A 71,740-nucleotide genomic window follows, 5' to 3' on the forward strand; every position below is an offset into this window, starting at 1 on the left:
CTCGGCAAACCTCCACTCACGAGACCTCACGGCTGCCCGTGTGCTGGGGGTGTCACGCCCTTCTCACCCGTGAGCGATGGAGCCTCCGCATAAGCCCCCACCCAGTCCCTGTTCTCCAAGTGGACAAGTCGCAGAGCTCAGCTGGACTCAGCCTCTCCCTTCGTTGCTTGCCATGGGAAGAGAGTGAGATCGGGCCCCTCTGATGGCAGGCAGCTTGGGAGTGGCCAGCAGCCCCTTTTGATCAGAGGCTTCAGCATCCTCACTTGTCATCAGGGAGGGCTGAGACAGAAGGTCCTCGATCCTCAGCTCCCATGTCATCCTTCTCCAGAGCTCAGAGCCTGACCTAGGTGCAAGCCCTGTTTTGTGCAAACCCCCTGACCCCGGTGGCCCTGGCCTTAGTGCAACACGGGAACGGGTGAGGATGGGGCTAGAAATGGGCTAGGGGGCCTTTCTGAGAGACTCGGACCATCACTCTTTCAGGGAAAGGTATTCAACACCCAGAAAAGGCGGAAGGTGAGTAGCTGCGGCCCTCGCTCGAGGGAGCGTGGGGATGTGGAAGTCAGAGACGGCCCCTCTCACCCGGGCAGGACACTTCCTGCCTGCATCCCCTGCAACTCTGATGTATTAGGAAGATTTGAGAGACGGAGGGGGGCATCCCATCCCACTGGAGGGTGTGGGAAGGGGACAGGAATCAAGGACACATTTCTGGGGGACAGACTGTTGGAACCCGACTCTGAGATCAGGTTGGGGCATGGATGGGATGGAAGGAGAGGAGGGTATCACTTGAGAGACAAGTCTGCCAACCAGCTCCCTGCTCCATCCCTCCCCCACAAGGCCCCTTTAGCATCTCCCACCCAGGCCCTGTCAGCATCCTGTTTTTTTCTGTGGCCCCAGGAAGTTAAAGTCCTCAGAGAGATCCAGCTCCTCCAGGTGGCAGCCAACAATTACCACATCGAGAAGGAGGAAGAATTCAGACACTGGTTTACCTCCACTGAGTGGCTCAGTGACAACGAGAGGTGAGGGCCTTGCAGGAATTTGACGATAGTCAGGGCATAGGGGACTCTTTCTGGTGGCAGCTGCAGAGAGCCTGGGGCCATGGCTGTCTGGTCAGCCACAGACCCTGTTGCACGGTGACCCCTGGGGCACCAGGACTCCAGCTAGGGGGCACGCACTGGGAGGGAGAGCTGAGGTGTGGCTCCCGCTAGGTAGACTCGCAGCTGCCTCTCTGTCCTGCAGCTACAAGCTCTCCTGCCAGCTGGAGCCCCCATCCCACTAGGCCGGCGACACCCTCGAGGCAAAGAAGAGCAGGCCCAAGGAAGGCAGGCAGCCGCAACTGCCTTCCCAGCTCCACCTCCGACCGGCCCTGATTCTAATAAATTCAATCCCTTTTTCAGTTTTACCTATTGGAGTGGGTTGAATTATGTCCCCCCCCAAACTCACTTAAGCTTGAAATGTGTCCCCCAAGTTTTGTGGATTAGAAACTTAGTCCCCCGTGGGACTGTGAAGAGGGTGGGAAATCCGATTACGGTAATATGAAAGGTGGAGCCTTGAAGAGGTGAGAGGATTGTAGGACCCTGCAGTAGTGAAAGGATTGAAAATGGTGGTCGGGGGCGTGGTTCTGGGGGCATTAAGAAGAAGAGGAGAGTCTGCCTCTCTCTCTCTCTCTCTCTCTCTGCTCTCTCTGCTCCCACCATCATGCAAGGTGAGACCCCGAGTCACTGTCGCCACCACCAAATGGCATTTAGACTTCCCAGCCTCGGAAACTGAGAGAAATAAATGCCATTTCTCTTCAAACAACACCCAGTTTCAGGTATTCTCCTATAGCAACACTAAACGGACCAACACACCTATCTTTACCTGGAATCACAGGAGTATTGTCTTTCTTGGTGTTTTCATTAAAATCAATATAGTCACGTTGCACGTTGTGCGTCTTTCAATATTTAATTTGACGATATCTGATCTTTGGAGATGGTGCCCTATGAACACAGACAGAATAACTGCTTGCGTTTCAACGTGACAGCGAGCTCCAGCAGCGCGCACACGCCACCATCTGTCTATCCTGCTGAACCGACGGAAGAGCTCTTTCTCGCTGAAAGCTACTGCAAAGCTTTCTGCACCGATAGCAGTTGCGTGGAGCTGCATTTTCTCTTCTCTGTAGATTCTCAGGGTCTAATCTCCTCAGGGAGAAGTGGCAGATCATTTGGTGCTCGGTTTTAAAATATTGTCTCACTCCACATCTTCCCACGTTTTCTTGGAGGGGTTAGAAAGTTTAGATTTTTCAGCATTCTGTGGACACACACGTGTTTCCTTCTTTGAAGTGCGTCCATACGCATGGTTCTCTGTCACCACCATCTAGTTAAATACACCAGTCCCTCAACAACACTGTTCAAATGTCAGTACCACAGGCCAGGAACCGTGAGCGAACACCTCAAGTGCTACCGTGCAAACTCAGGGCTCTCCCGTCGGCCCACAGTCCCTACACAAACAACAGATGGGCGTCATCATCAGTGTCCAGTCATGTCCCTCCTTTCAAAGTCTGTTTGGCAAGGGGTGGCTGTGCATCTGTTCCCTACTACACGCACAGACAGCAGCTTGTGTAGCTGTGTCGCCTCCCGGACTCCCAGTGATAAGCCATGTGGCAGTTAACAGAGACCGACACTCACTCACTCAGGAAAGGGAATCTGCCGACAAGGATGAAAGTGCAACAAAGAAACAAGAAGTGATGAGGCTGGAAAGGAAACTGGAATCAAATGTAAATAGAGGCGGGGAAAGTGGGCAACTGTGAGAATCTTGACACTTCTGCCATTGCAAAGACTCCCACTACTCAGCCACAGTGAAGGTGACCTTACACACACAAATAAGAGAACTTGTCAAAGGAACAGATAGCCCAGAAATAGTGATGCCAGTAACACTGCACATTCAAGGAAATCCCAGACGTATTTCACAGCCCTGAAAGTTCAAACAGTAAAATACTGGAAGCTCGTATGGTCATTCTTAAGAGTTCTGCGCTACCACGCCAAGCAAAGACTGCCCGCCACGTGTGTATATTTGCAGATGGGGTGTAGCAGTGCTTCTCGGCTGGGGCAGTTTTGCCTCCCACAAGACACCTTGTAACACCTGTGGAGACATTTCTAGTTTTCACATGAAGGTTTCCACTGGCGTCTAGTAGGTAGCTACCATCATCTCCTACGTCGCACCGTCTCATGCCTGGCAAAGAATTACCCAGCCCAAAATATCAAGATTGCCAAGGCTGAGAAGTCCCGATCGAGGGAAATCTTCTTTTCTCCCACCTTTGGGGACCGTTATTTTTATGTCGGTTTTCTTTAATAGAACACCATTTCTCCAATAATGCGAGGGGAAGCTTTTTCTAAAATCACGAACCGGATTCCGTAGAAAGGTGGGCGTAGGAGGAAGAATCTTAAAATGGCCTCATGACGTCCGCAACCTTTGCTCTCTGTGTCACCCTCCTCTTTTAAGTGTGGGAAGAATCTGTGACTTTTCCAGTCTGGGTGAATAGAGGAAAGCTGACAGGCTGCTGCCACCATGAATCTGGTCTGTTGTACAAGAAACCACGGGGCAGCCTGGAGAGACACCCTCCAGCTGAACTGTGGAAAGTGTCACGAGGTGGGGAACTGCAGTGGCCCCTACGCTGAGGGCAGCCCACATTTGCCAGTCAGAAGCTGGGGCTCCCAGTCACACACCACCAGACACGAATGATGCCAACACCCTGAGTGAGGTCAGAAGCCCATTCTTTCCTGGGTGAGCCTTCAGATGACAACGCATTTCAGGTGACTACTTGACTGTGTCTGCTGTCATCACTTCTCATCCCTTCTATTCCAGGGAAGGTAGGTGCCCTTCCTTCTCTCCACGGCCTTCTCTTCCACCCCGGCACAGCACAGCTGCATCACTGCACCCATTTCCAGGGCTTCCTGTCCACAGAACCCCCAGTGCCTCTGCACAAACGCATCTCTATTCCTATCAATCTGGACAAGCCTGAGAGTTTTCACAGAAACATTCGGGGGGAAAGTTAAAATCACCACCAGGCAGGCGCCCCTTCCACTCTCGCCCTGTTGTTTCCCCCAAGTCACTCCCCTATCCCCTCCCCTCCTCTTTACTAGATGAGCACATTTCTACTCAGTGAGCTGTCTTTGGCACACAGCTTTTTGAAATTTCGGGAAGCTTCCCCCCCCCCCCCCACAGGAGAGGGCAAAGAGGAAAAAGTGTGAATAATGTGGAGTTGTGTGAGTTCAAATTCCTTTAGTTTGAAAATCCAAAGAATTCCCATTGTCTGGATGAGAATTTCCAGCTGGGCTTCTCTGAGTCCTAAGGGCTGCGAGGGACTGGGCAGAGGAGCTCTCACGCTGGCCACCTGCGCCCCATCCCCATTTCAACTGAGCGGCTCTGGTTTTACAGTTGAGATTTCAGTTGTGCAGAGAGTTCCTTTGCTGTTACTAAACACTTGATAGTGTCCAACTGGCTCCAGCCTGTGCCTGACAGTTGATAAACACTGAATCCTGGGGCAGAACTGCTGGCCTATGGTCCCAGAAAGATTGACAGTCCTCTTCAACCAGCTCATCGCAGCCTCCGGTGTCCCTGGCCCCAGCGACTTCCAGGCTCACCGAGGAAGCAATGTTTAGCACAACAGAGGTCCCCGGTCATCCCTGGTGCTCCTTCCCTGGTAGGGAGATGTCCTCCCCACCTCCCAATGTCTCTCCATGTCTTCTTCAGACAGTGAACAGACGTGCCAGGCAGGGTACAGACAATGGCAGAGAGTGAGAAAAACGTCCTAAATGGTGGCTCTCCTGAGAAGGAAACACAAAAATCTATGAAACGGAAAGCAGTTCCCGGGCCTTCCAGCTGTGGTCCCCGAGGCAGGTGCTGATGACACGGTCGGCCACACTGTTGAACGGGGTAAAGGTGGCATGGACAGTTGCTGCCAGGTGCTCCTTGACCTTCTTGTTCTCCTGGGACCAGCGGGGGTTCCGGTGGTCACAGGGCACCACCTTCTTGCACACCTACTAGAGAGGAGGAGAACTTTGCGGGGGCATGGCCCACCCCAGTTCAGAATCCACAGTATCCTGCAGTCCCCAGGCAGGTGACGGTGGTCTGAGCTGGAGCCCAGGAAGCTCAGCATGTGGCCGGAGGCTGGCAGGAGTCCCTGGGTTGGGTTCTCTACCCACTGAGGGTATTTAAGTACATGATGTCCCAGGCCTACCACTGCTGACGAAGGGTCTGTACCACTGCAGCCAGGTTATTCTCACCAGCCCCACCCCCAGAAGCTGTGCCGGGCATGCACATCTCAAGGTGGCATCTTAACCCATCCTAATGAGTCCTCAGGTCCATTTCCCCATTCAGATTCACACTCCCTTTGGAAGCTACAACTAGGGGCTCTACTTGGGCCTCTGCTACAGTGTCTAGTCCACATCAGGTGCTAAATAAGTGCTGAAGCTGGTGAAGCCTCCCGGGAGGGTGGGTGGAACGGACCCATGGACCTGCCTGCACCTCAGTGAGAGCATCCTCCATCCCCAAATGGCCCAGGGCCTGGCCTTGCTTCCCATACGTCCCAACTCATTTGATCTTCACAGTCACTCCGTGCACCTGGTGCTGTCGGTGCCCCATCTGTACTGTTGACGTGTGGAGAGGAACGTCACAGGCATTATAAAACTAGGTCAGTTCACGTGGTTAGTAAGATGCGTAACTGATACCAGACCCAGATCACTGCACTCTGGTCACGAATGGCTGGTCTGGGACATCAGGTGCAAGAAGGAAGCCTGTCTAGGCCCCACTCTGCAGAGCCGAGCCACTCACCGTGTCCATCAGCATCACCTGCTCTGCCAACAGCTTGGGAGAGAATGCCATGATGTCACGCATGTCCACACTGGGCTGGTTCATCGTATCACAGGACAGGCGTGGAAGGGCTCTGGAGATCGCTCAAGTGCCAGCTCCATCACTGGAGGTGACCACTTCCCTGCCCCTGCTGTGGGCTCAGAAGATGCTCATGGATCCAGTCCTACAGGTGACTCTGGGTGCAGAGCAGGCAAGGCTGGCTCTAGAGCCTGTGTGGGAAGTGCCCGTTCTTCTGGGCATGAAGCAGGTGCAGGAAAAAAAAAAAAAAAGAAAAGAAAAAGCTTCACCAGTATCACCATTTAATGAGGTCAATGGCTCATTTAACGTAACAGGCATTATGACCTTGGACAGTTCCTATTTAACAAGACTACTGAAAACGTTTCATCCAATATACACACAGCAAAAGACAATTAGCCCAATTTAAAAAATGGTCAGAGGAAGAGTCGGCCAGTTCGCTCTGTTGGTTAGAGTGTGGTGCTCTCATACCAAGATCAAGGCTTAGGATCCCCACACAGGCCAGCCGCCGTAACAAACCAACCACAAACCTGCTCAGATAATTCAAATAAGCATTTCTCTAAGTGAGATATAGGAAAGCCCAATAAGCACCGAAAGAGATATTCATCGTCACCCTTAAGGAAATGTCTATCAAATACCGCAGTGAGATAATGTGTCGTAGCCGTTAGAAGGGCTGTAAATCAAAAAGACAGTCAAGACAAAGTGTTCACAGGCTATGGAGATATCACAACCCTCATATATTGACGGAGAGACTGGAAAATGCTACAGACTGCCAGGAAACCAGGTCGGTAGTTTTTCAAAATGTGAAATGTAAACTTACTACGTGGCCCAGCAATCCTACCGCTGGGTCCATATGAACGAAAACTGAAAATCTGTCCACACAAAAGTTTGTATATGAAACCTCAGATCAGCCCCACTTACACTAGTCAAACAGTCAAAACCACACAGAACGCCAAGGAAGAATACCGAAAGCTGCATGAGAGGAAAACACACACACACACCCACCCACACACACACACACAGAATCTCTCATACAAACTGACACGCACACACACACACACACACACACACACACACACACACACTCTCTCTCTCTCTCTCTCTCTCTCTCTCTCACTCACTCACTCAGTCACTCACTCACAAGAAAGTCCTAATACAGATTTCAGTAAATTCTTCAACAGAAAACGCCCAGTCCAGGAGACAAAGAGATCTTCTAGTCAAATAAACAATTCAACAACAACAACAACAAGACAAGAGCACTGTACCGGACAAGAGCATCCTTCAAACAGGGAGAGAGACAATCCTCTCCCAGACAGACGAAGGCCGAGAGGATTCCCCACAGCAGACCGCTCTCCCAAAGCGCTGCACAGGGCTCTTCCAACTCAAAGATGACGCTGACGTGCCCCAGCACCACGTCCGCAGGGACGAAAGTCAGCAGTCATGGAAGTAGAAATACAAAGAACACACTCAACCTACAAGGAAGACGACAAAACCGCTCCCCGCCCTCCCCCAGTGGCCTCGTCCCCGCCGCCCTCGCACTCGCAGCGGCGGCGATGGCTCACCAGGCCCGGGACCCCAAGACACGGCCCGTGACCAGGAAGCCACAGCCCAGCTGCACCTGCTACTCCGGTCTGGCCCCCGCACTGCCCCCGACCGGCTGCTCCCGCAGCAGCCCTGGGACAAGGCGATCCTGCGTGCTGGGGACGGACGGACGGAAGGACGGACGGACGGCGGGGCAGCGCTGGGCTCCACCGGAGGGGAGGAGGGCGTCCCAGCCTCCTGTCTCTGCCAGCGCCGGGCACCCCGCCCGCCGTCTGCATCCCTCCCCGCTGGCCTCCGCCGCCCCTCCTGAACTCAGGACCCGGGGAACCCTCCTAATGCACCCCGTGCCGCCTCCGTCTCAGCCCGACCACCCTACTCCCCTGCCTCGCTCGGGAGCTACAGCCCCCTCACCCGGGTCCTACCGGCTACACCACGCCGCTCCCCTCGCAGGTCTCTCTCTGGTGTGGCAATTCCTCCAGGAGGGTGGAGGTTTGGCCGCTAAGTTTCTGTTCCCTGCCAAGTGCTGCGGGAAGGGCTTTCTTCCCTCGTGTCCCGCACCTTTCCCGCGTTCTGTCTCTGACCTTCTGTCCACCCGTTATTTCAGCTGTCGTCAACGGTCAGAGGTACCTTTGGAAAGCTGACTTGAGTGCTGTCTCTAAAGGATACAACCTGAGGTCGGCTGTCTTCAAACCAAAAGAGATTCCTCACCTGAACCCAACTCTGCTGGGACTTTGATCTCCACCTTCCATGCTCCAGATCTCTGAGGAATAAATTGATGTTGGATATAAGCTACCCACACTATGGTACTTTGTTACAGCAGCCTGAACTGACTCAGACAGAAGTGACATCCCATCACTTGTGCTGTGTTCTCCTGGTCAGAAGGAAGTGGCTAACCACTTAGTGCTGGGAGCCATTCATTGTGCAGGCTGCCACCACATAGGCCGAGGTAAAGCCCATGGGACTGATTCTAAATATCATAGGAAGGCAGTGAAAAGTTTACTATTAGGAGATGACAATACCTGAAATTAATTTCAGTGTGTTATCACTGCAGGGGGGAAAAAAAAAAAACCCAAAAAACCTGGTCACAACAAAGGACTTTCCCAAGATTATACTGCTGGAACTCAGGCCTCTTTGAATTGTATCTCCTGCTATTTCACTCTTTTTTGTAATTCAAATATCTCCACGTATGTGCAGTATGTACATTTGACACTCTATTCATTCCCTTTTGTGTTGCTCTAACAGAATACCTGGATCTGGGTAATTTATAAAGAAAATGAAATTTATTTGCTTACAGTTTCTGAGGCTGGGAAGTCCAAAATCCATCTGGAGGTGGTGACAGCAACCCAGGGGTCTCGCATTGCAAGATGGTGGAAGCAGAGAGAGGAGAGAGCAAGACAGATTTTTCTCTTCTTTTAAAGCTCTCAGAACCACACCCCTGACCACCATCTTTAATCCATTCAGCACAGTCCCACAATCCGATCCCCTCCAAGGCTCTGCCTTTCAATTACCATAACAGGATTTCCCACCCTCCTAACAATCAGAGTGGGGGCTAAGTTTCTAATACATAAAATGCGGGGGATTCAAGCTTCAATGACTTTTGGGGGGACATAATTCAAACCACTACAGACACCAACCCATGAGTTTCCATAAGATTTATCTCATAGACACCTCATGAATTTCGTAGGAAATAAAGGCTTGCACAATCCCCACTGGGCATGTTGGGAAACTGGGCAGGTCTTGAAAGACACGATATCCTGTCTTGGATCACAGAAATGGTGAGAAAAAGCAGATTCTGACCAACCCCTGCCTTGAAACCTGGGGCCCTTGCTGCACACCCAAGGGGCTGAGGGAGTGCTGTGTTTGCACACTTGTGTGCAGTTAAGGAGTTGACATGGGGGAAGAGGGTGTGCACTCGTCAGCCCAGAGAGACCACTGGGTAGATCATACTGAAGGAAGGACCCCATGTCATGGAATCTTATAAGAAGTGACCTCACTTCCTTAGTGATGGACCGCAAGAGAACTTAGAACTCTGGTAACCGTGCAGCTCACTTGGCAAGCAACTGCCAAGAGAGAAAGATGGATTCAGGTCGCATCCCGAGTTTTCGACGATCTCACTTCAGGAATTCCTGGAGAGAGAGCCTGTGGAGACGATGGAGACGTTGGTTCCGTCCTCTCCTCCGATGCCTGTGGCCGTTTGGCAGGGGGCACCCCCAGGTAACACAGGGCAGCCCAATCCAGGACAGTCCACACCTGTGATCCCAGCTGGGCAGTTTTCCACCAAATTCCAATCACCGTGTGTGTGTGTGTGTGTGTGTGTGTGTATGTGAGAGTGTGTGTGTGGGTGTGTGCCTGTGTGTGTGTGTGTGTGTGCAAGAGAGAGTGAGAGTGAGAGTGAGAGAGAGTGAGAGAGTGAGAGAGAGAGAGAGAGAGAGAGAGAGAGAGAGAGAGAATAAAGAGGAGGAGAAGGGCCCCTCCTGAACAGGAGATGGTCGCGTTAGGGGATGAAACCCTGGAAGGTCTGTCCACGTCTCACGTTGTGGCTGGAAGGATGGGAAAGTAACTGTTAGGGACCAAGTCTGTATCCTCAGAAGTAAATTCTTCACCTCCAGCTGTTATCTGGTTTCCTCCCTGGCTAGAGGTCTATGCAGATGCTTCTCTGTGCCCGATCAGGGGGGCAGAATTTCTAGTCGGGGTATCTCCCACGGACACAGGCAGGAGGCTGCTGACTCTTACTGGCCCAAATGCCGGCCACTCTCATTACAGAGCTCCACGCAGGAGATCACCGAGGAGGTGTCCGATGGGTCCGAATACCCCATCTCCCTGGACAAGGGGCAGGCGCACCATGTCACCCACCAAGGCCAGCGCTGGTCTAAGGTGAGAGCAGGCACAGAGAGGTCTCCACAGAAAGGAACGCAAAATGACCAGAGTGGGCCCAGGACCCCGACCCAAATATGGGGACTCCCCTGGAAACTATACTCAAGCGTTCCCACTGGAGTGACCCACAGTCCCACTCCCACAGGAATCTGGCCTCTAGTACTACCCACTGGCAACTCGCTTAAGGTGCAAAGTCCCTGTTCTCTCACTTGCAGGACTATAAGAGTAGGCACTTCTGTGTGGTTTCACTCTACACTAGGCCGTGAGTATCTCTGCTCGTTGCCACTCTTCTTACTGTCTTAGCTCCCCACCCCAGGTGTCCTGTGCAGCAGTCAGCCCCACTGCCTCCCAGGTCTCCTCCAAGACTTACAAACCATCCCCCTTTTGGGGCAGGGTGTGTTCACACACACACAAAAGAGAAGTCACACAAAAAAGGGGGTCCGGCTGTTCTACACGTTTGTCTGCAATGGGTCATCTCGCAGAGCACATCGCTGGAGCCCCACCAGGCCGGGAGCTGTGCCCTCCCATGTCTTCATGTTTTCCTGTAACAGAGGCCATTTTCCCTGGCAGTTCAGTCTCTCGGTGCCGGTGGAACGTGACACGGTTCAGTTGTAATTTCCACTTCAGCCGCGCTGCAGGGAACATCTTATGTGTGCCCGACAGACTGTGTGAGCTGGCTAGGGATGCCGTAACACAGCGCCACACACTAGAGGCCTCTGACAACAAAAATATATGTTCCCACAATTCTGGAGGCTAGAAATTTGATTTCAAGCTGTTGGCTGGGGTGGTTTCCCCTGAGGTCTCTCTCCTGGGCTTGGAGACGGCCACGTTCTATACCTCTGTTCACATGCTCTTCTCTACTGCTTCTCTGTGTCCTTACCACGTCTTCCTGTGACGGCCCGTGTCATGTCAAATCAAAGCGAACACTAACGAATTTACTCAAACTTAATTGCCTTTCCAAAGACCTGTGTCCTACCGCAGTCATCACCTTATGCACTGGGTATGACAACATCAATTGTGAATTTTAAGAAGGGAATACAGTTCAGCCCAGAACATATACTAATCCCCTCCTAAACAGCCTCCGGGGAGAGGGATTCCTGGGTGAAAAGCTGTGCACGTGTCAAATGTTGATAGCTAAAGCCAGATGACTTTCCAAAGTGATGTAGCAGGTGCATGGTCAGCAGCAGTCTCAGAACGGAGCTGCTTCCCTGCCTCAGCCTTTCCTGGGTGTTAACATTCTTTTCGATATTTTACCCGTCTGGAGACCTTGTGGCAAATAAGATGACCATTTGTTTTCCTTCATTTTCAACCTCGCAACGGATACGTCTCAGTCACAGTCAGCCACTTACCGCACACTTGGTCTTTCTTTTTCCTCAATCGTCTGCTCAGATCTTGGCACTGCAATGGGCTTCCTCCTGCCCCAGAAGCTGCCAGCGCTCCCACTGTGTGGCATCTGGGATCAGCGTGGCTCTCTCTGATCTAAATGAAAGGAGCACAATTGTGTTGTTTAAGTTGTGAGGGTTCTCTTCAGGTGTCTTTCTCTGCACACAGTCTCCAAAATGGGGAGGAAATGAGGTTCCCACCGCCCCCTTCCTTCCCATGCCAGCAGCAGACCAAGCCCCTGGGAGCTCAGTGGGAACCTGCAGCCACAGCTGAGGACAGTTCTCAGCGCCGACCTGTGTGCTGTCGAGCAGCCACTGACATCCAAATGCCTGTGTTTCCTGTGGCTACAGTGGGAGTCATTTTTGAGAACTCACCGGGACAGTGATCTCTAATACAGGCTACTAATACAGGCACTTAGTTGCTCCACAGCTAACAAACCACATTGAAGATACTGCGAAGGTACTACTTTCTCAGTTCTTTTCTGTCCAGCGCCCCCACGTCAACTTTTGCTTTGAGAGCCTATAATCTTTTTCACGACGGTCACTCATGTCTCCCACATGAGCAGATCCCTAAAGGGTTGGGGCTTCCTGGTCTGAGCTCCAGGCCCCAGTTCTCTGGCGATTCACGGTGATGACACTGAAAGCGTGTCCCTCCTTGTTCCTTCCAGGGTAAAAAGGGTCGTACCCTGGACCTGCAAGAGATCCGCATGATGCGGACCCTCCAGCCAGGCACAAGGGCGAAGCTGCTGGAGTCCCTGCTGCCAGCTCTCCAGGGCAGAACGGTCCCCCACTTCTCCACCTTCCTTTGCTCCTACTGGGACTTCGCCACCATCCCACAGTTCCTGGACCAGCTCTTCAGTAGGTGAGTGCCCGCCCCCTCCAAGGCACCGTGGTGACTCTGCCACCTAGAAGCTGTGTCTCGGGAATGCCACTGCAGCACTCTGAGCCTGTTTGCTCCTCTGAGGAGTGGGGTGGTAAGAGGATGAACCCCATCGAGTCTTTATAGGGGCCAAATTTCATAAGACATGGCAAGGAGATGCCTAGTGCCTGGCTCAGCTGGATGCACTGTGCTTGTTCATATTTATTATTTTTCTTTCCTGTTTGGCTGAAAAAGCTCTCTGCCTCATGCCCCCCACCCCCACCCCATGGCCGGTGTCTCTCTGAGTTTGCAAAAGCCCAGAGAAGGCATATCTGATTTAGCACTTTTATTTGAGATTTCTTCTAACTTGTCTTTGTCCCTGATATAGAACGAACAGGCTCCATGGGCACCAGAGGAAGGGACCCCAGGTCCACTCAGATATCTGGGAATGCTCTGCTTGGGGCTTACTTATTCAACACATTTAGAAGCCCTTCCTTTGTAAAGTCACTTTTCTAGACGCTTGGCATAATTCAGTGACCAAAGCAGACCACAGACACTGGGTCTCAATTCTAGTCATGGAGTGAGATACTCACGGTAGACACCGTGAGCACGTCACGTCCACAGCATGTCAGTTGTGACGCCCTCGTGGCCTCCTCAAGGTGGAGGTGCATTCTCCCGCGTCCTACCCCCAATGACAGGCCCGGCACCCAACTAGAAAGTATGTGGACTTTTGATCCAGAGAGAGAGCTCACTGTACCCCAGAGTGCGGGGGCACATACGGACCGTGGCTGGGGAGGGACTGACAAAGCTGTGAATCTGAGACAACTTGTAATTCCCACGAGGGCGCTGAGGTCTGGGGGCTTTCCCTGCAAGTGAAAAGGAGTCCAACGGAGCTGTGGATGGGGTCACAGTCTCCCTGCAAAACAGGGGGAGTCTGGGGCTCACCGCCAGCTCCCGAGAGACACGTCCCCAGGACAGTGGCATCCTAGCTCTGCCCGTCCTCCATCCCACCTCTGTCCCTCCTGACCCAGACAACAGCGGCTCAGGCCTGAAGTTATGAGCAACCTGCCCACAGACCTGCCTGGGGCCTTGGTCCTTAGTTCACAGGTGCACATAGGTGGGTGTCCCGTCCCTTCGGAAAACCCATGTGAGTGTAAGGGTGAGGCTCACGAGGGTCTGTACTTGTCCTGTCTAATGGCCAGGTCTGCCACTGTCAGGACCGCCACACAGGGCTTGGGTGGGGGAGGGGTGTGTCCTCTAGACAGGCAGTGGCAGGCCCAGGGGCCCAGAACCACGCAAGCGTGCCCTGGGAGCACAGCGTGGAAGCAAAGGCCAGCCTCTGACTTTGCTGCCCACTCTCACACTTCCAGCACCATCTGTCACACTGTGGTCACTATGCCGGAGCGTTTCTGCACAGATTTCCATCAGCCCCTGCACTTTCCATCGTTGAAAGTGAAGATCGACCACGTGCAGGTCAGCTTGCCTGGATTGGACACGGGTGCCAGTGTGTACGTTCTGCTGACCAACCTGAGGCACCCAGAGCTCTTTGAGGCAGAAACAGATGGTGAGGGGACCGCAGTCTGGAAGAATTACCAGGGGTGGTGCTTTGGGGCTAGAACTCCCTTTAATGCAGTCAGATCCTTTCCGTGTTTGGAAAGGCCAGTGGGAAATGACTGATGCTGGTGAACCTTTTCTATTTTTCCCCCTGCTCCTGTTTCATGTCCAGAACCACAGGCACTTCCCAGGCAAGCTCTAGAGCCAGTGCCAGCACCTCCGGTAGAGCTGGGGCCCGCCCTGCACTCAGAGTCACCTGGACAACTGGGTCCACCGCCAGCTTCCGTGCCAGCAGCAGTGCCAGGAGAAGAGCCACCACATGTGATACGGCTGAAGCTAGAGGACCCTTCAAAGCCCTCGTGCCCCTCTCCTGTGGCAACATTGAACCGGCCCCGTGGAGACCTGTGGGACATCAGGGCATTCCCTCCTAAGCTGCTGGCAGAGCAGCTGACTCTGATGGACGCGGTGAGCAGCTCGCCTCTGCGGGGGGCGAGGAGGGCGGCTGCCTAGACAGGCTGTCCTTCTTGCACCTGGTGTCCCAGACAAGCCATTACTCACCAGAGTCCAGTGATCTGGGTCCAATACCAGCTCCACATCTTACCAATGATGTGACCTGGATGAGTTTCTTCATTCCCAAGCCTTCCCTGTCCACATGTCGACAGTCAAGTTGAGACATCAACAGTACCAGTTGCAGAGCGACCCAAGCTAACATGAAAAGGGACAGAGAGAAAGCAGCACGGGGGCCTGGCTTCTCTGGTTGACGGAGGGTGCTCACTGAGGGGCAGCTGGGTTCAGGAGTTACCCACCCATCCTCCCGTGTGACCTCACCAACCTCAGCACTTCTTAGGACCTGAGATGGACTCGACTCCCTAGCAGACCCCCTAAGAGAACCCGTAGTCATAGCTGCCACAGGCAGTGCGCATCTGAGGAAGGAAATAGAACAAAGGGCTCATCAGGATGCACACTGGATGCGGCCTCAAGATGAGCACACCCGAGCCATTTTCTAGTGCTCGGAGCTAGTGAGAACGGCCTGCCTGACCATGCCACTCGTTCCTTGCCTGCCAGTATTAGCTCTTGGGTGCCTTTAGTGGGCGCATAGCCAGATCCAAACTCTTTCACAAGAGTAGCCTGTGTGTGACACACTCTTCCTCTCCAGGAGCTGTTTAGGGAGGTGGTGCCCTATGACTGCCTGGGCTCCATCTGGTCCCAACGCCACAAGAAGGGGAAGGAGCACCTGGCACCCACCGTTCGTGCCACCGTCGCCCAATTTAACAATGTGGCCAATTGCGTCATCACCACCTGCCTTGGGGATGACAGCAGGAAGGCCCAGGACAGAGCCAGGGTGCTGGAGCACTGGATCAAGGTGGCCAGGGTAAGCCGTGGGAGGACCCAGGGGATCCCCTCTCTGCAGACTTGGGAACTGCCTTTTATTAACAACCACCATCAGGGCAGTCGCCTGTGGTCAAGTCCCTGCACAATCCCTGGGCCTTTCCTCTCAGGGCACACTGGCCTTGACCCCCATGTCCCAGTGCTGGAGGCTCACTTCCTATCTGGGCTCTTGGGTTGAGCTAACATCCTCCCTCTGTGAGTTCTGCTCGTGGGGTTCCAGCTGTGCCCTCCCGTGGCTGCCCGGCTCTCCGCCTCATCCAAGAGGGGAGATGTCAGCCGAGGGGCTGAAGCTGGAGCAGGCGGGCTCCAACTCCCCACCTCCTGGTTCATTCTCTTTCCTCCCCAGGAGTGCTTGGTCCTCAGGAACTTCTCCTCAGTCCACGCCATCCTCTCCGCTCTGCAGAGCACACCGATCCATCGAATGAGAAGGACGTGGAGAGAAGTTTCCAGGTGGGTGGGCCTCTTCCTGTAGGAGCACAGGGGTGGACCGGGGACGCCCCCACAGGTTTGGGCATTGCCCCCTTAATGACCGTGGCAGGGACCGGGAGGTCAGAGGCACTGAGGCAAGAATGGGCTCATGACTAGGGTCTCCTCTCCCTGGGAGACTCCCCGGGAACTTAGCCCAGGATTTCTTACCCCAAGCTAAAGTTTCATTTTGCTTTGTTTTCTACTTTCACTAAGTGTCAGGCACGGGTTTTTACCAAACTGGCAGTTTCAAGTGTTTGCTAGACACATAAGACCTTGTCCTACTCACGTCTAAACTGTAAAACAGAGCTTCTCAGTTGAAATGGGGACGGGGCCCAGGTGACCAACACGAGAGCCCCTCTCCCAGGGCCCCGGAGCCCATAGGACTCAGAGGAAGCCAGCTGACAACTCTCCTCAAGGCAGTTTGGATTGTTTGCAGTCTCAAAAAAACAAACAGACAAACAGACAAACAAACAAACTTGAACTTACGGGTCGCCCCATTATTCCCAAATTAATCTTTCTTTCTTTCCCCTTCACAGAAAAGGCTCCCGTAGTTTTGCAAACTTATGTAGAAAAGAGAAGGTACTGAGCAAAAAGGTAAAGTAGAGGCTGAGAGATGGGGGCAGGTGTTTGGGGACATAGGCAGAGGTGAGTTGTTTGGTTTTGTTGTGGTGCGTTTTGCTTTCTCACTGAAAGTTGACAGGAAAACTTCAGTCCCGTCTTGCGCGGACTAGCAGGAGAAGGATGTGTCTGCCGTGGCCAGGTGGAGAATGTGGCAGGAGCCCTGGTGACGGGACGCGGTGATGGCAGCCGGGCTGTGCAGGAGGGCAGAGGAGCTGCAGAAGCAGCCGGTGTCCGCCTCGCACGCTGCTCCATCCTGTCGGCACGTGGCTTCCTCCAGGCCGCTGGTGGATGCGGTAGGCAGGGCTTCCTTCGGCAAACTAGCCCAGCAGTTTCTAGGAAGCCAGGCCTCGGCCGCGAAGCCCTGGGCAAGGCACGCCCCCGCCTCCGGCTTCTGTTTTCTCACCCGGAGACCGTAGGGATGACGACGAGCCTGTTGTGCGGGCCTCACAGAGTGGCGAGGAGGTTAACGAGGCTCATGGAGCGTGCCTGTGTCTGCCTCTTCCTCCAGGGGTGCCGGGGACAACGTCGACGACAGTAATATGAGTTCTCAGGGGATCCTCTCCCGATGAGGAAACAGGGAAGGGTGGCCGGGGTGCACGCCCAAGACCGCACACTGGAGAGTGTCACAGCTGGCATCAACTCTAGAACCGGAGCCGCCAGAGGAGGTGGTGGCACTCCACCAGCTCATGAGTCAGATATCCAGAGCTGAAGGTCAGGCGCAGGGGTGGAACTGGGTGAGGCGAAGACAGTCTCATTCACTATCTTACTGTTTTCTGTTGCTTACAACAGAACACCTAAAACTGGGTCATTTTTAAAGAAACCGAGCATTTTTTTCCTACAGTTTAGGAGGCTGGAAAGTCCAAGCAGAGGGGGTACATCTAGTGAGGGTCTTACTCCAGCGGGGCGGGGGGGACTCTCTGCAGAGTCAGGGGGTGGCACAGCGTATCAGATGGCAAGAGGGCAAGAGCGTATGTCCACGCACTCTTTAGGAAGCCGCCAGTCCGGTTCCACGATAGCCCACGAACGAATTCGTTCATTCGTGAGGGCAGAGTAGTCCTAATCCAGTCACCTCTTACAGGGCCCCACCTTTCAAACAGCGTTGTAGAATCTTCCACCCTCTTAATACAGTTACAGTGGGTGTCATGTTTCCACATGAACTTAGGAGGGGACATTCATTTGGACATAGCACTAACCTTGTCCCTGACCCTGTCAGGTGGGGACTGTCAAACTGGCCACCTTGGAGATGAACCATCAGAGAGCCCAGATGAGGCAGCGGCAGCAGAAAAAGGCGAGTGTGTCTGTGACTGGGAGGGGCTCTAGGGAGTAGATGACAGGGGCCCCTCCCTTCCAGCTGGAGGCCTCCACATCCAAAGAGGAGACAGCTTCCACCCTAAGGGGCCTGCCTTCCTGTGGCCAGGGCATCTGAGATGCCTTTGTTAGGGACACCAGGTCCAGGACCTGGAAGAGCTGGCCTAGAGGGGATTACAGAGCGAGGTGTGGCAGGAACCACGTAACCACTGTGACATGAAACGTTCACCACAGAGGTAGCTAGCGGGTACACGGTGTCTTTGGACGCCAGCCGGGGAGAGAGCAGTGTGGCCACAGAGGGGAGGCGCCCGAGGTTGCTCTGTGGCTCCAAGTGGAAAACCTGGCTGGGGGGGGGGTCCAGAAAGACGAGGTTGATAAGATTTTGATAGAATAAGCCAAGTGTGGACACCCAGGAGCTGGTGCTCATCACCACTACCACCCCAATGTCACAGGGCATCGTCCCCTTCCTGGGAACCTATCTCAGCGACCTGGTGATGTTAGACGCTGCGATGGACGACTATGTGGATGTGAGTGAGCCTGGGGACGGGCAGCTCGGGGGCCAGGACCCTGAGGCTGGGGAGGGGAGAGCCCTTAGAACTCAGCACTCGGCAAACCTCCACTCACGAGACCTCACGGCTGCCCGTGTGCTGGGGGTGTCACGCCCTTCTCACCCGTGAGCGATGGAGCCTCCGCATAAGCCCCCACCCAGTCCCTGTTCTCCAAGTGGACAAGTCGCAGAGCTCAGCTGGACTCAGCCTCTCCCTTCGTTGCTTGCCATGGGAAGAGAGTGAGATCGGGCCCCTCTGATGGCAGGCAGCTTGGGAGTGGCCAGCAGCCCCTTTTGATCAGAGGCTTCAGCATCCTCACTTGTCATCAGGGAGGGCTGAGACAGAAGGTCCTCGATCCTCAGCTCCCATGTCATCCTTCTCCAGAGCTCAGAGCCTGACCTAGGTGCAAGCCCTGTTTTGTGCAAACCCCCTGACCCCGGTGGCCCTGGCCTTAGTGCAACACGGGAACGGGTGAGGATGGGGCTAGAAATGGGCTAGGGGGCCTTTCTGAGAGACTCGGACCATCACTCTTTCAGGGAAAGGTATTCAACACCCAGAAAAGGCGGAAGGTGAGTAGCTGCGGCCCTCGCTCGAGGGAGCGTGGGGATGTGGAAGTCAGAGACGGCCCCTCTCACCCGGGCAGGACACTTCCTGCCTGCATCCCCTGCAACTCTGATGTATTAGGAAGATTTGAGAGACGGAGGGGGGCATCCCATCCCACTGGAGGGTGTGGGAAGGGGACAGGAATCAAGGACACATTTCTGGGGGACAGACTGTTGGAACCCGACTCTGAGATCAGGTTGGGGCATGGATGGGATGGAAGGAGAGGAGGGTATCACTTGAGAGACAAGTCTGCCAACCAGCTCCCTGCTCCATCCCTCCCCCACAAGGCCCCTTTAGCATCTCCCACCCAGGCCCTGTCAGCATCCTGTTTTTTTCTGTGGCCCCAGGAAGTTAAAGTCCTCAGAGAGATCCAGCTCCTCCAGGTGGCAGCCAACAATTACCACATCGAGAAGGAGGAAGAATTCAGACACTGGTTTACCTCCACTGAGTGGCTCAGTGACAACGAGAGGTGAGGGCCTTGCAGGAATTTGACGATAGTCAGGGCATAGGGGACTCTTTCTGGTGGCAGCTGCAGAGAGCCTGGGGCCATGGCTGTCTGGTCAGCCACAGACCCTGTTGCACGGTGACCCCTGGGGCACCAGGACTCCAGCTAGGGGGCACGCACTGGGAGGGAGAGCTGAGGTGTGGCTCCCGCTAGGTAGACTCGCAGCTGCCTCTCTGTCCTGCAGCTACAAGCTCTCCTGCCAGCTGGAGCCCCCATCCCACTAGGCCGGCGACACCCTCGAGGCAAAGAAGAGCAGGCCCAAGGAAGGCAGGCAGCCGCAACTGCCTTCCCAGCTCCACCTCCGACCGGCCCTGATTCTAATAAATTCAATCCCTTTTTCAGTTTTACCTATTGGAGTGGGTTGAATTATGTCCCCCCCCAAACTCACTTAAGCTTGAAATGTGTCCCCCAAGTTTTGTGGATTAGAAACTTAGTCCCCCGTGGGACTGTGAAGAGGGTGGGAAATCCGATTACGGTAATATGAAAGGTGGAGCCTTGAAGAGGTGAGAGGATTGTAGGACCCTGCAGTAGTGAAAGGATTGAAAATGGTGGTCGGGGGCGTGGTTCTGGGGGCATTAAGAAGAAGAGGAGAGTCTGCCTCTCTCTCTCTCTCTCTCTCTCTGCTCTCTCTGCTCCCACCATCATGCAAGGTGAGACCCCGAGTCACTGTCGCCACCACCAAATGGCATTTAGACTTCCCAGCCTCGGAAACTGAGAGAAATAAATGCCATTTCTCTTCAAACAACACCCAGTTTCAGGTATTCTCCTATAGCAACACTAAACGGACCAACACACCTATCTTTACCTGGAATCACAGGAGTATTGTCTTTCTTGGTGTTTTCATTAAAATCAATATAGTCACGTTGCACGTTGTGCGTCTTTCAATATTTAATTTGACGATATCTGATCTTTGGAGATGGTGCCCTATGAACACAGACAGAATAACTGCTTGCGTTTCAACGTGACAGCGAGCTCCAGCAGCGCGCACACGCCACCATCTGTCTATCCTGCTGAACCGACGGAAGAGCTCTTTCTCGCTGAAAGCTACTGCAAAGCTTTCTGCACCGATAGCAGTTGCGTGGAGCTGCATTTTCTCTTCTCTGTAGATTCTCAGGGTCTAATCTCCTCAGGGAGAAGTGGCAGATCATTTGGTGCTCGGTTTTAAAATATTGTCTCACTCCACATCTTCCCACGTTTTCTTGGAGGGGTTAGAAAGTTTAGATTTTTCAGCATTCTGTGGACACACACGTGTTTCCTTCTTTGAAGTGCGTCCATACGCATGGTTCTCTGTCACCACCATCTAGTTAAATACACCAGTCCCTCAACAACACTGTTCAAATGTCAGTACCACAGGCCAGGAACCGTGAGCGAACACCTCAAGTGCTACCGTGCAAACTCAGGGCTCTCCCGTCGGCCCACAGTCCCTACACAAACAACAGATGGGCGTCATCATCAGTGTCCAGTCATGTCCCTCCTTTCAAAGTCTGTTTGGCAAGGGGTGGCTGTGCATCTGTTCCCTACTACACGCACAGACAGCAGCTTGTGTAGCTGTGTCGCCTCCCGGACTCCCAGTGATAAGCCATGTGGCAGTTAACAGAGACCGACACTCACTCACTCAGGAAAGGGAATCTGCCGACAAGGATGAAAGTGCAACAAAGAAACAAGAAGTGATGAGGCTGGAAAGGAAACTGGAATCAAATGTAAATAGAGGCGGGGAAAGTGGGCAACTGTGAGAATCTTGACACTTCTGCCATTGCAAAGACTCCCACTACTCAGCCACAGTGAAGGTGACCTTACACACACAAATAAGAGAACTTGTCAAAGGAACAGATAGCCCAGAAATAGTGATGCCAGTAACACTGCACATTCAAGGAAATCCCAGACGTATTTCACAGCCCTGAAAGTTCAAACAGTAAAATACTGGAAGCTCGTATGGTCATTCTTAAGAGTTCTGCGCTACCACGCCAAGCAAAGACTGCCCGCACGTGTGTATATTTGCAGATGGGGTGTAGCAGTGCTTCTCGGCTGGGGCAGTTTTGCCTCCCACAAGACACCTTGTAACACCTGTGGAGACATTTCTAGTTTTCACATGAAGGTTTCCACTGGCGTCTAGTAGGTAGCTACCATCATCTCCTACGTCGCACCGTCTCATGCCTGGCAAAGAATTACCCAGCCCAAAATATCAAGATTGCCAAGGCTGAGAAGTCCCGATCGAGGGAAATCTTCTTTTCTCCCACCTTTGGGGACCGTTATTTTTATGTCGGTTTTCTTTAATAGAACACCATTTCTCCAATAATGCGAGGGGAAGCTTTTTCTAAAATCACGAACCGGATTCCGTAGAAAGGTGGGCGTAGGAGGAAGAATCTTAAAATGGCCTCATGACGTCCGCAACCTTTGCTCTCTGTGTCACCCTCCTCTTTTAAGTGTGGGAAGAATCTGTGACTTTTCCAGTCTGGGTGAATAGAGGAAAGCTGACAGGCTGCTGCCACCATGAATCTGGTCTGTTGTACAAGAAACCACGGGGCAGCCTGGAGAGACACCCTCCAGCTGAACTGTGGAAAGTGTCACGAGGTGGGGAACTGCAGTGGCCCCTACGCTGAGGGCAGCCCACATTTGCCAGTCAGAAGCTGGGGCTCCCAGTCACACACCACCAGACACGAATGATGCCAACACCCTGAGTGAGGTCAGAAGCCCATTCTTTCCTGGGTGAGCCTTCAGATGACAACGCATTTCAGGTGACTACTTGACTGTGTCTGCTGTCATCACTTCTCATCCCTTCTATTCCAGGGAAGGTAGGTGCCCTTCCTTCTCTCCACGGCCTTCTCTTCCACCCCGGCACAGCACAGCTGCATCACTGCACCCATTTCCAGGGCTTCCTGTCCACAGAACCCCCAGTGCCTCTGCACAAACGCATCTCTATTCCTATCAATCTGGACAAGCCTGAGAGTTTTCACAGAAACATTCGGGGGGAAAGTTAAAATCACCACCAGGCAGGCGCCCCTTCCACTCTCGCCCTGTTGTTTCCCCCAAGTCACTCCCCTATCCCCTCCCCTCCTCTTTACTAGATGAGCACATTTCTACTCAGTGAGCTGTCTTTGGCACACAGCTTTTTGAAATTTCGGGAAGCTTCCCCCCCCCACCCCCCACCGGAGAGGGCAAAGAGGAAAAAGTGTGAATAATGTGGAGTTGTGTGAGTTCAAATTCCTTTAGTTTGAAAATCCAAAGAATTCCCATTGTCTGGATGAGAATTTCCAGCTGGGCTTCTCTGAGTCCTAAGGGCTGCGAGGGACTGGGCAGAGGAGCTCTCACGCTGGCCACCTGCGCCCCATCCCCATTTCAACTGAGCGGCTCTGGTTTTACAGTTGAGATTTCAGTTGTGCAGAGAGTTCCTTTGCTGTTACTAAACACTTGATAGTGTCCAACTGGCTCCAGCCTGTGCCTGACAGTTGATAAACACTGAATCCTGGGGCAGAACTGCTGGCCTATGGTCCCAGAAAGATTGACAGTCCTCTTCAACCAGCTCATCGCAGCCTCCGGTGTCCCTGGCCCCAGCGACTTCCAGGCTCACCGAGGAAGCAATGTTTAGCACAACAGAGGTCCCCGGTCATCCCTGGTGCTCCTTCCCTGGTAGGGAGATGTCCTCCCCACCTCCCAATGTCTCTCCATGTCTTCTTCAGACAGTGAACAGACGTGCCAGGCAGGGTACAGACAATGGCAGAGAGTGAGAAAAACGTCCTAAATGGTGGCTCTCCTGAGAAGGAAACACAAAAATCTATGAAACGGAAAGCAGTTCCCGGGCCTTCCAGCTGTGGTCCCCGAGGCAGGTGCTGATGACACGGTCGGCCACACTGTTGAACGGGGTAAAGGTGGCATGGACAGTTGCTGCCAGGTGCTCCTTGACCTTCTTGTTCTCCTGGGACCAGCGGGGGTTCCGGTGGTCACAGGGCACCACCTTCTTGCACACCTACTAGAGAGGAGGAGAACTTTGCGGGGGCATGGCCCACCCCAGTTCAGAATCCACAGTATCCTGCAGTCCCCAGGCAGGTGACGGTGGTCTGAGCTGGAGCCCAGGAAGCTCAGCATGTGGCCGGAGGCTGGCAGGAGTCCCTGGGTTGGGTTCTCTACCCACTGAGGGTATTTAAGTACATGATGTCCCAGGCCTACCACTGCTGACGAAGGGTCTGTACCACTGCAGCCAGGTTATTCTCACCAGCCCCACCCCCAGAAGCTGTGCCGGGCATGCACATCTCAAGGTGGCATCTTAACCCATCCTAATGAGTCCTCAGGTCCATTTCCCCATTCAGATTCACACTCCCTTTGGAAGCTACAACTAGGGGCTCTACTTGGGCCTCTGCTACAGTGTCTAGTCCACATCAGGTGCTAAATAAGTGCTGAAGCTGGTGAAGCCTCCCGGGAGGGTGGGTGGAACGGACCCATGGACCTGCCTGCACCTCAGTGAGAGCATCCTCCATCCCCAAATGGCCCAGGGCCTGGCCTTGCTTCCCATACGTCCCAACTCATTTGATCTTCACAGTCACTCCGTGCACCTGGTGCTGTCGGTGCCCCATCTGTACTGTTGACGTGTGGAGAGGAACGTCACAGGCATTATAAAACTAGGTCAGTTCACGTGGTTAGTAAGATGCGTAACTGATACCAGACCCAGATCACTGCACTCTGGTCACGAATGGCTGGTCTGGGACATCAGGTGCAAGAAGGAAGCCTGTCTAGGCCCCACTCTGCAGAGCCGAGCCACTCACCGTGTCCATCAGCATCACCTGCTCTGCCAACAGCTTGGGAGAGAATGCCATGATGTCACGCATGTCCACACTGGGCTGGTTCATCGTATCACAGGACAGGCGTGGAAGGGCTCTGGAGATCGCTCAAGTGCCAGCTCCATCACTGGAGGTGACCACTTCCCTGCCCCTGCTGTGGGCTCAGAAGATGCTCATGGATCCAGTCCTACAGGTGACTCTGGGTGCAGAGCAGGCAAGGCTGGCTCTAGAGCCTGTGTGGGAAGTGCCCGTTCTTCTGGGCATGAAGCAGGTGCAGGAAAAAAAAAAAAAAAGAAAAGAAAAAGCTTCACCAGTATCACCATTTAATGAGGTCAATGGCTCATTTAACGTAACAGGCATTATGACCTTGGACAGTTCCTATTTAACAAGACTACTGAAAACGTTTCATCCAATATACACACAGCAAAAGACAATTAGCCCAATTTAAAAAATGGTCAGAGGAAGAGTCGGCCAGTTCGCTCTGTTGGTTAGAGTGTGGTGCTCTCATACCAAGATCAAGGCTTAGGATCCCCACACAGGCCAGCCGCCGTAACAAACCAACCACAAACCTGCTCAGATAATTCAAATAAGCATTTCTCTAAGTGAGATATAGGAAAGCCCAATAAGCACCGAAAGAGATATTCATCGTCACCCTTAAGGAAATGTCTATCAAATACCGCAGTGAGATAATGTGTCGTAGCCGTTAGAAGGGCTGTAAATCAAAAAGACAGTCAAGACAAAGTGTTCACAAGGCTATGGAGATATCACAACCCTCATATATTGACGGAGAGACTGGAAAATGCTACAGACTGCCAGGAAACCAGGTCGGTAGTTTTTCAAAATGTGAAATGTAAACTTACTACGTGGCCCAGCAATCCTACCGCTGGGTCCATATGAACGAAAACTGAAAATCTGTCCACACAAAAGTTTGTATATGAAACCTCAGATCAGCCCCACTTACACTAGTCAAACAGTCAAAACCACACAGAACGCCAAGGAAGAATACCGAAAGCTGCATGAGAGGAAAACACACACACACACCCACCCACACACACACACACAGAATCTCTCATACAAACTGACACGCACACACACACACACACACACACACACACACACACACACTCTCTCTCTCTCTCTCTCTCTCTCTCTCTCTCACTCACTCACTCAGTCACTCACTCACAAGAAAGTCCTAATACAGATTTCAGTAAATTCTTCAACAGAAAACGCCCAGTCCAGGAGACAAAGAGATCTTCTAGTCAAATAAACAATTCAACAACAACAACAACAAGACAAGAGCACTGTACCGGACAAGAGCATCCTTCAAACAGGGAGAGAGACAATCCTCTCCCAGACAGACGAAGGCCGAGAGGATTCCCCACAGCAGACCGCTCTCCCAAAGCGCTGCACAGGGCTCTTCCAACTCAAAGATGACGCTGACGTGCCCCAGCACCACGTCCGCAGGGACGAAAGTCAGCAGTCATGGAAGTAGAAATACAAAGAACACACTCAACCTACAAGGAAGACGACAAAACCGCTCCCCGCCCTCCCCCAGTGGCCTCGTCCCCGCCGCCCTCGCACTCGCAGCGGCGGCGATGGCTCACCAGGCCCGGGACCCCAAGACACGGCCCGTGACCAGGAAGCCACAGCCCAGCTGCACCTGCTTCTCCGGTCTGGCCCCCGCACCGCCCCCGACCGGCTGCTCCCGCAGCAGCCCTGGGACAAGGCGATCCTGCGTGCTGGGGACGGACGGACGGAAGGACGGACGGACGGCGGGGCAGCGCTGGGCTCCACCGGAGGGGAGGAGGGCGTCCCAGCCTCCTGTCTCTGCCAGCGCCGGGCACCCCGCCCGCCGTCTGCATCCCTCCCCGCTGGCCTCCGCCGCCCCTCCTGAACTCAGGACCCGGGGAACCCTCCTAATGCACCCCGTGCCGCCTCCGTCTCAGCCCGACCACGCTACTCCCCTGCCTCGCTCGGGAGCTACAGCCCCCTCACCCGGGTCCTACCGGCTCCACCACGCCGCTCCCCTCGCAGGTCTCTCTCTGGTGTGGCAATTCCTCCAGGAGGGTGGAGGTTTGGCCGCTAAGTTTCTGTTCCCTGCCAAGTGCTGCGGGAAGGGCTTTCTTCCCTCGTGTCCCGCACCTTTCCCGCGTTCTGTCTCTGACCTTCTGTCCACCCGTTATTTCAGCTGTCGTCAACGGTCAGAGGTACCTTTGGAAAGCTGACTTGAGTGCTGTCTCTAAAGGATACAACCTGAGGTCGGCTGTCTTCAAACCAAAAGAGATTCCTCACCTGAACCCAACTCTGCTGGGACTTTGATCTCCACCTTCCATGCTCCAGATCTCTGAGGAATAAATTGATGTTGGATATAAGCTACCCACACTATGGTACTTTGTTACAGCAGCCTGAACTGACTCAGACAGAAGTGACATCCCATCACTTGTGCTGTGTTCTCCTGGTCAGAAGGAAGTGGCTAACCACTTAGTGCTGGGAGCCATTCATTGTGCAGGCTGCCACCACATAGGCCGAGGTAAAGCCCATGGGACTGATTCTAAATATCATAGGAAGGCAGTGAAAAGTTTACTATTAGGAGATGACAATACCTGAAATTAATTTCAGTGTGTTATCACTGCAGGGGGGAAAAAAAAAAAACCCAAAAAACCTGGTCACAACAAAGGACTTTCCCAAGATTATACTGCTGGAACTCAGGCCTCTTTGAATTGTATCTCCTGCTATTTCACTCTTTTTTGTAATTCAAATATCTCCACGTATGTGCAGTATGTACATTTGACACTCTATTCATTCCCTTTTGTGTTGCTCTAACAGAATACCTGGATCTGGGTAATTTATAAAGAAAATGAAATTTATTTGCTTACAGTTTCTGAGGCTGGGAAGTCCAAAATCCATCTGGAGGTGGTGACAGCAACCCAGGGGTCTCGCATTGCAAGATGGTGGAAGCAGAGAGAGGAGAGAGCAAGACAGATTTTTCTCTTCTTTTAAAGCTCTCAGAACCACACCCCTGACCACCATCTTTAATCCATTCAGCACAGTCCCACAATCCGATCCCCTCCAAGGCTCTGCCTTTCAATTACCATAACAGGATTTCCCACCCTCCTAACAATCAGAGTGGGGGCTAAGTTTCTAATACATAAAATGCGGGGGATTCAAGCTTCAATGACTTTTGGGGGGACATAATTCAAACCACTACAGACACCAACCCATGAGTTTCCATAAGATTTATCTCATAGACACCTCATGAATTTCGTAGGAAATAAAGGCTTGCACAATCCCCACTGGGCATGTTGGGAAACTGGGCAGGTCTTGAAAGACACGATATCCTGTCTTGGATCACAGAAATGGTGAGAAAAAGCAGATTCTGACCAACCCCTGCCTTGAAACCTGGGGCCCTTGCTGCACACCCAAGGGGCTGAGGGAGTGCTGTGTTTGCACACTTGTGTGCAGTTAAGGAGTTGACATGGGGGAAGAGGGTGTGCACTCGTCAGCCCAGAGAGACCACTGGGTAGATCATACTGAAGGAAGGACCCCATGTCATGGAATCTTATAAGAAGTGACCTCACTTCCTTAGTGATGGACCGCAAGAGAACTTAGAACTCTGGTAACCGTGCAGCTCACTTGGCAAGCAACTGCCAAGAGAGAAAGATGGATTCAGGTCGCATCCCGAGTTTTCGACGATCTCACTTCAGGAATTCCTGGAGAGAGAGCCTGTGGAGACGATGGAGACGTTGGTTCCGTCCTCTCCTCCAATGCCTGTGGCCGTTTGGCAGGGGGCACCCCCAGGTAACACAGGGCAGCCCAATCCAGGACAGTCCACACCTGTGATCCCAGCTGGGCAGTTTTCCACCAAATTCCAATCACCGTGTGTGTGTGTGTGTGTGTGTGTGTATGTGAGAGTGTGTGTGTGGGTGTGTGCCTGTGTGTGTGTGTGTGTGTGCAAGAGAGAGTGAGAGTGAGAGTGAGAGAGAGTGAGAGAGTGAGAGAGAGAGAGAGAGAGAGAGAGAGAGAGAGAGAGAATAAAGAGGAGGAGAAGGGCCCCTCCTGAACAGGAGATGGTCGCGTTAGGGGATGAAACCCTGGAAGGTCTGTCCACGTCTCACGTTGTGGCTGGAAGGATGGGAAAGTAACTGTTAGGGACCAAGTCTGTATCCTCAGAAGTAAATTCTTCACCTCCAGCTGTTATCTGGTTTCCTCCCTGGCTAGAGGTCTATGCAGATGCTTCTCTGTGCCCGATCAGGGGGGCAGAATTTCTAGTCGGGGTATCTCCCACGGACACAGGCAGGAGGCTGCTGACTCTTACTGGCCCAAATGCCGGCCACTCTCATTACAGAGCTCCACGCAGGAGATCACCGAGGAGGTGTCCGATGGGTCCGAATACCCCATCTCCCTGGACAAGGGGCAGGCGCACCATGTCACCCACCAAGGCCAGCGCTGGTCTAAGGTGAGAGCAGGCACAGAGAGGTCTCCACAGAAAGGAACGCAAAATGACCAGAGTGGGCCCAGGACCCCGACCCAAATATGGGGACTCCCCTGGAAACTATACTCAAGCGTTCCCACTGGAGTGACCCACAGTCCCACTCCCACAGGAATCTGGCCTCTAGTACTACCCACTGGCAACTCGCTTAAGGTGCAAAGTCCCTGTTCTCTCACTTGCAGGACTATAAGAGTAGGCACTTCTGTGTGGTTTCACTCTACACTAGGCCGTGAGTATCTCTGCTCGTTGCCACTCTTCTTACTGTCTTAGCTCCCCACCCCAGGTGTCCTGTGCAGCAGTCAGCCCCACTGCCTCCCAGGTCTCCTCCAAGACTTACAAACCATCCCCCTTTTGGGGCAGGGTGTGTTCACACACACACAAAAGAGAAGTCACACAAAAAAGGGGGTCCGGCTGTTCTACACGTTTGTCTGCAATGGGTCATCTCGCAGAGCACATCGCTGGAGCCCCACCAGGCCGGGAGCTGTGCCCTCCCATGTCTTCATGTTTTCCTGTAACAGAGGCCATTTTCCCTGGCAGTTCAGTCTCTCGGTGCCGGTGGAACGTGACACGGTTCAGTTGTAATTTCCACTTCAGCCGCGCTGCAGGGAACATCTTATGTGTGCCCGACAGACTGTGTGAGCTGGCTAGGGATGCCGTAACACAGCGCCACACACTAGAGGCCTCTGACAACAAAAATATATGTTCCCACAATTCTGGAGGCTAGAAATTTGATGTCAAGCTGTTGGCTGGGGTGGTTTCCCCTGAGGTCTCTCTCCTGGGCTTGGAGACGGCCACGTTCTATACCTCTGTTCACATGCTCTTCTCTACTGCTTCTCTGTGTCCTTACCACGTCTTCCTGTGACGGCCCGTGTCATGTCAAATCAAAGCGAACACTAACGAATTTACTCAAACTTAATTGCCTTTCCAAAGACCTGTGTCCTACCGCAGTCATCACCTTATGCACTGGGTATGACAACATCAATTGTGAATTTTAAGAAGGGAATACAGTTCAGCCCAGAACATATACTAATCCCCTCCTAAAACAGCCTCCGGGGAGAGGGATTCCTGGGTGAAAAGCTGTGCACGTGTCAAATGTTGATAGCTAAAGCCAGATGACTTTCCAAAGTGATGTAGCAGGTGCATGGTCAGCAGCACTCTCAGAACGGAGCTGCTTCCCTGCCTCAGCCTTTCCTGGGTGTTAACATTCTTTTCGATATTTTACCCGTCTGGAGACCTTGTGGCAAATAAGATGACCATTTGTTTTCCTTCATTTTCAACCTCGCAACGGATACGTCTCAGTCACAGTCAGCCACTTACCGCACACTTGGTCTTTCTTTTTCCTCAATCGTCTGCTCAGATCTTGGCACTGCAATGGGCTTCCTCCTGCCCCAGAAGCTGCCAGCGCTCCCACTGTGTGGCATCTGGGATCAGCGTGGCTCTCTCTGATCTAAATGAAAGGAGCACAATTGTGTTGTTTAAGTTGTGAGGGTTCTCTTCAGGTGTCTTTCTCTGCACACAGTCTCCAAAATGGGGAGGAAATGAGGTTCCCACCGCCCCCTTCCTTCCCATGCCAGCAGCAGACCAAGCCCCTGGGAGCTCAGTGGGAACCTGCAGCCACAGCTGAGGACAGTTCTCAGCGCCGACCTGTGTGCTGTCGAGCAGCCACTGACATCCAAATGCCTGTGTTTCCTGTGGCTACAGTGGGAGTCATTTTTGAGAACTCACCGGGACAGTGATCTCTAATACAGGCTACTAATACAGGCACTTAGTTGCTCCACAGCTAACAAACCACATTGAAGATACTGCGAAGGTACTACTTTCTCAGTTCTTTTCTGTCCAGCGCCCCCACGTCAACTTTTGCTTTGAGAGCCTATAATCTTTTTCACGACGGTCACTCATGTCTCCCACATGAGCAGATCCCTAAAGGGTTGGGGCTTCCTGGTCTGAGCTCCAGGCCCCAGTTCTCTGGCGATTCACGGTGATGACACTGAAAGCGTGTCCCTCCTTGTTCCTTCCAGGGTAAAAAGGGTCGTACCCTGGACCTGCAAGAGATCCGCATGATGCGGACCCTCCAGCCAGGCACAAGGGCGAAGCTGCTGGAGTCCCTGCTGCCAGCTCTCCAGGGCAGAACGGTCCCCCACTTCTCCACCTTCCTTTGCTCCTACTGGGACTTCGCCACCATCCCACAGTTCCTGGACCAGCTCTTCAGTAGGTGAGTGCCCGCCCCCTCCAAGGCACCGTGGTGACTCTGCCACCTAGAAGCTGTGTCTCGGGAATGCCACTGCAGCACTCTGAGCCTGTTTGCTCCTCTGAGGAGTGGGGTGGTAAGAGGATGAACCCCATCGAGTCTTTATAGGGGCCAAATTTCATAAGACATGGCAAGGAGATGCCTAGTGCCTGGCTCAGCTGGATGCACTGTGCTTGTTCATATTTATTATTTTTCTTTCCTGTTTGGCTGAAAAAGCTCTCTGCCTCATGCCCCCCACCCCCACCCCATGGCCGGTGTCTCTCTGAGTTTGCAAAAGCCCAGAGAAGGCATATCTGATTTAGCACTTTTATTTGAGATTTCTTCTAACTTGTCTTTGTCCCTGATATAGAACGAACAGGCTCCATGGGCACCAGAGGAAGGGACCCCAGGTCCACTCAGATATCTGGGAATGCTCTGCTTGGGGCTTACTTATTCAACACATTTAGAAGCCCTTCCTTTGTAAAGTCACTTTTCTAGACGCTTGGCATAATTCAGTGACCAAAGCAGACCACAGACACTGGGTCTCAATTCTAGTCATGGAGTGAGATACTCACGGTAGACACCGTGAGCACGTCACGTCCACAGCATGTCAGTTGTGACGCCCTCGTGGCCTCCTCAAGGTGGAGGTGCATTCTCCCGCGTCCTACCCCCAATGACAGGCCCGGCACCCAACTAGAAAGTATGTGGACTTTTGATCCAGAGAGAGAGCTCACTGTACCCCAGAGTGCGGGGGCACATACGGACCATGGCTGGGGAGGGACTGACAAAGCTGTGAATCTGAGACAACTTGTAATTCCCACGAGGGCGCTGAGGTCTGGGGGCTTTCCCTGCAAGTGAAAAGGAGTCCAACGGAGCTGTGGATGGGGTCACAGTCTCCCTGCAAAACAGGGGGAGTCTGGGGCTCACCGCCAGCTCTCGAGAGACACGTCCCCAGGACAGTGGCATCCTAGCTCTGCCCGTCCTCCATCCCACCTCTGTCCCTCCTGACCCAGACAACAGCGGCTCAGGCCTGAAGTTATGAGCAACCTGCCCACAGACCTGCCTGGGGCCTTGGTCCTTAGTTCACAGGTGCACATAGGTGGGTGTCCCGTCCCTTCGGAAAACCCATGTGAGTGTAAGGGTGAGGCTCACGAGGGTCTGTACTTGTCCTGTCTAATGGCCAGGTCTGCCACTGTCAGGACCGCCACACAGGGCTTGGGTGGGGGAGGGGTGTGTCCTCTAGACAGGCAGTGGCAGGCCCAGGGGCCCAGAACCACGCAAGCGTGCCCTGGGAGCACAGCGTGGAAGCAAAGGCCAGCCTCTGACTTTGCTGCCCACTCTCACACTTCCAGCACCATCTGTCACACTGTGGTCACTATGCCGGAGCGTTTCTGCACAGATTTCCATCAGCCCCTGCACTTTCCATCGTTGAAAGTGAAGATCGACCACGTGCAGGTCAGCTTGCCTGGATTGGACACGGGTGCCAGTGTGTACGTTCTGCTGACCAACCTGAGGCACCCAGAGCTCTTTGAGGCAGAAACAGATGGTGAGGGGACCGCAGTCTGGAAGAATTACCAGGGGTGGTGCTTTGGGGCTAGAACTCCCTTTAATGCAGTCAGATCCTTTCCGTGTTTGGAAAGGCCAGTGGGAAATGACTGATGCTGGTGAACCTTTTCTATTTTTCCCCCTGCTCCTGTTTCATGTCCAGAACCACAGGCACTTCCCAGGCAAGCTCTAGAGCCAGTGCCAGCACCTCCGGTAGAGCTGGGGCCCGCCCTGCACTCAGAGTCACCTGGACAACTGGGTCCACCGCCAGCTTCCGTGCCAGCAGCAGTGCCAGGAGAAGAGCCACCACATGTGATACGGCTGAAGCTAGAGGACCCTTCAAAGCCCTCGTGCCCCTCTCCTGTGGCAACATTGAACCGGCCCCGTGGAGACCTGTGGGACATCAGGGCATTCCCTCCTAAGCTGCTGGCAGAGCAGCTGACTCTGATGGACGCGGTGAGCAGCTCGCCTCTGCGGGGGGCGAGGAGGGCGGCTGCCTAGACAGGCTGTCCTTCTTGCACCTGGTGTCCCAGACAAGCCATTACTCACCAGAGTCCAGTGATCTGGGTCCAATACCAGCTCCACATCTTACCAATGATGTGACCTGGATGAGTTTCTTCATTCCCAAGCCTTCCCTGTCCACATGTCGACAGTCAAGTTGAGACATCAACAGTACCAGTTGCAGAGCGACCCAAGCTAACATGAAAAGGGACAGAGAGAAAGCAGCACGGGGGCCTGGCTTCTCTGGTTGACGGAGGGTGCTCACTGAGGGGCAGCTGGGTTCAGGAGTTACCCACCCATCCTCCCGTGTGACCTCACCAACCTCAGCACTTCTTAGGACCTGAGATGGACTCGACTCCCTAGCAGACCCCCTAAGAGAACCCGTAGTCATAGCTGCCACAGGCAGTGCGCATCTGAGGAAGGAAATAGAACAAAGGGCTCATCAGGATGCACACTGGATGCGGCCTCAAGATGAGCACACCCGAGCCATTTTCTAGTGCTCGGAGCTAGTGAGAACGGCCTGCCTGACCATGCCACTCGTTCCTTGCCTGCCAGTATTAGCTCTTGGGTGCCTTTAGTGGGCGCATAGCCAGATCCAAACTCTTTCACAAGAGTAGCCTGTGTGTGACACACTCTTCCTCTCCAGGAGCTGTTTAGGGAGGTGGTGCCCTATGACTGCCTGGGCTCCATCTGGTCCCAACGCCACAAGAAGGGGAAGGAGCACCTGGCACCCACCGTTCGTGCCACCGTCGCCCAATTTAACAATGTGGCCAATTGCGTCATCACCACCTGCCTTGGGGATGACAGCAGGAAGGCCCAGGACAGAGCCAGGGTGCTGGAGCACTGGATCAAGGTGGCCAGGGTAAGCCGTGGGAGGACCCAGGGGATCCCCTCTCTGCAGACTTGGGAACTGCCTTTTATTAACAACCACCATCAGGGCAGTCGCCTGTGGTCAAGTCCCTGCACAATCCCTGGGCCTTTCCTCTCAGGGCACACTGGCCTTGACCCCCATGTCCCAGTGCTGGAGGCTCACTTCCTATCTGGGCTCTTGGGTTGAGCTAACATCCTCCCTCTGTGAGTTCTGCTCGTGGGGTTCCAGCTGTGCCCTCCCGTGGCTGCCCGGCTCTCCGCCTCATCCAAGAGGGGAGATGTCAGCCGAGGGGCTGAAGCTGGAGCAGGCGGGCTCCAACTCCCCACCTCCTGGTTCATTCTCTTTCCTCCCCAGGAGTGCTTGGTCCTCAGGAACTTCTCCTCAGTCCACGCCATCCTCTCCGCTCTGCAGAGCACACCGATCCATCGAATGAGAAGGACGTGGAGAGAAGTTTCCAGGTGGGTGGGCCTCTTCCTGTAGGAGCACAGGGGTGGACCGGGGACGCCCCCACAGGTTTGGGCATTGCCCCCTTAATGACCGTGGCAGGGACCGGGAGGTCAGAGGCACTGAGGCAAGAATGGGCTCATGACTAGGGTCTCCTCTCCCTGGGAGACTCCCCGGGAACTTAGCCCAGGATTTCTTACCCCAAGCTAAAGTTTCATTTTGCTTTGTTTTCTACTTTCACTAAGTGTCAGGCACGGGTTTTTACCAAACTGGCAGTTTCAAGTGTTTGCTAGACACATAAGACCTTGTCCTACTCACGTCTAAACTGTAAAACAGAGCTTCTCAGTTGAAATGGGGACGGGGCCCAGGTGACCAACACGAGAGCCCCTCTCCCAGGGCCCCGGAGCCCATAGGACTCAGAGGAAGCCAGCTGACAACTCTCCTCAAGGCAGTTTGGATTGTTTGCAGTCTCAAAAAAACAGACAAACAGACAAACAAACAAACTTGAACTTACGGGTCGCCCCATTATTCCCAAATTAATCTTTCTTTCTTTCCCCTTCACAGAAAAGGCTCCCGTAGTTTTGCAAACTTATGTAGAAAAGAGAAGGTACTGAGCAAAAAGGTAAAGTAGAGGCTGAGAGATGGGGGCAGGTGTTTGGGGACATAGGCAGAGGTGAGTTGTTTGGTTTTGTTGTGGTGCGTTTTGCTTTCTCACTGAAAGTTGACAGGAAAACTTCAGTCCCGTCTTGCGCGGACTAGCAGGAGAAGGATGTGTCTGCCGTGGCCAGGTGGAGAATGTGGCAGGAGCCCTGGTGACGGGACGCGGTGATGGCAGCCGGGCTGTGCAGGAGGGCAGAGGAGCTGCAGAAGCAGCCGGTGTCCGCCTCGCACGCTGCTCCATCCTGTCGGCACGTGGCTTCCTCCAGGCCGCTGGTGGATGCGGTAGGCAGGGCTTCCTTCGGCAAACTAGCCCAGCAGTTTCTAGGAAGCCAGGCCTCGGCCGCGAAGCCCTGGGCAAGGCACGCCCCCGCCTCCGGCTTCTGTTTTCTCACCCGGAGACCGTAGGGATGACGACGAGCCTGTTGTGCGGGCCTCACAGAGTGGCGAGGAGGTTAACGAGGCTCATGGAGCGTGCCTGTGTCTGCCTCTTCCTCCAGGGGTGCCGGGGACAACGTCGACGACAGTAATATGAGTTCTCAGGGGATCCTCTCCCGATGAGGAAACAGGGAAGGGTGGCCGGGGTGCACGCCCAAGACCGCACACTGGAGAGTGTCACAGCTGGCATCAACTCTAGAACCGGAGCCGCCAGAGGAGGTGGTGGCACTCCACCAGCTCATGAGTCAGATATCCAGAGCTGAAGGTCAGGCGCAGGGGTGGAACTGGGTGAGGCGAAGACAGTCTCATTCACTATCTTACTGTTTTCTGTTGCTTACAACAGAACACCTAAAACTGGGTCATTTTTAAAGAAACCGAGCATTTTTTTCCTACAGTTTAGGAGGCTGGAAAGTCCAAGCAGAGGGGGTACATCTAGTGAGGGTCTTACTCCAGCGGGGCGGGGGGGACTCTCTGCAGAGTCAGGGGGTGGCACAGCGTATCAGATGGCAAGAGGGCAAGAGCGTATGTCCACGCACTCTTTAGGAAGCCGCCAGTCCGGTTCCACGATAGCCCACGAACGAATTCGTTCATTCGTGAGGGCAGAGTAGTCCTAATCCAGTCACCTCTTACAGGGCCCCACCTTTCAAACAGCGTTGTAGAATCTTCCACCCTCTTAATACAGTTACAGTGGGTGTCATGTTTCCACATGAACTTAGGAGGGGACATTCATTTGGACATAGCACTAACCTTGTCCCTGACCCTGTCAGGTGGGGACTGTCAAACTGGCCACCTTGGAGATGAACCATCAGAGAGCCCAGATGAGGCAGCGGCAGCAGAAAAAGGCGAGTGTGTCTGTGACTGGGAGGGGCTCTAGGGAGTAGATGACAGGGGCCCCTCCCTTCCAGCTGGAGGCCTCCACATCCAAAGAGGAGACAGCTTCCACCCTAAGGGGCCTGCCTTCCTGTGGCCAGGGCATCTGAGATGCCTTTGTTAGGGACACCAGGTCCAGGACCTGGAAGAGCTGGCCTAGAGGGGATTACAGAGCGAGGTGTGGCAGGAACCACGTAACCACTGTGACATGAAACGTTCACCACAGAGGTAGCTAGCGGGTACACGGTGTCTTTGGACGCCAGCCGGGGAGAGAGCAGTGTGGCCACAGAGGGGAGGCGCCCGAGGTTGCTCTGTGGCTCCAAGTGGAAAACCTGGCTGGGGGGGGGTCCAGAAAGACGAGGTTGATAAGATTTTGATAGAATAAGCCAAGTGTGGACACCCAGGAGCTGGTGCTCATCACCACTACCACCCCAATGTCACAGGGCATCGTCCCCTTCCTGGGAACCTATCTCAGCGACCTGGTGATGTTAGACGCTGCGATGGACGACTATGTGGATGTGAGTGAGCCTGGGGACGGGCAGCTCGGGGGCCAGGACCCTGAGGCTGGGGAGGGGAGAGCCCTTAGAACTCAGCACTCGGCAAACCTCCACTCACGAGACCTCACGGCTGCCCGTGTGCTGGGGGTGTCACGCCCTTCTCACCCGTGAGCGATGGAGCCTCCGCATAAGCCCCCACCCAGTCCCTGTTCTCCAAGTGGACAAGTCGCAGAGCTCAGCTGGACTCAGCCTCTCCCTTCGTTGCTTGCCATGGGAAGAGAGTGAGATCGGGCCCCTCTGATGGCAGGCAGCTTGGGAGTGGCCAGCAGCCCCTTTTGATCAGAGGCTTCAGCATCCTCACTTGTCATCAGGGAGGGCTGAGACAGAAGGTCCTCGATCCTCAGCTCCCATGTCATCCTTCTCCAGAGCTCAGAGCCTGACCTAGGTGCAAGCCCTGTTTTGTGCAAACCCCCTGACCCCGGTGGCCCTGGCCTTAGTGCAACACGGGAACGGGTGAGGATGGGGCTAGAAATGGGCTAGGGGGCCTTTCTGAGAGACTCGGACCATCACTCTTTCAGGGAAAGGTATTCAACACCCAGAAAAGGCGGAAGGTGAGTAGCTGCGGCCCTCGCTCGAGGGAGCGTGGGGATGTGGAAGTCAGAGACGGCCCCTCTCACCCGGGCAGGACACTTCCTGCCTGCATCCCCTGCAACTCTGATGTATTAGGAAGATTTGAGAGACGGAGGGGGGCATCCCATCCCACTGGAGGGTGTGGGAAGGGGACAGGAATCAAGGACACATTTCTGGGGGACAGACTGTTGGAACCCGACTCTGAGATCAGGTTGGGGCATGGATGGGATGGAAGGAGAGGAGGGTATCACTTGAGAGACAAGTCTGCCAACCAGCTCCCTGCTCCATCCCTCCCCCACAAGGCCCCTTTAGCATCTCCCACCCAGGCCCTGTCAGCATCCTGTTTTTTTCTGTGGCCCCAGGAAGTTAAAGTCCTCAGAGAGATCCAGCTCCTCCAGGTGGCAGCCAACAATTACCACATCGAGAAGGAGGAAGAATTCAGACACTGGTTTACCTCCACTGAGTGGCTCAGTGACAACGAGAGGTGAGGGCCTTGCAGGAATTTGACGATAGTCAGGGCATAGGGGACTCTTTCTGGTGGCAGCTGCAGAGAGCCTGGGGCCATGGCTGTCTGGTCAGCCACAGACCCTGTTGCACGGTGACCCCTGGGGCACCAGGACTCCAGCTAGGGGGCACGCACTGGGAGGGAGAGCTGAGGTGTGGCTCCCGCTAGGTAGACTCGCAGCTGCCTCTCTGTCCTGCAGCTACAAGCTCTCCTGCCAGCTGGAGCCCCCATCCCACTAGGCCGGCGACACCCTCGAGGCAAAGAAGAGCAGGCCCAAGGAAGGCAGGCAGCCGCAACTGCCTTCCCAGCTCCACCTCCGACCGGCCCTGATTCTAATAAATTCAATCCCTTTTTCAGTTTTACCTATTGGAGTGGGTTGAATTATGTCCCCCCCCAAACTCACTTAAGCTTGAAATGTGTCCCCCAAGTTTTGTGGATTAGAAACTTAGTCCCCCGTGGGACTGTGAAGAGGGTGGGAAATCCGATTACGGTAATATGAAAGGTGGAGCCTTGAAGAGGTGAGAGGATTGTAGGACCCTGCAGTAGTGAAAGGATTGAAAATGGTGGTCGGGGGCGTGGTTCTGGGGGCATTAAGAAGAAGAGGAGAGTCTGCCTCTCTCTCTCTCTCTCTCTCTCTGCTCTCTCTGCTCCCACCATCATGCAAGGTGAGACCCCGAGTCACTGTCGCCACCACCAAATGGCATTTAGACTTCCCAGCCTCGGAAACTGAGAGAAATAAATGCCATTTCTCTTCAAACAACACCCAGTTTCAGGTATTCTCCTATAGCAACACTAAACGGACCAACACACCTATCTTTACCTGGAATCACAGGAGTATTGTCTTTCTTGGTGTTTTCATTAAAATCAATATAGTCACGTTGCACGTTGTGCGTCTTTCAATATTTAATTTGACGATATCTGATCTTTGGAGATGGTGCCCTATGAACACAGACAGAATAACTGCTTGCGTTTCAACGTGACAGCGAGCTCCAGCAGCGCGCACACGCCACCATCTGTCTATCCTGCTGAACCGACGGAAGAGCTCTTTCTCGCTGAAAGCTACTGCAAAGCTTTCTGCACCGATAGCAGTTGCGTGGAGCTGCATTTTCTCTTCTCTGTAGATTCTCAGGGTCTAATCTCCTCAGGGAGAAGTGGCAGATCATTTGGTGCTCGGTTTTAAAATATTGTCTCACTCCACATCTTCCCACGTTTTCTTGGAGGGGTTAGAAAGTTTAGATTTTTCAGCATTCTGTGGACACACACGTGTTTCCTTCTTTGAAGTGCGTCCATACGCATGGTTCTCTGTCACCACCGTCTAGTTAAATACACCAGTCCCTCAACAACACTGTTCAAATGTCAGTACCACAGGCCAGGAACCGTGAGCGAACACCTCAAGTGCTACCGTGCAAACTCAGGGCTCTCCCGTCGGCCCACAGTCCCTACACAAACAACAGATGGGCGTCATCATCAGTGTCCAGTCATGTCCCTCCTTTCAAAGTCTGTTTGGCAAGGGGTGGCTGTGCATCTGTTCCCTACTACACGCACAGACAGCAGCTTGTGTAGCTGTGTCGCCTCCCGGACTCCCAGTGATAAGCCATGTGGCAGTTAACAGAGACCGACACTCACTCACTCAGGAAAGGGAATCTGCCGACAAGGATGAAAGTGCAACAAAGAAACAAGAAGTGATGAGGCTGGAAAGGAAACTGGAATCAAATGTAAATAGAGGCGGGGAAAGTGGGCAACTGTGAGAATCTTGACACTTCTGCCATTGCAAAGACTCCCACTACTCAGCCACAGTGAAGGTGACCTTACACACACAAATAAGAGAACTTGTCAAAGGAACAGATAGCCCAGAAATAGTGATGCCAGTAACACTGCACATTCAAGGAAATCCCAGACGTATTTCACAGCCCTGAAAGTTCAAACAGTAAAATACTGGAAGCTCGTATGGTCATTCTTAAGAGTTCTGCGCTACCACGCCAAGCAAAGACTGCCCGCCACGTGTGTATATTTGCAGATGGGGTGTAGCAGTGCTTCTCGGCTGGGGCAGTTTTGCCTCCCACAAGACACCTTGTAACACCTGTGGAGACATTTCTAGTTTTCACATGAAGGTTTCCACTGGCGTCTAGTAGGTAGCTACCATCATCTCCTACGTCGCACCGTCTCATGCCTGGCAAAGAATTACCCAGCCCAAAATATCAAGATTGCCAAGGCTGAGAAGTCCCGATCGAGGGAAATCTTCTTTTCTCCCACCTTTGGGGACCGTTATTTTTATGTCGGTTTTCTTTAATAGAACACCATTTCTCCAATAATGCGAGGGGAAGCTTTTTCTAAAATCACGAACCGGATTCCGTAGAAAGGTGGGCGTAGGAGGAAGAATCTTAAAATGGCCTCATGACGTCCGCAACCTTTGCTCTCTGTGTCACCCTCCTCTTTTAAGTGTGGGAAGAATCTGTGACTTTTCCAGTCTGGGTGAATAGAGGAAAGCTGACAGGCTGCTGCCACCATGAATCTGGTCTGTTGTACAAGAAACCACGGGGCAGCCTGGAGAGACACCCTCCAGCTGAACTGTGGAAAGTGTCACGAGGTGGGGAACTGCAGTGGCCCCTACGCTGAGGGCAGCCCACATTTGCCAGTCAGAAGCTGGGGCTCCCAGTCACACACCACCAGACACGAATGATGCCAACACCCTGAGTGAGGTCAGAAGCCCATTCTTTCCTGGGTGAGCCTTCAGATGACAACGCATTTCAGGTGACTACTTGACTGTGTCTGCTGTCATCACTTCTCATCCCTTCTATTCCAGGGAAGGTAGGTGCCCTTCCTTCTCTCCACGGCCTTCTCTTCCACCCCGGCACAGCACAGCTGCATCACTGCACCCATTTCCAGGGCTTCCTGTCCACAGAACCCCCAGTGCCTCTGCACAAACGCATCTCTATTCCTATCAATCTGGACAAGCCTGAGAGTTTTCACAGAAACATTCGGGGGGAAAGTTAAAATCACCACCAGGCAGGCGCCCCTTCCACTCTCGCCCTGTTGTTTCCCCCAAGTCACTCCCCTATCCCCTCCCCTCCTCTTTACTAGATGAGCACATTTCTACTCAGTGAGCTGTCTTTGGCACACAGCTTTTTGAAATTTCGGGAAGCTTCCCCCCCCCCCCCCCACCGGAGAGGGCAAAGAGGAAAAAGTGTGAATAATGTGGAGTTGTGTGAGTTCAAATTCCTTTAGTTTGAAAATCCAAAGAATTCCCATTGTCTGGATGAGAATTTCCAGCTGGGCTTCTCTGAGTCCTAAGGGCTGCGAGGGACTGGGCAGAGGAGCTCTCACGCTGGCCACCTGCGCCCCATCCCCATTTCAACTGAGCGGCTCTGGTTTTACAGTTGAGATTTCAGTTGTGCAGAGAGTTCCTTTGCTGTTACTAAACACTTGATAGTGTCCAACTGGCTCCAGCCTGTGCCTGACAGTTGATAAACACTGAATCCTGGGGCAGAACTGCTGGCCTATGGTCCCAGAAAGATTGACAGTCCTCTTCAACCAGCTCATCGCAGCCTCCGGTGTCCCTGGCCCCAGCGACTTCCAGGCTCACCGAGGAAGCAATGTTTAGCACAACAGAGGTCCCCGGTCATCCCTGGTGCTCCTTCCCTGGTAGGGAGATGTCCTCCCCACCTCCCAATGTCTCTCCATGTCTTCTTCAGACAGTGAACAGACGTGCCAGGCAGGGTACAGACAATGGCAGAGAGTGAGAAAAACGTCCTAAATGGTGGCTCTCCTGAGAAGGAAACACAAAAATCTATGAAACGGAAAGCAGTTCCCGGGCCTTCCAGCTGTGGTCCCCGAGGCAGGTGCTGATGACACGGTCGGCCACACTGTTGAACGGGGTAAAGGTGGCATGGACAGTTGCTGCCAGGTGCTCCTTGACCTTCTTGTTCTCCTGGGACCAGCGGGGGTTCCGGTGGTCACAGGGCACCACCTTCTTGCACACCTACTAGAGAGGAGGAGAACTTTGCGGGGGCATGGCCCACCCCAGTTCAGAATCCACAGTATCCTGCAGTCCCCAGGCAGGTGACGGTGGTCTGAGCTGGAGCCCAGGAAGCTCAGCATGTGGCCGGAGGCTGGCAGGAGTCCCTGGGTTGGGTTCTCTACCCACTGAGGGTATTTAAGTACATGATGTCCCAGGCCTACCACTGCTGACGAAGGGTCTGTACCACTGCAGCCAGGTTATTCTCACCAGCCCCACCCCCAGAAGCTGTGCCGGGCATGCACATCTCAAGGTGGCATCTTAACCCATCCTAATGAGTCCTCAGGTCCATTTCCCCATTCAGATTCACACTCCCTTTGGAAGCTACAACTAGGGGCTCTACTTGGGCCTCTGCTACAGTGTCTAGTCCACATCAGGTGCTAAATAAGTGCTGAAGCTGGTGAAGCCTCCCGGGAGGGTGGGTGGAACGGACCCATGGACCTGCCTGCACCTCAGTGAGAGCATCCTCCATCCCCAAATGGCCCAGGGCCTGGCCTTGCTTCCCATACGTCCCAACTCATTTGATCTTCACAGTCACTCCGTGCACCTGGTGCTGTCGGTGCCCCATCTGTACTGTTGACGTGTGGAGAGGAACGTCACAGGCATTATAAAACTAGGTCAGTTCACGTGGTTAGTAAGATGCGTAACTGATACCAGACCCAGATCACTGCACTCTGGTCACGAATGGCTGGTCTGGGACATCAGGTGCAAGAAGGAAGCCTGTCTAGGCCCCACTCTGCAGAGCCGAGCCACTCACCGTGTCCATCAGCATCACCTGCTCTGCCAACAGCTTGGGAGAGAATGCCATGATGTCACGCATGTCCACACTGGGCTGGTTCATCGTATCACAGGACAGGCGTGGAAGGGCTCTGGAGATCGCTCAAGTGCCAGCTCCATCACTGGAGGTGACCACTTCCCTGCCCCTGCTGTGGGCTCAGAAGATGCTCATGGATCCAGTCCTACAGGTGACTCTGGGTGCAGAGCAGGCAAGGCTGGCTCTAGAGCCTGTGTGGGAAGTGCCCGTTCTTCTGGGCATGAAGCAGGTGCAGGAAAAAAAAAAAAAAAGAAAAGAAAAAGCTTCACCAGTATCACCATTTAATGAGGTCAATGGCTCATTTAACGTAACAGGCATTATGACCTTGGACAGTTCCTATTTAACAAGACTACTGAAAACGTTTCATCCAATATACACACAGCAAAAGACAATTAGCCCAATTTAAAAAATGGTCAGAGGAAGAGTCGGCCAGTTCGCTCTGTTGGTTAGAGTGTGGTGCTCTCATACCAAGATCAAGGCTTAGGATCCCCACACAGGCCAGCCGCCGTAACAAACCAACCACAAACCTGCTCAGATAATTCAAATAAGCATTTCTCTAAGTGAGATATAGGAAAGCCCAATAAGCACCGAAAGAGATATTCATCGTCACCCTTAAGGAAATGTCTATCAAATACCGCAGTGAGATAATGTGTCGTAGCCGTTAGAAGGGCTGTAAATCAAAAAGACAGTCAAGACAAAGTGTTCACAAGGCTATGGAGATATCACAACCCTCATATATTGACGGAGAGACTGGAAAATGCTACAGACTGCCAGGAAACCAGGTCGGTAGTTTTTCAAAATGTGAAATGTAAACTTACTACGTGGCCCAGCAATCCTACCGCTGGGTCCATATGAACGAAAACTGAAAATCTGTCCACACAAAAGTTTGTATATGAAACCTCAGATCAGCCCCACTTACACTAGTCAAACAGTCAAAACCACACAGAACGCCAAGGAAGAATACCGAAAGCTGCATGAGAGGAAAACACACACACACACCCACCCACACACACACACACAGAATCTCTCATACAAACTGACACGCACACACACACACACACACACACACACACACACACACACTCTCTCTCTCTCTCTCTCTCTCTCTCACTCACTCACTCAGTCACTCACTCACAAGAAAGTCCTAATACAGATTTCAGTAAATTCTTCAACAGAAAACGCCCAGTCCAGGAGACAAAGAGATCTTCTAGTCAAATAAACAATTCAACAACAACAACAACAAGACAAGAGCACTGTACCGGACAAGAGCATCCTTCAAACAGGGAGAGAGACAATCCTCTCCCAGACAGACGAAGGCCGAGAGGATTCCCCACAGCAGACCGCTCTCCCAAAGCGCTGCACAGGGCTCTTCCAACTCAAAGATGACGCTGACGTGCCCCAGCACCACGTCCGCAGGGACGAAAGTCAGCAGTCATGGAAGTAGAAATACAAAGAACACACTCAACCTACAAGGAAGACGACAAAACCGCTCCCCGCCCTCCCCCAGTGGCCTCGTCCCCGCCGCCCTCGCACTCGCAGCGGCGGCGATGGCTCACCAGGCCCGGGACCCCAAGACACGGCCCGTGACCAGGAAGCCACAGCCCAGCTGCACCTGCTACTCCGGTCTGGCCCCCGCACCGCCCCCGACCGGCTGCTCCCGCAGCAGCCCTGGGACAAGGCGATCCTGCGTGCTGGGGACGGACGGACGGAAGGACGGACGGACGGCGGGGCAGCGCTGGGCTCCACCGGAGGGGAGGAGGGCGTCCCAGCCTCCTGTCTCTGCCAGCGCCGGGCACCCCGCCCGCCGTCTGCATCCCTCCCCGCTGGCCTCCGCCGCCCCTCCTGAACTCAGGACCCGGGGAACCCTCCTAATGCACCCCGTGCCGCCTCCGTCTCAGCCCGACCACGCTACTCCCCTGCCTCGCTCGGGAGCTACAGCCCCCTCACCCGGGTCCTACCGGCTCCACCACGCCGCTCCCCTCGCAGGTCTCTCTCTGGTGTGGCAATTCCTCCAGGAGGGTGGAGGTTTGGCCGCTAAGTTTCTGTTCCCTGCCAAGTGCTGCGGGAAGGGCTTTCTTCCCTCGTGTCCCGCACCTTTCCCGCGTTCTGTCTCTGACCTTCTGTCCACCCGTTATTTCAGCTGTCGTCAACGGTCAGAGGTACCTTTGGAAAGCTGACTTGAGTGCTGTCTCTAAAGGATACAACCTGAGGTCGGCTGTCTTCAAACCAAAAGAGATTCCTCACCTGAACCCAACTCTGCTGGGACTTTGATCTCCACCTTCCATGCTCCAGATCTCTGAGGAATAAATTGATGTTGGATATAAGCTACCCACACTATGGTACTTTGTTACAGCAGCCTGAACTGACTCAGACAGAAGTGACATCCCATCACTTGTGCTGTGTTCTCCTGGTCAGAAGGAAGTGGCTAACCACTTAGTGCTGGGAGCCATTCATTGTGCAGGCTGCCACCACATAGGCCGAGGTAAAGCCCATGGGACTGATTCTAAATATCATAGGAAGGCAGTGAAAAGTTTACTATTAGGAGATGACAATACCTGAAATTAATTTCAGTGTGTTATCACTGCAGGGGGGAAAAAAAAAAACCCAAAAAACCTGGTCACAACAAAGGACTTTCCCAAGATTATACTGCTGGAACTCAGGCCTCTTTGAATTGTATCTCCTGCTATTTCACTCTTTTTTGTAATTCAAATATCTCCACGTATGTGCAGTATGTACATTTGACACTCTATTCATTCCCTTTTGTGTTGCTCTAACAGAATACCTGGATCTGGGTAATTTATAAAGAAAATGAAATTTATTTGCTTACAGTTTCTGAGGCTGGGAAGTCCAAAATCCATCTGGAGGTGGTGACAGCAACCCAGGGGTCTCGCATTGCAAGATGGTGGAAGCAGAGAGAGGAGAGAGCAAGACAGATTTTTCTCTTCTTTTAAAGCTCTCAGAACCACACCCCTGACCACCATCTTTAATCCATTCAGCACAGTCCCACAATCCGATCCCCTCCAAGGCTCTGCCTTTCAATTACCATAACAGGATTTCCCACCCTCCTAACAATCAGAGTGGGGGCTAAGTTTCTAATACATAAAATGCGGGGGATTCAAGCTTCAATGACTTTTGGGGGGACATAATTCAAACCACTACAGACACCAACCCATGAGTTTCCATAAGATTTATCTCATAGACACCTCATGAATTTCGTAGGAAATAAAGGCTTGCACAATCCCCACTGGGCATGTTGGGAAACTGGGCAGGTCTTGAAAGACACGATATCCTGTCTTGGATCACAGAAATGGTGAGAAAAAGCAGATTCTGACCAACCCCTGCCTTGAAACCTGGGGCCCTTGCTGCACACCCAAGGGGCTGAGGGAGTGCTGTGTTTGCACACTTGTGTGCAGTTAAGGAGTTGACATGGGGGAAGAGGGTGTGCACTCGTCAGCCCAGAGAGACCACTGGGTAGATCATACTGAAGGAAGGACCCCATGTCATGGAATCTTATAAGAAGTGACCTCACTTCCTTAGTGATGGACCGCAAGAGAACTTAGAACTCTGGTAACCGTGCAGCTCACTTGGCAAGCAACTGCCAAGAGAGAAAGATGGATTCAGGTCGCATCCCGAGTTTTCGACGATCTCACTTCAGGAATTCCTGGAGAGAGAGCCTGTGGAGACGATGGAGACGTTGGTTCCGTCCTCTCCTCCGATGCCTGTGGCCGTTTGGCAGGGGGCACCCCCAGGTAACACAGGGCAGCCCAATCCAGGACAGTCCACACCTGTGATCCCAGCTGGGCAGTTTTCCACCAAATTCCAATCACCGTGTGTGTGTGTGTGTGTGTGTGTGTGTGTATGTGAGAGTGTGTGTGTGGGTGTGTGCCTGTGTGTGTGTGTGTGTGTGCAAGAGAGAGTGAGAGTGAGAGTGAGAGAGAGTGAGAGAGTGAGAGAGAGAGAGAGAGAGAGAGAGAGAGAGAATAAAGAGGAGGAGAAGGGCCCCTCCTGAACAGGAGATGGTCGCGTTAGGGGATGAAACCCTGGAAGGTCTGTCCACGTCTCACGTTGTGGCTGGAAGGATGGGAAAGTAACTGTTAGGGACCAAGTCTGTATCCTCAGAAGTAAATTCTTCACCTCCAGCTGTTATCTGGTTTCCTCCCTGGCTAGAGGTCTATGCAGATGCTTCTCTGTGCCCGATCAGGGGGGCAGAATTTCTAGTCGGGGTATCTCCCACGGACACAGGCAGGAGGCTGCTGACTCTTACTGGCCCAAATGCCGGCCACTCTCATTACAGAGCTCCACGCAGGAGATCACCGAGGAGGTGTCCGATGGGTCCGAATACCCCATCTCCCTGGACAAGGGGCAGGCGCACCATGTCACCCACCAAGGCCAGCGCTGGTCTAAGGTGAGAGCAGGCACAGAGAGGTCTCCACAGAAAGGAACGCAAAATGACCAGAGTGGGCCCAGGACCCCGACCCAAATATGGGGACTCCCCTGGAAACTATACTCAAGCGTTCCCACTGGAGTGACCCACAGTCCCACTCCCACAGGAATCTGGCCTCTAGTACTACCCACTGGCAACTCGCTTAAGGTGCAAAGTCCCTGTTCTCTCACTTGCAGGACTATAAGAGTAGGCACTTCTGTGTGGTTTCACTCTACACTAGGCCGTGAGTATCTCTGCTCGTTGCCACTCTTCTTACTGTCTTAGCTCCCCACCCCAGGTGTCCTGTGCAGCAGTCAGCCCCACTGCCTCCCAGGTCTCCTCCAAGACTTACAAACCATCCCCCTTTTGGGGCAGGGTGTGTTCACACACACACAAAAGAGAAGTCACACAAAAAAGGGGGTCCGGCTGTTCTACACGTTTGTCTGCAATGGGTCATCTCGCAGAGCACATCGCTGGAGCCCCACCAGGCCGGGAGCTGTGCCCTCCCATGTCTTCATGTTTTCCTGTAACAGAGGCCATTTTCCCTGGCAGTTCAGTCTCTCGGTGCCGGTGGAACGTGACACGGTTCAGTTGTAATTTCCACTTCAGCCGCGCTGCAGGGAACATCTTATGTGTGCCCGACAGACTGTGTGAGCTGGCTAGGGATGCCGTAACACAGCGCCACACACTAGAGGCCTCTGACAACAAAAATATATGTTCCCACAATTCTGGAGGCTAGAAATTTGATGTCAAGCTGTTGGCTGGGGTGGTTTCCCCTGAGGTCTCTCTCCTGGGCTTGGAGACGGCCACGTTCTATACCTCTGTTCACATGCTCTTCTCTACTGCTTCTCTGTGTCCTTACCACGTCTTCCTGTGACGGCCCGTGTCATGTCAAATCAAAGCGAACACTAACGAATTTACTCAAACTTAATTGCCTTTCCAAAGACCTGTGTCCTACCGCAGTCATCACCTTATGCACTGGGTATGACAACATCAATTGTGAATTTTAAGAAGGGAATACAGTTCAGCCCAGAACATATACTAATCCCCTCCTAAAACAGCCTCCGGGGAGAGCGATTCCTGGGTGAAAAACTGTGCACGTGTCAAATGTTGATAGCTAAAGCCAGATGACTTTCCAAAGTGATGTAGCAGGTGCATGGTCAGCAGCACTCTCAGAACGGAGCTGCTTCCCTGCCTCAGCCTTTCCTGGGTGTTAACATTCTTTTCGATATTTTACCCGTCTGGAGACCTTGTGGCAAATAAGATGACCATTTGTTTTCCTTCATTTTCAACCTCGCAACGGATACGTCTCAGTCACAGTCAGCCACTTACCGCACACTTGGTCTTTCTTTTTCCTCAATCGTCTGCTCAGATCTTGGCACTGCAATGGGCTTCCTCCTGCCCCAGAAGCTGCCAGCGCTCCCACTGTGTGGCATCTGGGATCAGCGTGGCTCTCTCTGATCTAAATGAAAGGAGCACAATTGTGTTGTTTAAGTTGTGAGGGTTCTCTTCAGGTGTCTTTCTCTGCACACAGTCTCCAAAATGGGGAGGAAATGAGGTTCCCACCGCCCCCTTCCTTCCCATGCCAGCAGCAGACCAAGCCCCTGGGAGCTCAGTGGGAACCTGCAGCCACAGCTGAGGACAGTTCTCAGCGCCGACCTGTGTGCTGTCGAGCAGCCACTGACATCCAAATGCCTGTGTTTCCTGTGGCTACAGTGGGAGTCATTTTTGAGAACTCACCGGGACAGTGATCTCTAATACAGGCACTTAGTTGCTCCACAGCTAACAAACCACATTGAAGATACTGCGAAGGTACTACTTTCTCAGTTCTTTTCTGTCCAGCGCCCCCACGTCAACTTTTGCTTTGAGAGCCTATAATCTTTTTCACGACGGTCACTCATGTCTCCCACATGAGCAGATCCCTAAAGGGTTGGGGCTTCCTGGTCTGAGCTCCAGGCCCCAGTTCTCTGGCGATTCACGGTGATGACACTGAAAGCGTGTCCCTCCTTGTTCCTTCCAGGGTAAAAAGGGTCGTACCCTGGACCTGCAAGAGATCCGCATGATGCGGACCCTCCAGCCAGGCACAAGGGCGAAGCTGCTGGAGTCCCTGCTGCCAGCTCTCCAGGGCAGAACGGTCCCCCACTTCTCCACCTTCCTTTGCTCCTACTGGGACTTCGCCACCATCCCACAGTTCCTGGACCAGCTCTTCAGTAGGTGAGTGCCCGCCCCCTCCAAGGCACCGTGGTGACTCTGCCACCTAGAAGCTGTGTCTCGGGAATGCCACTGCAGCACTCTGAGCCTGTTTGCTCCTCTGAGGAGTGGGGTGGTAAGAGGATGAACCCCATCGAGTCTTTATAGGGGCCAAATTTCATAAGACATGGCAAGGAGATGCCTAGTGCCTGGCTCAGCTGGATGCACTGTGCTTGTTCATATTTATTATTTTTCTTTCCTGTTTGGCTGAAAAAGCTCTCTGCCTCATGCCCCCCACCCCCACCCCATGGCCGGTGTCTCTCTGAGTTTGCAAAAGCCCAGAGAAGGCATATCTGATTTAGCACTTTTATTTGAGATTTCTTCTAACTTGTCTTTGTCCCTGATATAGAACGAACAGGCTCCATGGGCACCAGAGGAAGGGACCCCAGGTCCACTCAGATATCTGGGAATGCTCTGCTTGGGGCTTACTTATTCAACACATTTAGAAGCCCTTCCTTTGTAAAGTCACTTTTCTAGACGCTTGGCATAATTCAGTGACCAAAGCAGACCACAGACACTGGGTCTCAATTCTAGTCATGGAGTGAGATACTCACGGTAGACACCGTGAGCACGTCACGTCCACAGCATGTCAGTTGTGACGCCCTCGTGGCCTCCTCAAGGTGGAGGTGCATTCTCCCGCGTCCTACCCCCAATGACAGGCCCGGCACCCAACTAGAAAGTATGTGGACTTTTGATCCAGAGAGAGAGCTCACTGTACCCCAGAGTGCGGGGGCACATACGGACCGTGGCTGGGGAGGGACTGACAAAGCTGTGAATCTGAGACAACTTGTAATTCCCACGAGGGCGCTGAGGTCTGGGGGCTTTCCCTGCAAGTGAAAAGGAGTCCAACGGAGCTGTGGATGGGGTCACAGTCTCCCTGCAAAACAGGGGGAGTCTGGGGCTCACCGCCAGCTCTCGAGAGACACGTCCCCAGGACAGTGGCATCCTAGCTCTGCCCGTCCTCCATCCCACCTCTGTCCCTCCTGACCCAGACAACAGCGGCTCAGGCCTGAAGTTATGAGCAACCTGCCCACAGACCTGCCTGGGGCCTTGGTCCTTAGTTCACAGGTGCACATAGGTGGGTGTCCCGTCCCTTCGGAAAACCCATGTGAGTGTAAGGGTGAGGCTCACGAGGGTCTGTACTTGTCCTGTCTAATGGCCAGGTCTGCCACTGTCAGGACCGCCACACAGGGCTTGGGTGGGGGAGGGGTGTGTCCTCTAGACAGGCAGTGGCAGGCCCAGGGGCCCAGAACCACGCAAGCGTGCCCTGGGAGCACAGCGTGGAAGCAAAGGCCAGCCTCTGACTTTGCTGCCCACTCTCACACTTCCAGCACCATCTGTCACACTGTGGTCACTATGCCGGAGCGTTTCTGCACAGATTTCCATCAGCCCCTGCACTTTCCATCGTTGAAAGTGAAGATCGACCACGTGCAGGTCAGCTTGCCTGGATTGGACACGGGTGCCAGTGTGTACGTTCTGCTGACCAACCTGAGGCACCCAGAGCTCTTTGAGGCAGAAACAGATGGTGAGGGGACCGCAGTCTGGAAGAATTACCAGGGGTGGTGCTTTGGGGCTAGAACTCCCTTTAATGCAGTCAGATCCTTTCCGTGTTTGGAAAGGCCAGTGGGAAATGACTGATGCTGGTGAACCTTTTCTATTTTTCCCCCTGCTCCTGTTTCATGTCCAGAACCACAGGCACTTCCCAGGCAAGCTCTAGAGCCAGTGCCAGCACCTCCGGTAGAGCTGGGGCCCGCCCTGCACTCAGAGTCACCTGGACAACTGGGTCCACCGCCAGCTTCCGTGCCAGCAGCAGTGCCAGGAGAAGAGCCACCACATGTGATACGGCTGAAGCTAGAGGACCCTTCAAAGCCCTCGTGCCCCTCTCCTGTGGCAACATTGAACCGGCCCCGTGGAGACCTGTGGGACATCAGGGCATTCCCTCCTAAGCTGCTGGCAGAGCAGCTGACTCTGATGGACGCGGTGAGCAGCTCGCCTCTGCGGGGGGCGAGGAGGGCGGCTGCCTAGACAGGCTGTCCTTCTTGCACCTGGTGTCCCAGACAAGCCATTACTCACCAGAGTCCAGTGATCTGGGTCCAATACCAGCTCCACATCTTACCAATGATGTGACCTGGATGAGTTTCTTCATTCCCAAGCCTTCCCTGTCCACATGTCGACAGTCAAGTTGAGACATCAACAGTACCAGTTGCAGAGCGACCCAAGCTAACATGAAAAGGGACAGAGAGAAAGCAGCACGGGGGCCTGGCTTCTCTGGTTGACGGAGGGTGCTCACTGAGGGGCAGCTGGGTTCAGGAGTTACCCACCCATCCTCCCGTGTGACCTCACCAACCTCAGCACTTCTTAGGACCTGAGATGGACTCGACTCCCTAGCAGACCCCCTAAGAGAACCCGTAGTCATAGCTGCCACAGGCAGTGCGCATCTGAGGAAGGAAATAGAACAAAGGGCTCATCAGGATGCACACTGGATGCGGCCTCAAGATGAGCACACCCGAGCCATTTTCTAGTGCTCGGAGCTAGTGAGAACGGCCTGCCTGACCATGCCACTCGTTCCTTGCCTGCCAGTATTAGCTCTTGGGTGCCTTTAGTGGGCGCATAGCCAGATCCAAACTCTTTCACAAGAGTAGCCTGTGTGTGACACACTCTTCCTCTCCAGGAGCTGTTTAGGGAGGTGGTGCCCTATGACTGCCTGGGCTCCATCTGGTCCCAACGCCACAAGAAGGGGAAGGAGCACCTGGCACCCACCGTTCGTGCCACCGTCGCCCAATTTAACAATGTGGCCAATTGCGTCATCACCACCTGCCTTGGGGATGACAGCAGGAAGGCCCAGGACAGAGCCAGGGTGCTGGAGCACTGGATCAAGGTGGCCAGGGTAAGCCGTGGGAGGACCCAGGGGATCCCCTCTCTGCAGACTTGGGAACTGCCTTTTATTAACAACCACCATCAGGGCAGTCGCCTGTGGTCAAGTCCCTGCACAATCCCTGGGCCTTTCCTCTCAGGGCACACTGGCCTTGACCCCCATGTCCCAGTGCTGGAGGCTCACTTCCTATCTGGGCTCTTGGGTTGAGCTAACATCCTCCCTCTGTGAGTTCTGCTCGTGGGGTTCCAGCTGTGCCCTCCCGTGGCTGCCCGGCTCTCCGCCTCATCCAAGAGGGGAGATGTCAGCCGAGGGGCTGAAGCTGGAGCAGGCGGGCTCCAACTCCCCACCTCCTGGTTCATTCTCTTTCCTCCCCAGGAGTGCTTGGTCCTCAGGAACTTCTCCTCAGTCCACGCCATCCTCTCCGCTCTGCAGAGCACACCGATCCATCGAATGAGAAGGACGTGGAGAGAAGTTTCCAGGTGGGTGGGCCTCTTCCTGTAGGAGCACAGGGGTGGACCGGGGACGCCCCCACAGGTTTGGGCATTGCCCCCTTAATGACCGTGGCAGGGACCGGGAGGTCAGAGGCACTGAGGCAAGAATGGGCTCATGACTAGGGTCTCCTCTCCCTGGGAGACTCCCCGGGAACTTAGCCCAGGATTTCTTACCCCAAGCTAAAGTTTCATTTTGCTTTGTTTTCTACTTTCACTAAGTGTCAGGCACGGGTTTTTACCAAACTGGCAGTTTCAAGTGTTTGCTAGACACATAAGACCTTGTCCTACTCACGTCTAAACTGTAAAACAGAGCTTCTCAGTTGAAATGGGGACGGGGCCCAGGTGACCAACACGAGAGCCCCTCTCCCAGGGCCCCGGAGCCCATAGGACTCAGAGGAAGCCAGCTGACAACTCTCCTCAAGGCAGTTTGGATTGTTTGCAGTCTCAAAAAAACAAACAGACAAACAGACAAACAAACAAACTTGAACTTACGGGTCGCCCCATTATTCCCAAATTAATCTTTCTTTCTTTCCCCTTCACAGAAAAGGCTCCCGTAGTTTTGCAAACTTATGTAGAAAAGAGAAGGTACTGAGCAAAAAGGTAAAGTAGAGGCTGAGAGATGGGGGCAGGTGTTTGGGGACATAGGCAGAGGTGAGTTGTTTGGTTTTGTTGTGGTGCGTTTTGCTTTCTCACTGAAAGTTGACAGGAAAACTTCAGTCCCGTCTTGCGCGGACTAGCAGGAGAAGGATGTGTCTGCCGTGGCCAGGTGGAGAATGTGGCAGGAGCCCTGGTGACGGGACGCGGTGATGGCAGCCGGGCTGTGCAGGAGGGCAGAGGAGCTGCAGAAGCAGCCGGTGTCCGCCTCGCACGCTGCTCCATCCTGTCGGCACGTGGCTTCCTCCAGGCCGCTGGTGGATGCGGTAGGCAGGGCTTCCTTCGGCAAACTAGCCCAGCAGTTTCTAGGAAGCCAGGCCTCGGCCGCGAAGCCCTGGGCAAGGCACGCCCCCGCCTCCGGCTTCTGTTTTCTCACCCGGAGACCGTAGGGATGACGACGAGCCTGTTGTGCGGGCCTCACAGAGTGGCGAGGAGGTTAACGAGGCTCATGGAGCGTGCCTGTGTCTGCCTCTTCCTCCAGGGGTGCCGGGGACAACGTCGACGACAGTAATATGAGTTCTCAGGGGATCCTCTCCCGATGAGGAAACAGGGAAGGGTGGCCGGGGTGCACGCCCAAGACCGCACACTGGAGAGTGTCACAGCTGGCATCAACTCTAGAACCGGAGCCGCCAGAGGAGGTGGTGGCACTCCACCAGCTCATGAGTCAGATATCCAGAGCTGAAGGTCAGGCGCAGGGGTGGAACTGGGTGAGGCGAAGACAGTCTCATTCACTATCTTACTGTTTTCTGTTGCTTACAACAGAACACCTAAAACTGGGTCATTTTTAAAGAAACCGAGCATTTTTTTCCTACAGTTTAGGAGGCTGGAAAGTCCAAGCAGAGGGGGTACATCTAGTGAGGGTCTTACTCCAGCGGGGCGGGGGGGACTCTCTGCAGAGTCAGGGGGTGGCACAGCGTATCAGATGGCAAGAGGGCAAGAGCGTATGTCCACGCACTCTTTAGGAAGCCGCCAGTCCGGTTCCACGATAGCCCACGAACGAATTCGTTCATTCGTGAGGGCAGAGTAGTCCTAATCCAGTCACCTCTTACAGGGCCCCACCTTTCAAACAGCGTTGTAGAATCTTCCACCCTCTTAATACAGTTACAGTGGGTGTCATGTTTCCACATGAACTTAGGAGGGGACATTCATTTGGACATAGCACTAACCTTGTCCCTGACCCTGTCAGGTGGGGACTGTCAAACTGGCCACCTTGGAGATGAACCATCAGAGAGCCCAGATGAGGCAGCGGCAGCAGAAAAAGGCGAGTGTGTCTGTGACTGGGAGGGGCTCTAGGGAGTAGATGACAGGGGCCCCTCCCTTCCAGCTGGAGGCCTCCACATCCAAAGAGGAGACAGCTTCCACCCTAAGGGGCCTGCCTTCCTGTGGCCAGGGCATCTGAGATGCCTTTGTTAGGGACACCAGGTCCAGGACCTGGAAGAGCTGGCCTAGAGGGGATTACAGAGCGAGGTGTGGCAGGAACCACGTAACCACTGTGACATGAAACGTTCACCACAGAGGTAGCTAGCGGGTACACGGTGTCTTTGGACGCCAGCCGGGGAGAGAGCAGTGTGGCCACAGAGGGGAGGCGCCCGAGGTTGCTCTGTGGCTCCAAGTGGAAAACCTGGCTGGGGGGGGGTCCAGAAAGACGAGGTTGATAAGATTTTGATAGAATAAGCCAAGTGTGGACACCCAGGAGCTGGTGCTCATCACCACTACCACCCCAATGTCACAGGGCATCGTCCCCTTCCTGGGAACCTATCTCAGCGACCTGGTGATGTTAGACGCTGCGATGGACGACTATGTGGATGTGAGTGAGCCTGGGGACGGGCAGCTCGGGGGCCAGGACCCTGAGGCTGGGGAGGGGAGAGCCCTTAGAACTCAGCACTCGGCAAACCTCCACTCACGAGACCTCACGGCTGCCCGTGTGCTGGGGGTGTCACGCCCTTCTCACCCGTGAGCGATGGAGCCTCCGCATAAGCCCCCACCCAGTCCCTGTTCTCCAAGTGGACAAGTCGCAGAGCTCAGCTGGACTCAGCCTCTCCCTTCGTTGCTTGCCATGGGAAGAGAGTGAGATCGGGCCCCTCTGATGGCAGGCAGCTTGGGAGTGGCCAGCAGCCCCTTCTGATCAGAGGCTTCAGCATCCTCACTTGTCATCAGGGAGGGTTGAGACAGAAGGTCCTCGATCCTCAGCTCCCATGTCATCCTTCTCCAGAGCTCAGAGCCTGACCTAGGTGCAAGCCCTGTTCTGTGCAAACCCCCTGACCCCGGTGGCCCTGGCCTTAGTGCAACACGGGAACGGGTGAGGATGGGGCTAGAAATGGGCTAGGGGGCCTTTCTGAGAGACTCGGACCATCACTCTTTCAGGGAAAGGTATTCAACACCCAGAAAAGGCGGAAGGTGAGTAGCTGCGGCCCTCGCTCGAGGGAGCGTGGGGATGTGGAAGTCAGAGACGGCCCCTCTCACCCGGGCAGGACACTTCCTGCCTGCATCCCCTGCAACTCTGATGTATTAGGAAGATTTGAGAGACGGAGGGGGGCATCCCATCCCACTGGAGGGTGTGGGAAGGGGACAGGAATCAAGGACACATTTCTGGGGGACAGACTGTTGGAACCCGACTCTGAGATCAGGTTGGGGCATGGATGGGATGGAAGGAGAGGAGGGTATCACTTGAGAGACAAGTCTGCCAACCAGCTCCCTGCTCCATCCCTCCCCCACAAGGCCCCTTTAGCATCTCCCACCCAGGCCCTGTCAGCATCCTGTTTTTTTCTGTGGCCCCAGGAAGTTAAAGTCCTCAGAGAGATCCAGCTCCTCCAGGTGGCAGCCAACAATTACCACATCGAGAAGGAGGAAGAATTCAGACACTGGTTTACCTCCACTGAGTGGCTCAGTGACAACGAGAGGTGAGGGCCTTGCAGGAATTTGACGATAGTCAGGGCATAGGGGACTCTTTCTGGTGGCAGCTGCAGAGAGCCTGGGGCCATGGCTGTCTGGTCAGCCACAGACCCTGTTGCACGGTGACCCCTGGGGCACCAGGACTCCAGCTAGGGGGCACGCACTGGGAGGGAGAGCTGAGGTGTGGCTCCCGCTAGGTAGACTCGCAGCTGCCTCTCTGTCCTGCAGCTACAAGCTCTCCTGCCAGCTGGAGCCCCCATCCCACTAGGCCGGCGACACCCTCGAGGCAAAGAAGAGCAGGCCCAAGGAAGGCAGGCAGCCGCAACTGCCTTCCCAGCTCCACCTCCGACCGGCCCTGATTCTAATAAATTCAATCCCTTTTTCAGTTTTACCTATTGGAGTGGGTTGAATTATGTCCCCCCCCAAACTCACTTAAGCTTGAAATGTGTCCCCCAAGTTTTGTGGATTAGAAACTTAGTCCCCCGTGGGACTGTGAAGAGGGTGGGAAATCCGATTACGGTAATATGAAAGGTGGAGCCTTGAAGAGGTGAGAGGATTGTAGGACCCTGCAGTAGTGAAAGGATTGAAAATGGTGGTCGGGGGCGTGGTTCTGGGGGCATTAAGAAGAAGAGGAGAGTCTGCCTCTCTCTCTCTCTCTCTCTCTCTGCTCTCTCTGCTCCCACCATCATGCAAGGTGAGACCCCGAGTCACTGTCGCCACCACCAAATGGCATTTAGACTTCCCAGCCTCGGAAACTGAGAGAAATAAATGCCATTTCTCTTCAAACAACACCCAGTTTCAGGTATTCTCCTATAGCAACACTAAACGGACCAACACACCTATCTTTACCTGGAATCACAGGAGTATTGTCTTTCTTGGTGTTTTCATTAAAATCAATATAGTCACGTTGCACGTTGTGCGTCTTTCAATATTTAATTTGACGATATCTGATCTTTGGAGATGGTGCCCTATGAACACAGACAGAATAACTGCTTGCGTTTCAACGTGACAGCGAGCTCCAGCAGCGCGCACACGCCACCATCTGTCTATCCTGCTGAACCGACGGAAGAGCTCTTTCTCGCTGAAAGCTACTGCAAAGCTTTCTGCACCGATAGCAGTTGCGTGGAGCTGCATTTTCTCTTCTCTGTAGATTCTCAGGGTCTAATCTCCTCAGGGAGAAGTGGCAGATCATTTGGTGCTCGGTTTTAAAATATTGTCTCACTCCACATCTTCCCACGTTTTCTTGGAGGGGTTAGAAAGTTTAGATTTTTCAGCATTCTGTGGACACACACGTGTTTCCTTCTTTGAAGTGCGTCCATACGCATGGTTCTCTGTCACCACCGTCTAGTTAAATACACCAGTCCCTCAACAACACTGTTCAAATGTCAGTACCACAGGCCAGGAACCGTGAGCGAACACCTCAAGTGCTACCGTGCAAACTCAGGGCTCTCCCGTCGGCCCACAGTCCCTACACAAACAACAGATGGGCGTCATCATCAGTGTCCAGTCATGTCCCTCCTTTCAAAGTCTGTTTGGCAAGGGGTGGCTGTGCATCTGTTCCCTACTACACGCACAGACAGCAGCTTGTGTAGCTGTGTCGCCTCCCGGACTCCCAGTGATAAGCCATGTGGCAGTTAACAGAGACCGACACTCACTCACTCAGGAAAGGGAATCTGCCGACAAGGATGAAAGTGCAACAAAGAAACAAGAAGTGATGAGGCTGGAAAGGAAACTGGAATCAAATGTAAATAGAGGCGGGGAAAGTGGGCAACTGTGAGAATCTTGACACTTCTGCCATTGCAAAGACTCCCACTACTCAGCCACAGTGAAGGTGACCTTACACACACAAATAAGAGAACTTGTCAAAGGAACAGATAGCCCAGAAATAGTGATGCCAGTAACACTGCACATTCAAGGAAATCCCAGACGTATTTCACAGCCCTGAAAGTTCAAACAGTAAAATACTGGAAGCTCGTATGGTCATTCTTAAGAGTTCTGCGCTACCACGCCAAGCAAAGACTGCCCGCCACGTGTGTATATTTGCAGATGGGGTGTAGCAGTGCTTCTCGGCTGGGGCAGTTTTGCCTCCCACAAGACACCTTGTAACACCTGTGGAGACATTTCTAGTTTTCACATGAAGGTTTCCACTGGCGTCTAGTAGGTAGCTACCATCATCTCCTACGTCGCACCGTCTCATGCCTGGCAAAGAATTACCCAGCCCAAAATATCAAGATTGCCAAGGCTGAGAAGTCCCGATCGAGGGAAATCTTCTTTTCTCCCACCTTTGGGGACCGTTATTTTTATGTCGGTTTTCTTTAATAGAACACCATTTCTCCAATAATGCGAGGGGAAGCTTTTTCTAAAATCACGAACCGGATTCCGTAGAAAGGTGGGCGTAGGAGGAAGAATCTTAAAATGGCCTCATGACGTCCGCAACCTTTGCTCTCTGTGTCACCCTCCTCTTTTAAGTGTGGGAAGAATCTGTGACTTTTCCAGTCTGGGTGAATAGAGGAAAGCTGACAGGCTGCTGCCACCATGAATCTGGTCTGTTGTACAAGAAACCACGGGGCAGCCTGGAGAGACACCCTCCAGCTGAACTGTGGAAAGTGTCACGAGGTGGGGAACTGCAGTGGCCCCTACGCTGAGGGCAGCCCACATTTGCCAGTCAGAAGCTGGGGCTCCCAGTCACACACCACCAGACACGAATGATGCCAACACCCTGAGTGAGGTCAGAAGCCCATTCTTTCCTGGGTGAGCCTTCAGATGACAACGCATTTCAGGTGACTACTTGACTGTGTCTGCTGTCATCACTTCTCATCCCTTCTATTCCAGGGAAGGTAGGTGCCCTTCCTTCTCTCCACGGCCTTCTCTTCCACCCCGGCACAGCACAGCTGCATCACTGCACCCATTTCCAGGGCTTCCTGTCCACAGAACCCCCAGTGCCTCTGCACAAACGCATCTCTATTCCTATCAATCTGGACAAGCCTGAGAGTTTTCACAGAAACATTCGGGGGGAAAGTTAAAATCACCACCAGGCAGGCGCCCCTTCCACTCTCGCCCTGTTGTTTCCCCCAAGTCACTCCCCTATCCCCTCCCCTCCTCTTTACTAGATGAGCACATTTCTACTCAGTGAGCTGTCTTTGGCACACAGCTTTTTGAAATTTCGGGAAGCTTCCCCCCCCCCCCCCACCGGAGAGGGCAAAGAGGAAAAAGTGTGAATAATGTGGAGTTGTGTGAGTTCAAATTCCTTTAGTTTGAAAATCCAAAGAATTCCCATTGTCTGGATGAGAATTTCCAGCTGGGCTTCTCTGAGTCCTAAGGGCTGCGAGGGACTGGGCAGAGGAGCTCTCACGCTGGCCACCTGCGCCCCATCCCCATTTCAACTGAGCGGCTCTGGTTTTACAGTTGAGATTTCAGTTGTGCAGAGAGTTCCTTTGCTGTTACTAAACACTTGATAGTGTCCAACTGGCTCCAGCCTGTGCCTGACAGTTGATAAACACTGAATCCTGGGGCAGAACTGCTGGCCTATGGTCCCAGAAAGATTGACAGTCCTCTTCAACCAGCTCATCGCAGCCTCCGGTGTCCCTGGCCCCAGCGACTTCCAGGCTCACCGAGGAAGCAATGTTTAGCACAACAGAGGTCCCCGGTCATCCCTGGTGCTCCTTCCCTGGTAGGGAGATGTCCTCCCCACCTCCCAATGTCTCTCCATGTCTTCTTCAGACAGTGAACAGACGTGCCAGGCAGGGTACAGACAATGGCAGAGAGTGAGAAAAACGTCCTAAATGGTGGCTCTCCTGAGAAGGAAACACAAAAATCTATGAAACGGAAAGCAGTTCCCGGGCCTTCCAGCTGTGGTCCCCGAGGCAGGTGCTGATGACACGGTCGGCCACACTGTTGAACGGGGTAAAGGTGGCATGGACAGTTGCTGCCAGGTGCTCCTTGACCTTCTTGTTCTCCTGGGACCAGCGGGGGTTCCGGTGGTCACAGGGCACCACCTTCTTGCACACCTACTAGAGAGGAGGAGAACTTTGCGGGGGCATGGCCCACCCCAGTTCAGAATCCACAGTATCCTGCAGTCCCCAGGCAGGTGACGGTGGTCTGAGCTGGAGCCCAGGAAGCTCAGCATGTGGCCGGAGGCTGGCAGGAGTCCCTGGGTTGGGTTCTCTACCCACTGAGGGTATTTAAGTACATGATGTCCCAGGCCTACCACTGCTGACGAAGGGTCTGTACCACTGCAGCCAGGTTATTCTCACCAGCCCCACCCCCAGAAGCTGTGCCGGGCATGCACATCTCAAGGTGGCATCTTAACCCATCCTAATGAGTCCTCAGGTCCATTTCCCCATTCAGATTCACACTCCCTTTGGAAGCTACAACTAGGGGCTCTACTTGGGCCTCTGCTACAGTGTCTAGTCCACATCAGGTGCTAAATAAGTGCTGAAGCTGGTGAAGCCTCCCGGGAGGGTGGGTGGAACGGACCCATGGACCTGCCTGCACCTCAGTGAGAGCATCCTCCATCCCCAAATGGCCCAGGGCCTGGCCTTGCTTCCCATACGTCCCAACTCATTTGATCTTCACAGTCACTCCGTGCACCTGGTGCTGTCGGTGCCCCATCTGTACTGTTGACGTGTGGAGAGGAACGTCACAGGCATTATAAAACTAGGTCAGTTCACGTGGTTAGTAAGATGCGTAACTGATACCAGACCCAGATCACTGCACTCTGGTCACGAATGGCTGGTCTGGGACATCAGGTGCAAGAAGGAAGCCTGTCTAGGCCCCACTCTGCAGAGCCGAGCCACTCACCGTGTCCATCAGCATCACCTGCTCTGCCAACAGCTTGGGAGAGAATGCCATGATGTCACGCATGTCCACACTGGGCTGGTTCATCGTATCACAGGACAGGCGTGGAAGGGCTCTGGAGATCGCTCAAGTGCCAGCTCCATCACTGGAGGTGACCACTTCCCTGCCCCTGCTGTGGGCTCAGAAGATGCTCATGGATCCAGTCCTACAGGTGACTCTGGGTGCAGAGCAGGCAAGGCTGGCTCTAGAGCCTGTGTGGGAAGTGCCCGTTCTTCTGGGCATGAAGCAGGTGCAGGAAAAAAAAAAAAAAAGAAAAGAAAAAGCTTCACCAGTATCACCATTTAATGAGGTCAATGGCTCATTTAACGTAACAGGCATTATGACCTTGGACAGTTCCTATTTAACAAGACTACTGAAAACGTTTCATCCAATATACACACAGCAAAAGACAATTAGCCCAATTTAAAAAATGGTCAGAGGAAGAGTCGGCCAGTTCGCTCTGTTGGTTAGAGTGTGGTGCTCTCATACCAAGATCAAGGCTTAGGATCCCCACACAGGCCAGCCGCCGTAACAAACCAACCACAAACCTGCTCAGATAATTCAAATAAGCATTTCTCTAAGTGAGATATAGGAAAGCCCAATAAGCACCGAAAGAGATATTCATCGTCACCCTTAAGGAAATGTCTATCAAATACCGCAGTGAGATAATGTGTCGTAGCCGTTAGAAGGGCTGTAAATCAAAAAGACAGTCAAGACAAAGTGTTCACAAGGCTATGGAGATATCACAACCCTCATATATTGACGGAGAGACTGGAAAATGCTACAGACTGCCAGGAAACCAGGTCGGTAGTTTTTCAAAATGTGAAATGTAAACTTACTACGTGGCCCAGCAATCCTACCGCTGGGTCCATATGAACGAAAACTGAAAATCTGTCCACACAAAAGTTTGTATATGAAACCTCAGATCAGCCCCACTTACACTAGTCAAACAGTCAAAACCACACAGAACGCCAAGGAAGAATACCGAAAGCTGCATGAGAGGAAAACACACACACACACCCACCCACACACACACACACAGAATCTCTCATACAAACTGACACGCACACACACACACACACACACACACACACACACACACTCTCTCTCTCTCTCTCTCTCTCTCTCTCTCACTCACTCACTCAGTCACTCACTCACAAGAAAGTCCTAATACAGATTTCAGTAAATTCTTCAACAGAAAACGCCCAGTCCAGGAGACAAAGAGATCTTCTAGTCAAATAAACAATTCAACAACAACAACAACAAGACAAGAGCACTGTACCGGACAAGAGCATCCTTCAAACAGGGAGAGAGACAATCCTCTCCCAGACAGACGAAGGCCGAGAGGATTCCCCACAGCAGACCGCTCTCCCAAAGCGCTGCACAGGGCTCTTCCAACTCAAAGATGACGCTGACGTGCCCCAGCACCACGTCCGCAGGGACGAAAGTCAGCAGTCATGGAAGTAGAAATACAAAGAACACACTCAACCTACAAGGAAGACGACAAAACCGCTCCCCGCCCTCCCCCAGTGGCCTCGTCCCCGCCGCCCTCGCACTCGCAGCGGCGGCGATGGCTCACCAGGCCCGGGACCCCAAGACACGGCCCGTGACCAGGAAGCCACAGCCCAGCTGCACCTGCTACTCCGGTCTGGCCCCCGCACTGCCCCCGACCGGCTGCTCCCGCAGCAGCCCTGGGACAAGGCGATCCTGCGTGCTGGGGACGGACGGACGGAAGGACGGACGGACGGCGGGGCAGCGCTGGGCTCCACCGGAGGGGAGGAGGGCGTCCCAGCCTCCTGTCTCTGCCAGCGCCGGGCACCCCGCCCGCCGTCTGCATCCCTCCCCGCTGGCCTCCGCCGCCCCTCCTGAACTCAGGACCCGGGGAACCCTCCTAATGCACCCCGTGCCGCCTCCGTCTCAGCCCGACCACGCTACTCCCCTGCCTCGCTCGGGAGCTACAGCCCCCTCACCCGGGTCCTACCGGCTCCACCACGCCGCTCCCCTCGCAGGTCTCTCTCTGGTGTGGCAATTCCTCCAGGAGGGTGGAGGTTTGGCCGCTAAGTTTCTGTTCCCTGCCAAGTGCTGCGGGAAGGGCTTTCTTCCCTCGTGTCCCGCACCTTTCCCGCGTTCTGTCTCTGACCTTCTGTCCACCCGTTATTTCAGCTGTCGTCAACGGTCAGAGGTACCTTTGGAAAGCTGACTTGAGTGCTGTCTCTAAAGGATACAACCTGAGGTCGGCTGTCTTCAAACCAAAAGAGATTCCTCACCTGAACCCAACTCTGCTGGGACTTTGATCTCCACCTTCCATGCTCCAGATCTCTGAGGAATAAATTGATGTTGGATATAAGCTACCCACACTATGGTACTTTGTTACAGCAGCCTGAACTGACTCAGACAGAAGTGACATCCCATCACTTGTGCTGTGTTCTCCTGGTCAGAAGGAAGTGGCTAACCACTTAGTGCTGGGAGCCATTCATTGTGCAGGCTGCCACCACATAGGCCGAGGTAAAGCCCATGGGACTGATTCTAAATATCATAGGAAGGCAGTGAAAAGTTTACTATTAGGAGATGACAATACCTGAAATTAATTTCAGTGTGTTATCACTGCAGGGGGGAAAAAAAAAAAACCCAAAAAACCTGGTCACAACAAAGGACTTTCCCAAGATTATACTGCTGGAACTCAGGCCTCTTTGAATTGTATCTCCTGCTATTTCACTCTTTTTTGTAATTCAAATATCTCCACGTATGTGCAGTATGTACATTTGACACTCTATTCATTCCCTTTTGTGTTGCTCTAACAGAATACCTGGATCTGGGTAATTTATAAAGAAAATGAAATTTATTTGCTTACAGTTTCTGAGGCTGGGAAGTCCAAAATCCATCTGGAGGTGGTGACAGCAACCCAGGGGTCTCGCATTGCAAGATGGTGGAAGCAGAGAGAGGAGAGAGCAAGACAGATTTTTCTCTTCTTTTAAAGCTCTCAGAACCACACCCCTGACCACCATCTTTAATCCATTCAGCACAGTCCCACAATCCGATCCCCTCCAAGGCTCTGCCTTTCAATTACCATAACAGGATTTCCCACCCTCCTAACAATCAGAGTGGGGGCTAAGTTTCTAATACATAAAATGCGGGGGATTCAAGCTTCAATGACTTTTGGGGGGACATAATTCAAACCACTACAGACACCAACCCATGAGTTTCCATAAGATTTATCTCATAGACACCTCATGAATTTCGTAGGAAATAAAGGCTTGCACAATCCCCACTGGGCATGTTGGGAAACTGGGCAGGTCTTGAAAGACACGATATCCTGTCTTGGATCACAGAAATGGTGAGAAAAAGCAGATTCTGACCAACCCCTGCCTTGAAACCTGGGGCCCTTGCTGCACACCCAAGGGGCTGAGGGAGTGCTGTGTTTGCACACTTGTGTGCAGTTAAGGAGTTGACATGGGGGAAGAGGGTGTGCACTCGTCAGCCCAGAGAGACCACTGGGTAGATCATACTGAAGGAAGGACCCCATGTCATGGAATCTTATAAGAAGTGACCTCACTTCCTTAGTGATGGACCGCAAGAGAACTTAGAACTCTGGTAACCGTGCAGCTCACTTGGCAAGCAACTGCCAAGAGAGAAAGATGGATTCAGGTCGCATCCCGAGTTTTCGACGATCTCACTTCAGGAATTCCTGGAGAGAGAGCCTGTGGAGACGATGGAGACGTTGGTTCCGTCCTCTCCTCCGATGCCTGTGGCCGTTTGGCAGGGGGCACCCCCAGGTAACACAGGGCAGCCCAATCCAGGACAGTCCACACCTGTGATCCCAGCTGGGCAGTTTTCCACCAAATTCCAATCACCGTGTGTGTGTGTGTGTGTGTGTGTGTATGTGAGAGTGTGTGTGTGGGTGTGTGCCTGTGTGTGTGTGTGTGTGTGCAAGAGAGAGTGAGAGTGAGAGTGAGAGAGAGTGAGAGAGTGAGAGAGAGAGAGAGAGAGAGAGAGAGAGAGAGAGAATAAAGAGGAGGAGAAGGGCCCCTCCTGAACAGGAGATGGTCGCGTTAGGGGATGAAACCCTGGAAGGTCTGTCCACGTCTCACGTTGTGGCTGGAAGGATGGGAAAGTAACTGTTAGGGACCAAGTCTGTATCCTCAGAAGTAAATTCTTCACCTCCAGCTGTTATCTGGTTTCCTCCCTGGCTAGAGGTCTATGCAGATGCTTCTCTGTGCCCGATCAGGGGGGCAGAATTTCTAGTCGGGGTATCTCCCACGGACACAGGCAGGAGGCTGCTGACTCTTACTGGCCCAAATGCCGGCCACTCTCATTACAGAGCTCCACGCAGGAGATCACCGAGGAGGTGTCCGATGGGTCCGAATACCCCATCTCCCTGGACAAGGGGCAGGCGCACCATGTCACCCACCAAGGCCAGCGCTGGTCTAAGGTGAGAGCAGGCACAGAGAGGTCTCCACAGAAAGGAACGCAAAATGACCAGAGTGGGCCCAGGACCCCGACCCAAATATGGGGACTCCCCTGGAAACTATACTCAAGCGTTCCCACTGGAGTGACCCACAGTCCCACTCCCACAGGAATCTGGCCTCTAGTACTACCCACTGGCAACTCGCTTAAGGTGCAAAGTCCCTGTTCTCTCACTTGCAGGACTATAAGAGTAGGCACTTCTGTGTGGTTTCACTCTACACTAGGCCGTGAGTATCTCTGCTCGTTGCCACTCTTCTTACTGTCTTAGCTCCCCACCCCAGGTGTCCTGTGCAGCAGTCAGCCCCACTGCCTCCCAGGTCTCCTCCAAGACTTACAAACCATCCCCCTTTTGGGGCAGGGTGTGTTCACACACACACAAAAGAGAAGTCACACAAAAAAGGGGGTCCGGCTGTTCTACACGTTTGTCTGCAATGGGTCATCTCGCAGAGCACATCGCTGGAGCCCCACCAGGCCGGGAGCTGTGCCCTCCCATGTCTTCATGTTTTCCTGTAACAGAGGCCATTTTCCCTGGCAGTTCAGTCTCTCGGTGCCGGTGGAACGTGACACGGTTCAGTTGTAATTTCCACTTCAGCCGCGCTGCAGGGAACATCTTATGTGTGCCCGACAGACTGTGTGAGCTGGCTAGGGATGCCGTAACACAGCGCCACACACTAGAGGCCTCTGACAACAAAAATATATGTTCCCACAATTCTGGAGGCTAGAAATTTGATTTCAAGCTGTTGGCTGGGGTGGTTTCCCCTGAGGTCTCTCTCCTGGGCTTGGAGACGGCCACGTTCTATACCTCTGTTCACATGCTCTTCTCTACTGCTTCTCTGTGTCCTTACCACGTCTTCCTGTGACGGCCCGTGTCATGTCAAATCAAAGCGAACACTAACGAATTTACTCAAACTTAATTGCCTTTCCAAAGACCTGTGTCCTACCGCAGTCATCACCTTATGCACTGGGTATGACAACATCAATTGTGAATTTTAAGAAGGGAATACAGTTCAGCCCAGAACATATACTAATCCCCTCCTAAACAGCCTCCGGGGAGAGGGATTCCTGGGTGAAAAGCTGTGCACGTGTCAAATGTTGATAGCTAAAGCCAGATGACTTTCCAAAGTGATGTAGCAGGTGCATGGTCAGCAGCACTCTCAGAACGGAGCTGCTTCCCTGCCTCAGCCTTTCCTGGGTGTTAACATTCTTTTCGATATTTTACCCGTCTGGAGACCTTGTGGCAAATAAGATGACCATTTGTTTTCCTTCATTTTCAACCTCGCAACGGATACGTCTCAGTCACAGTCAGCCACTTACCGCACACTTGGTCTTTCTTTTTCCTCAATCGTCTGCTCAGATCTTGGCACTGCAATGGGCTTCCTCCTGCCCCAGAAGCTGCCAGCGCTCCCACTGTGTGGCATCTGGGATCAGCGTGGCTCTCTCTGATCTAAATGAAAGGAGCACAATTGTGTTGTTTAAGTTGTGAGGGTTCTCTTCAGGTGTCTTTCTCTGCACACAGTCTCCAAAATGGGGAGGAAATGAGGTTCCCACCGCCCCCTTCCTTCCCATGCCAGCAGCAGACCAAGCCCCTGGGAGCTCAGTGGGAACCTGCAGCCACAGCTGAGGACAGTTCTCAGCGCCGACCTGTGTGCTGTCGAGCAGCCACTGACATCCAAATGCCTGTGTTTCCTGTGGCTACAGTGGGAGTCATTTTTGAGAACTCACCGGGACAGTGATCTCTAATACAGGCTACTAATACAGGCACTTAGTTGCTCCACAGCTAACAAACCACATTGAAGATACTGCGAAGGTACTACTTTCTCAGTTCTTTTCTGTCCAGCGCCCCCACGTCAACTTTTGCTTTGAGAGCCTATAATCTTTTTCACGACGGTCACTCATGTCTCCCACATGAGCAGATCCCTAAAGGGTTGGGGCTTCCTGGTCTGAGCTCCAGGCCCCAGTTCTCTGGCGATTCACGGTGATGACACTGAAAGCGTGTCCCTCCTTGTTCCTTCCAGGGTAAAAAGGGTCGTACCCTGGACCTGCAAGAGATCCGCATGATGCGGACCCTCCAGCCAGGCACAAGGGCGAAGCTGCTGGAGTCCCTGCTGCCAGCTCTCCAGGGCAGAACGGTCCCCCACTTCTCCACCTTCCTTTGCTCCTACTGGGACTTCGCCACCATCCCACAGTTCCTGGACCAGCTCTTCAGTAGGTGAGTGCCCGCCCCCTCCAAGGCACCGTGGTGACTCTGCCACCTAGAAGCTGTGTCTCGGGAATGCCACTGCAGCACTCTGAGCCTGTTTGCTCCTCTGAGGAGTGGGGTGGTAAGAGGATGAACCCCATCGAGTCTTTATAGGGGCCAAATTTCATAAGACATGGCAAGGAGATGCCTAGTGCCTGGCTCAGCTGGATGCACTGTGCTTGTTCATATTTATTATTTTTCTTTCCTGTTTGGCTGAAAAAGCTCTCTGCCTCATGCCCCCCACCCCCACCCCATGGCCGGTGTCTCTCTGAGTTTGCAAAAGCCCAGAGAAGGCATATCTGATTTAGCACTTTTATTTGAGATTTCTTCTAACTTGTCTTTGTCCCTGATATAGAACGAACAGGCTCCATGGGCACCAGAGGAAGGGACCCCAGGTCCACTCAGATATCTGGGAATGCTCTGCTTGGGGCTTACTTATTCAACACATTTAGAAGCCCTTCCTTTGTAAAGTCACTTTTCTAGACGCTTGGCATAATTCAGTGACCAAAGCAGACCACAGACACTGGGTCTCAATTCTAGTCATGGAGTGAGATACTCACGGTAGACACCGTGAGCACGTCACGTCCACAGCATGTCAGTTGTGACGCCCTCGTGGCCTCCTCAAGGTGGAGGTGCATTCTCCCGCGTCCTACCCCCAATGACAGGCCCGGCACCCAACTAGAAAGTATGTGGACTTTTGATCCAGAGAGAGAGCTCACTGTACCCCAGAGTGCGGGGGCACATACGGACCGTGGCTGGGGAGGGACTGACAAAGCTGTGAATCTGAGACAACTTGTAATTCCCACGAGGGCGCTGAGGTCTGGGGGCTTTCCCTGCAAGTGAAAAGGAGTCCAACGGAGCTGTGGATGGGGTCACAGTCTCCCTGCAAAACAGGGGGAGTCTGGGGCTCACCGCCAGCTCTCGAGAGACACGTCCCCAGGACAGTGGCATCCTAGCTCTGCCCGTCCTCCATCCCACCTCTGTCCCTCCTGACCCAGACAACAGCGGCTCAGGCCTGAAGTTATGAGCAACCTGCCCACAGACCTGCCTGGGGCCTTGGTCCTTAGTTCACAGGTGCACATAGGTGGGTGTCCCGTCCCTTCGGAAAACCCATGTGAGTGTAAGGGTGAGGCTCACGAGGGTCTGTACTTGTCCTGTCTAATGGCCAGGTCTGCCACTGTCAGGACCGCCACACAGGGCTTGGGTGGGGGAGGGGTGTGTCCTCTAGACAGGCAGTGGCAGGCCCAGGGGCCCAGAACCACGCAAGCGTGCCCTGGGAGCACAGCGTGGAAGCAAAGGCCAGCCTCTGACTTTGCTGCCCACTCTCACACTTCCAGCACCATCTGTCACACTGTGGTCACTATGCCGGAGCGTTTCTGCACAGATTTCCATCAGCCCCTGCACTTTCCATCGTTGAAAGTGAAGATCGACCACGTGCAGGTCAGCTTGCCTGGATTGGACACGGGTGCCAGTGTGTACGTTCTGCTGACCAACCTGAGGCACCCAGAGCTCTTTGAGGCAGAAACAGATGGTGAGGGGACCGCAGTCTGGAAGAATTACCAGGGGTGGTGCTTTGGGGCTAGAACTCCCTTTAATGCAGTCAGATCCTTTCCGTGTTTGGAAAGGCCAGTGGGAAATGACTGATGCTGGTGAACCTTTTCTATTTTTCCCCCTGCTCCTGTTTCATGTCCAGAACCACAGGCACTTCCCAGGCAAGCTCTAGAGCCAGTGCCAGCACCTCCGGTAGAGCTGGGGCCCGCCCTGCACTCAGAGTCACCTGGACAACTGGGTCCACCGCCAGCTTCCGTGCCAGCAGCAGTGCCAGGAGAAGAGCCACCACATGTGATACGGCTGAAGCTAGAGGACCCTTCAAAGCCCTCGTGCCCCTCTCCTGTGGCAACATTGAACCGGCCCCGTGGAGACCTGTGGGACATCAGGGCATTCCCTCCTAAGCTGCTGGCAGAGCAGCTGACTCTGATGGACGCGGTGAGCAGCTCGCCTCTGCGGGGGGCGAGGAGGGCGGCTGCCTAGACAGGCTGTCCTTCTTGCACCTGGTGTCCCAGACAAGCCATTACTCACCAGAGTCCAGTGATCTGGGTCCAATACCAGCTCCACATCTTACCAATGATGTGACCTGGATGAGTTTCTTCATTCCCAAGCCTTCCCTGTCCACATGTCGACAGTCAAGTTGAGACATCAACAGTACCAGTTGCAGAGCGACCCAAGCTAACATGAAAAGGGACAGAGAGAAAGCAGCACGGGGGCCTGGCTTCTCTGGTTGACGGAGGGTGCTCACTGAGGGGCAGCTGGGTTCAGGAGTTACCCACCCATCCTCCCGTGTGACCTCACCAACCTCAGCACTTCTTAGGACCTGAGATGGACTCGACTCCCTAGCAGACCCCCTAAGAGAACCCGTAGTCATAGCTGCCACAGGCAGTGCGCATCTGAGGAAGGAAATAGAACAAAGGGCTCATCAGGATGCACACTGGATGCGGCCTCAAGATGAGCACACCCGAGCCATTTTCTAGTGCTCGGAGCTAGTGAGAACGGCCTGCCTGACCATGCCACTCGTTCCTTGCCTGCCAGTATTAGCTCTTGGGTGCCTTTAGTGGGCGCATAGCCAGATCCAAACTCTTTCACAAGAGTAGCCTGTGTGTGACACACTCTTCCTCTCCAGGAGCTGTTTAGGGAGGTGGTGCCCTATGACTGCCTGGGCTCCATCTGGTCCCAACGCCACAAGAAGGGGAAGGAGCACCTGGCACCCACCGTTCGTGCCACCGTCGCCCAATTTAACAATGTGGCCAATTGCGTCATCACCACCTGCCTTGGGGATGACAGCAGGAAGGCCCAGGACAGAGCCAGGGTGCTGGAGCACTGGATCAAGGTGGCCAGGGTAAGCCGTGGGAGGACCCAGGGGATCCCCTCTCTGCAGACTTGGGAACTGCCTTTTATTAACAACCACCATCAGGGCAGTCGCCTGTGGTCAAGTCCCTGCACAATCCCTGGGCCTTTCCTCTCAGGGCACACTGGCCTTGACCCCCATGTCCCAGTGCTGGAGGCTCACTTCCTATCTGGGCTCTTGGGTTGAGCTAACATCCTCCCTCTGTGAGTTCTGCTCGTGGGGTTCCAGCTGTGCCCTCCCGTGGCTGCCCGGCTCTCCGCCTCATCCAAGAGGGGAGATGTCAGCCGAGGGGCTGAAGCTGGAGCAGGCGGGCTCCAACTCCCCACCTCCTGGTTCATTCTCTTTCCTCCCCAGGAGTGCTTGGTCCTCAGGAACTTCTCCTCAGTCCACGCCATCCTCTCCGCTCTGCAGAGCACACCGATCCATCGAATGAGAAGGACGTGGAGAGAAGTTTCCAGGTGGGTGGGCCTCTTCCTGTAGGAGCACAGGGGTGGACCGGGGACGCCCCCACAGGTTTGGGCATTGCCCCCTTAATGACCGTGGCAGGGACCGGGAGGTCAGAGGCACTGAGGCAAGAATGGGCTCATGACTAGGGTCTCCTCTCCCTGGGAGACTCCCCGGGAACTTAGCCCAGGATTTCTTACCCCAAGCTAAAGTTTCATTTTGCTTTGTTTTCTACTTTCACTAAGTGTCAGGCACGGGTTTTTACCAAACTGGCAGTTTCAAGTGTTTGCTAGACACATAAGACCTTGTCCTACTCACGTCTAAACTGCAAAACAGAGCTTCTCAGTTGAAATGGGGACGGGGCCCAGGTGACCAACACGAGAGCCCCTCTCCCAGGGCCCCGGAGCCCATAGGACTCAGAGGAAGCCAGCTGACAACTCTCCTCAAGGCAGTTTGGATTGTTTGCAGTCTCAAAAAAAC

The sequence above is a fragment of the Cynocephalus volans genome, chromosome 4 (assembly GCF_027409185.1).
Source record: "Cynocephalus volans isolate mCynVol1 chromosome 4, mCynVol1.pri, whole genome shotgun sequence".
NCBI classification, from domain to species: domain Eukaryota; kingdom Metazoa; phylum Chordata; class Mammalia; order Dermoptera; family Cynocephalidae; genus Cynocephalus; species Cynocephalus volans.